General features: G+C 36.2%; 2 protein-coding genes across 4 annotated transcripts; one reads left to right on the top strand and one right to left on the bottom strand.

Moving 5' to 3' along the window:
* Nucleotides 1-17,126: 17,126 nt before the first annotated feature.
* Nucleotides 17,127-17,750, bottom strand: LOC125498634 (uncharacterized). The gene has a single exon (XM_048646876.2). The coding sequence runs from the start codon at nt 17,748-17,750 to the stop codon at nt 17,127-17,129; it is 624 nt and encodes a 207-aa protein (XP_048502833.1).
* Nucleotides 17,751-25,647: 7,897 nt separating this feature from the next.
* On the top strand, nt 25,648-64,083 carry LOC104896932 (uncharacterized). 3 transcript variants are annotated; one of them, XM_010683719.4, is made up of 11 exons: nt 25,649-26,003; nt 26,609-26,665; nt 28,487-28,564; nt 35,978-36,031; nt 39,148-39,227; nt 48,716-48,815; nt 48,889-48,951; nt 49,839-50,090; nt 63,392-63,452; nt 63,624-63,696; nt 63,833-64,083. In XM_010683719.4, the coding sequence occupies exons 1-11, from the start codon at nt 25,737-25,739 to the stop codon at nt 63,855-63,857; spliced, it is 1,110 nt and encodes a 369-aa protein (XP_010682021.1). In that variant the 5' UTR covers nt 25,649-25,736; the 3' UTR covers nt 63,858-64,083. The 3 variants fall into 3 exon arrangements, with proteins under 3 accessions (XP_057251549.1, XP_010682021.1, XP_048501795.1); XM_057395566.1 differs by lacking the exon at nt 26,609-26,665 and having other exon boundaries at nt 25,648-26,003; nt 63,624-64,083; XM_048645838.2 differs by lacking the exon at nt 35,978-36,031 and having other exon boundaries at nt 63,624-64,083.
* The last annotated feature ends 8,006 nt before the right edge of the window (nt 64,084-72,089 follow it).

Below are 72,089 nucleotides of genomic sequence, written 5' to 3'. Positions count from 1 at the left end.
ATTTTTTTGCAGCAATAATTCGAATTGACTGAAAGTCACATAGAAAGAAATACCAACAAGCTCATCTATAACGAATTCAATGGTATTCGTACCAGCAACATTAATCCATAAATAGAATTGCAAATGAGTAAGATTCTGATAAAAAGAATACCTACTTGTTGAGAGAAATACAGGATTGGAGTCTTTCCTTAGAGCAGCGAAAATTCAAGGAAACTGGATCTTGCTTAAAGGAATTGGAGTCGTTCAAATTTCGAACGTGAAACTAGATCTTGTTCGACTGAATCTTTAGAGAATTTGGAGTTGCTGAACGGGAAGGAGTTGGAGTGAATTAGGGCTTTGTTTTTTCTTCCTAGTTTAGCCTTACATGCTTTAGTGGTGGGAGTATTGAAATTTTTTATTTTATGCGCGGCTTTTTTGTTCATAAAAAATTTGAAACTGGCAACGCTTTGTTAAAAGTGCTCCAATTTGTTCCATCAATTTTTGGAGTCAACACTTTTTTTAACAAGTGTTGCTATTTAAGTGCTCCTAAAGGCTATTTTTCTAGTAGTGAACAATAACAATCCTTTTGAACAAATGTACTAGTTAATAATAGTATTAATAGTAATAATGAGTTTTTAAATATAAGCATGATCTGATCTGATCAGATCTAATCTGATCTGATCAGATCTAATCTGATCTGATCAGATCTAATCTGATCGATTAGATCTAAAATAAAGCAAAAATAAGGTGAACTGAACATAACCTCCTATTTCTCATTTTATTTATTTGAAAAACAAAAAAAAATCGAATTATAATATAATTAGGTACAAAAAGGAGGTTGTATAGTTAAATTATAACTGTAGGCTTACCCAAAGTATATTTTTCTGTGAATAATATTATTCGTTTAATAAAAATACTTTCAACCTTATTCTTTATTTTTTCTTATTTATAAAAATAATTCCCAAAAATACGGAGTATTACACCGATGGCCTTATTTGGTAATTTGTTATTCACCTATGAAAGGTTGGTTGGTAGTTGACTTGGTTTAACAAATAAATAAAGGTTATGGTTTTAATATTGGAATTAATATTGGGTTGTTAAGTTGATGATCACCTTATCTAATCCTAAAATAAAAATGGAAGTTTATGTATCTTTGATGATTATATTATTTGTCCTACTTGTGATCCATAGCAAGTGAATAAATTATTAATCACATAAACTAAAACGTGAATAACAATAGCTTTATACTTGTGCACGTCTGAAGTGTTGAAGTACATGGTGGTAGCCCATGGCTTTTCTTGGGACCGGATTGATCATTGTGTCCTATTTTTATTTTAAAGGTTCCTCAATATAGTAGGTCGAGAAGTACTGAGTCGCATCGTCCTTCGTCTTCTAAATTGAAGACTGAATTTCGTTTAGACAACTCATTCTATTGACTATTCCATCTAAATTAGTTAACTTATTAGTTGTGGAGTTTAGTTCAGTAAAAGTAGTCTGCTATATTATTATATTATTATCTATCCTTTGCTTAATGTTTATTATTTAAGTACTCTATTTCACTTTGATGTGGAAACGTAATAATTAGGATTTAGTATTATTGTCTTTATAATATCAACCTTCTTTTAATTCTATTTTCTGCATAGATTAGAAAGGTTTAGTTTAAGAAGAGACAATAAATAAAGGAAAATTCTTACTAATATAACCTTCCAATTATGAACAAGTATGAAAGCATTTACTTATTGATGCTGGTATCAACTCCCCATTGCGATATTATTATTTTTTTTTTGATAATTTCGAGCTTCTTTTCATTAACCATAATAATTTCAGGAGTAAGATAGCCTCTACCCAAGACGAGGTATCCCTTCCATAAAGAAGGAAACTTTCATAGTGCTAGGCACACCTTGGGTTGGGGAAGCCGTCTATGGAATCTCCCTACATATGACTACATTAGTTTAGCAAATGAAAAGAAAATACTAATACATGGCCTTATACAAATAAAGGGAAGGGGAGATACATGATAGTTACATCTTGGACTTAGAGACCTTTTTAACAAAGAACATCCCTGCTGACTGCACGCTGCCATTGGTAAAAGCCATGCTATAAATTTCGATTGACAGTGAAGACCTTGTTTCGCCAAAGAGTCTGCCACGAAATTTACATTTCTTCTCTTATGAGTGATTGTGATGTTCATGCTTCTCTTTCGAGCATTTCTTATGAAATTGAGGTGGAAGTTCATGTTCCACGGGCCGCCACACTCGCTGTTACACCATACCACAGCATTCGAAGAATCAGACTCAAGGATTATTTGGCGATTTTTCATGGATTCAGTTGCTAAGGATATTGAGATTGCGCGATGAATCGCCAAAACTTCCGCGCAATTAATTTCCATATACGGGATCGGAGTGGAGAATAGGCACATGAAATCTCCTTGATGGTTGCGCAGTACACCCCCAATGGCAGAGCTTGAGATAGAGTTACATACCGATGCGTCAACGTTCCTCTTGACTTGATTGTTTTCCGGTGGACACCAGAATGCTTGGATGGCAGTGTTGTGAGTTTCATTCAAGGCTGCATTTTTGCCGTTCCAAACCAAACAAGATGGATTGCGTTGGATGTCTGACGGCGAATACGGGAAATCTACTTGCCACCCCATGATCCACCATCCTAGTCTGAGAAGAATCAAATCCTGGAGGCTGCTTAGAGAGGATTGAGAATCGCCAAAAATTCGAAGATTCCTTTCTTTCCACACTGTCCATATAATGATAAAGAAAATAGCAGCCCAGACCTTCTTGAAAAAGGCTGTTTTTTCCGGGCTTAGCCATTGATTATAGGCTTCGCGAGAGCTGCGTGGGAAGGCCCATTTGACTTGCCACGTATCCAACCACCGATCCCATAGAGCCCGTGAGAAAGTGCAATGAAGGAGAAGATGCGCACATGATTCTTGGCTTGAATTGCATAAGGGACATACATCATTTTCCGGTGAGATAATTCCGAGGGAGGCCAACTTATTTCGAGTGTTTATTTTCTCAATTAGGGCAGTCCATACGAAGACTTCGATACAATGTGGAACTAGGCCTTGCCATAGTCCCTTGATTGCATCATGTTGAGACGGTGGACCGAGTTTGGCTAGCTCTAAAGTGACGGATTTTGTGGAGAAAATTCTGGACTTATTAAAGGCCCATATCAACTTGTCCTTTGATTCGTGGGCTGGGCATACACGAAGCAAGATCTCATCTAATCTCGCCTTTTCCACCAAATCCTCCGGACGTAAACTCCGTTGCCATTGAAAACTCCACACCCAATGAAAACCTTACCAGAAACCTTGGGATTCTACTGTTGCTTGTTGATTCACTGCTATTAAGAAGAGCCTCGGAAATTTCTTTTTGAGAGGAATAGTGTCTAGCCATGAGTCATGCCAAAAAAAGGAACTTGCACCATCTCCAATATTCTTTCTAATGCCATTTGCTAGTAGATTTTTTGCTTCTTTGTTGTTGAAAATCGCTGCACATATGGATTTCCAAGGCCCTCTAGCGGGAGGCGTGGCTAAATCCGTGACTGTGAGGGTGGAGGGGTATCTGTATTTATCTCGCACCACTTGACACCAAAGAGATGATGAGTCATTAAAAAATCTCCATATCCACTTACATGATAGAGCAAAGTTTTTGTGGACTAAATTGCCAATGCTTAAGCCTCCAAGCACTTTTGGTAGTTGGATAGTACTCCATGAGACAAGGGGGAGATTTATTTTTTCCATGCTTCCAGTCCACAAGAATGTGCGAGTAATCTTGTTTATTTTTTTCACAACCCCTTTAGGGATTGGAAAAAGAGACATGTAATAGAGTGGAAGGTTCACTAGAGAGGACTTAATAAGAGTTATCCTCCCTCCAATAGACATCATTCTTCCTTTCCAAGTAGCATGCTTTTTTGAGAGTTTTTCGATGATGAGATCCCAAGCTTGGATCCGAGATAGATTTCCTCCAATTGGCAAGCCAATGTATGTGAATGGAATAGTACCAATCTTGCACAAGAGGGATTTTGCAGCTTCTTTAAGCCAATCTTTCGATGTATTGATCCCCATCAAAGAGCTTTTGTGGTAGTTTACTTGAAGTCCAGGAGCTAGATGGAACAATATGAGCACTTGCTTGATATTTTTGAGTCATTCTAGGTTTGCATCACATAAGATAAGTGTGTCGTCGGCATATTGTAGGTGAGTGATTGCTAATCCATTTTTCCGACACTCCACACCCTTCCACAAGCGTAAACCTGTGGCTTTCCTGATCACAAGATTTAAAGCTTCAACAACTAACACAAATAAAAAGGGGGATAGAGGGTCACCTTGCCGGAGCCCTCTTTGGAGCTTGAAGGGAGTGCTAGGGGATCCATTGATCAAGATTGATGCGGATGCCGATGTTACACATGCCATGACCCATGTGCACCATTGAGGAGGAAAGTTCATTTGAACAAGGATCCAATGAAGAAATTCCCACGAGACACTATCATAGGCCTTGTGGAAATCCAATTTGAGGAGGGTAGCATCTCGGCCTATCCGCTTGCATGACTCTATCACTTCACTTGCAACTAGTGCACCATCGAGTATTTGGCGCCCCATTGCGATATTATTATGTTAGGTTTTATATTTATTTATTATGTAGTGGTGAAATTTGTTGATTACTTGCTTTGTGTGTATGTGTTGATCATGACTATGTCTTATTGATTCTGTACCCAATTGGTGATCATTCTCTCAAGATCAATAGAGCGTCGTTGTTTACAAGTTTGGAGATGATGCATCATGGGTTCGGGATTTTGGAGAGCTTGTGTTGACTTTTATCATTTTATAGTTGACTTTATGTTTTCTAGTTGACTTTTAATTTTCAGGTTGACTTCTGGAGTTGACTAAGTTTTACTTTTAAAGTTATTTATTATTATTTTCGCTGCAAAATTCTGAATAAGCCGATAAGTTATCACACGGGCGATAATAATTTGATAATTCTAAACTAGGGGAAAAAAATAGGGCTGCGCTTTTTAAAAAAGCGCAGCCCTACATAGCAGAAGGGTTGCACCTTTTTAAAAAGCGCAACCCTTCACTTAGTAGGGTTCCGCTTTTAGGAAAAGCGCAACCCTTCTGTAGGAAAGAAGGGCTGCGCGTTTCCTAAAAGCGCAGCCCTTCTGCTTTGTAGGGCTGCGCTTTTGAAGAAAAAGCGCAGCCCTTCTTAAAAAAATTTGAAATAAAAAAGTTTGCGGGCTTCAAATATTAAGCGGGATTCGTCAAAATATATTGTCCCTCATTCTCTCTCCTCTCTCACGTCCATCCTCACTTTTCCTCCTTCTCTCACGTCCCTCCTCCCTTTCCTCCTCCTCTCTCATCCTCTCTTCTCTCTCAAAAACTCCCAGAAAAGTTGCGACAAAAAGCCTGAAATGATTTGCACTAATCATGCCGACAGAGTCCGATTGCCTATTGTGATACCTTTTCGGAAGCGGAACGGGCCAACGAGTCAAACTCACACGTTTAGGCTTTTTAAGCCATCCGAGTTCGTTTAAGGCTCCAAATAGCCATTTTAAGTTTTTCCGAAATTTTTTTTCCTTAATTATGTATTAGGGTTTTGTTTTATGTATTTGAACATTATTAGGTTAATGTTTGGAGGTAGTTCTTGTATTTTCAGATCTATAGGTCTTGTATACTTCTCTTTGTTTTGATTAATGTTCTTGTATACTTCTCTTTGTTTTGATTAATGTTCTTGTATTTTCATCTTCGTTTTGTTTAATGTTCTTGTATTTTTATTTTTGTTTTGATTAATGTTATGGTATACTTCTCTTTGTTTTGATTAATGTTCTTGTATTTTCATCTTTGTTTTGTTTCATGTTCTTGTATTTTGATCTTTGTTTTGATTAATGTTCTTGTATTTTCAGATCTATAATTTCTTCTCTTCTGTATATTAGTTTTTGTTCCTTTTTTTCATTTTCGTTTAGTTCTTTTTTTTGTTTTGGGTTTAGTATTTTCATTTTCGTTTCGTTTCTCTTCTCTTCTGTATAATTTCAGAAAATGTGAGATTATGTGTAACAGCCCCACATTTTCAAGCATCATAATTACCTTTTTCGTGTGTCATGGACACATATTTAATCTAAGTGGGGCTACCACAAGCTGCAGGTAACACTAGATTTACAATAATCATACTTAAGATAGCGCACTTTATAAACATTATTATTACAAACCATCGATTTATAATCCTTAAAAGAAATCATTCAAAATACTTATACAATATATATATAAAATATATATTATATATAATATATATATATATATATATATATATATATATATATATATATATATATATATATATATATATATATGCGTATTTATAGCAAAATGCTTTCCAGTGAAAGATGGGGGTCGACTACGAAGCAACACAACAACAAAAGACTTCACAAAATGTTGCCAACCCACGCGACCATGGCAAACTTAAAGAAGTAGTTTCCCCACCTCCTTTGATCTTCCTGCAACAATTACACTCCTGCCCCCACCAGGACAGGTTCAAGAACAAATATCAACAGACAGTTGAGTACAAAAGTCCACCCCAAAATTCATGTTTGGTGGCTTATATGTCATGAAATCTAGTTGTGTTAAAATAAAATCAATGTATTTCACAAATAATACATTTACCAATACTGGAATCAATATTCATGTGCAAAACCTTGGAGTGATAAAAAGAAATTACATCATGAAGATCACCATTCGAGTCATTCAACTTTCTCAAATCAAAACATTATTATATTGGGTAAAGTGAACACGAGTAGAGAGGGGCTCCTATACTAGGGCCGACTATCTCTAAACTATTGGAGGTCGTCACCCCACCGTTTAAAATTTTATGCTTGCAAGCCTTAACTAGGACATGTCCCATTCTTATTATTTGCTGGACTTCACCCACCCAGCGAGGGTTCGAAAGGAGATCACCCATCCTCCAAGGGTTGTTGTTCATACCATACCTTACTAGGTACCGGCCTTTTCCCATTTTCATTTATAATCTATTTATTTCTGTAGTTTAAATATATAGTACATCACTACCTCACTTGAAAGAACATATATTCATCCATAAGAAGAGGAAAAGGAGGAGTCACACTCATCCTAGTATTACCATTGTTTTAATGTACTAAACCTTACGTGAAATTCCTCGTTTAATAATTGAATTTTTCCCATGTTGATGAAAGGTAAAACTTTTTAGGAAAAATAGTCAAACTATGCTGGTTGTACAAAATATGCATATACCTAGGTATCTAGCTTGCTCATTTAAACCTCCTTTACAAAGTAAACTAGTTTGAACATATAAACTTTCGTCAGAAATTTCAGCATAAAACAGTAGCATTAAAATGGTTCTAACTTCCTGCTCAGGAGTCCAAATCGAGAAATTTTAGGACCTATCCTCAAGAGTTTTTCGTTACGAACATTTTCTCGTGAAATAGAAAAAGACTTAAAACCACGTTTCGGGGGTCAAAACTTCGATTTACAGTAACAGGTCATATGAAATCCGAAAACAATACTCAACACTTTATTAAAATCCTAAAAATTTCCTTTAAAGAGAACTTTTATTTTAAATTATGAGTGAAGAGAAAAAACTTCTAAATCTGTAAAAGAAAGTTATCACCTAAAAGAAATAATATATATACTTTTATTTATCCACATATTTGCATAATAATACATACTTTTATCAAAATTCATTTCCATTATAATAGAGTGACTTCCTTAATTCTCCTCTTTCATGGATGAGCATCAAGAGTATTTCTAACTCAAAATCAATCACATGCAAGTGAAATCTTAACTCAAAATTTAACATGCATGAACTATTTTCATCAATTTGATAAAAAAAAAAAACATAATTGAACTACCACACATCAAAATTTCACCAAAGCTAAAGAGAGTAAATAAGGAGGGTGTTCTTATGTACCTTAGTCTCCTTGATCTATCACTATTCTTTTCCTAAGCTCCTTTTACCTCCAAAGACTTTAAACTCCAAGTTCCTACATAGTTTTATCAATGCATGCCATTAGTTTCATGAGCTAAGCTTACATCCAACTTTAAATATGTTCTTCTACTTCCACAACAAGAATCCGCCTTTTTCGCGTCTGAATTTAGCGTCCGACAATATAAGCGGGCGGTAAATTCAAAATTAGCGTCCGATATAAGACAGACACTAATTAGCGTCCGTTTGCTGAGATTTAGCGTTCGTTCTTTCAACCGAACGCTAATTAGCGTCCGTAAGGATAAAATACCGTCCGAAAGACGGACGGTAAATAAGCGATATAAATACCCACACTCAGTTCCTCCAGTCGGCCAAATAACCAAAAAGCCACGCCTCTCTCTCTTCCTCACTCTCACATTTCTCTCTCTACCGCCTCATCTCAGTTTCTCTCTCTACTTCCTCATAAGAAAATTGAAATCACGCACGGTGCTCTCTCTTTCTTTCAGATCTCACGAAATCAGGTTTTTCTACTCAGATTTAACTAATAAATATGTTTTTTTTTTTAGTTTTGATTGTTGATTATGGAGTTTCTTTTCTCGATTTTCTTTGTTTTTTTGGTTTCATTTTGCGTTTTATTGTTCTTGGTTTTTCGGTTTTTCCTAGATCTGAATTCCCTAAGATTTTTTAGTTTTTTTTGTTTTTCGATTTTTCTTTATTTTTTTGAGTTTTCGGCTTTATGAGATTTTGATTTTGTGTGTTTTTATTTTCGATTTGGTTATTCAATTTTTCAATTTCGCAATTTTGGCTTTTTTGTCTTTGGTTTTTCGGTTTTTGTCTTTTGATTTTTTGGATTTTGGGGTTCGAAATTTAGAGATTCTTGGTATCTAGGGTTCGAAATCCGAGGAGTTTTTCCTATATATTCAAATTTTGATTTCTATTTTCAATTTTGCGTTTTTTGTTGATTTGGAAATCAATTTTCGTTTTTTTGGGAAATCAGTTTTTCGTGTTTCATTTTTTAGGAATCAATCTGTATAATTTTCTTTACTCAATTTAGGGTTATAATAAGTAGAAAACAGGCATATCTCATAGAGGTCAAATAATTGAAGTATTTTTATAAGTATGGATCATGCTTTGTTCTTTTGGGTTTATCATGCGTCACTCTTATCTTGTTACATCTTCCTCTTCAGATTCTTCTATTTCCATCTACGATATCATGAGGCGTCATCGAGACGGCGTTACCGCCATCTCTCTCAGCCCCAACTCCACCTGCCTTGCTTCCGGATCTATTGGTCGTACTGTCAAACTATACAAATTCCCAAGTGTGTTTTTCTCTCTCTTTTTTTTGTATTTTTTGATTTCTGCATTTTTTTTTTTGTTAGTTTTATGTCTACTTTTTTTATCAAGGGTTGATTTTATATATTCGTCCGTTAAAATGTGCATGCTGATCTAAAATTTCACTAAGAGATAATTTGGTTAAATTGTTAAGAATGTAATTAGTTAGATTAATTTCAATAGAAAATTAGAAATAGATCTGATTTTAAATGCAATATTGACATACTTTACTTGTTTTGAAATAAATGCCAAATTTGTATTTTTTTCTCATTTATCTCAGATAGTTAGATTAATTTCAATAGAGCCACCTATCAATTGTTCACGAGTGTTAGCTACTGCACCTTTTACCAGGGTCAGTGTTATAGCTACTTCTTTTCAATGTAGTAACTCACCATCAGGTTCAGGGCAATTTTTTGTCTTCCTCTTCACCATAGTTGGCTTCACTCAGGCTAATGCTGTACTGAATACTAATAGTATTCTCTGGTAATTACGATAACAGTACTAAAATTGATCCTTTTTCTTTAATATGCTTGTTCCTTGTTGTACACTAAAATTGGACGAGGAAAGTCTAAAGCTCTATGTATGATATTGTAAGTAAATTGAGCTATAATGTGGAAAGGATGTTTATTTCTTTTTTTGGTTGATTTTTTGATTTTTTGGTATTTATAGGTGGCTGGCGCGGCGGAGCGGTGGCTGACGCGGCTCCGCTGGTAAGGTTTCTGGTGGTGCGGTGGCTGGCGCGGTAGTACAGTACCTCGGCAGTGGGTCCGACTAGTATTAGACTGAAGTTGTATTAGATTTTAGTTACAATGTAATTATAGTACTAAATTTTGGTATTAGATTGTAATTATATATATTTATTTTAAATAAAATTCTCATTTGTTTAATTCTCAATTTTTGTTATTCTAACATTGTTCATTTGGAAATAATAATTGAAAGTTAATAAAATGAATTAAATAAAAATAATAAACTAACATCTTGGGCAAAGTGAAAGGTGAGGTGATAATAAAAGCATCTTGGGCAAAGTGAAAGGTGAGGTGATAATAAAAGCATCTGAGCAAAAGCATCTGTTTTGTTTGGTTTACTGGATTTAGCGTCCAATTTTCATCTTTAGCGTCCGATTTTAGTCAGACGCTAATTAGCTTCCGACTAAAATCGGACGCTATTTAGCTTCCGGTTAAAATCAGACGCTATTTAGCTTCCGACTAAAAATCGAACGCTAAAGTTGAAATTTCTGACGCTAAATTTTTAGCGTCCGCTAAGCGGACAGTAATTGGGCAATTAGCGACCAGGGATTTTGCATCAGCCTTTTAGCGTCCGATGACGGACGCTAATCTCGATAGCGTCCGATACCGCGTTTTTAGCGTCCGATACCGCGTTTTTAGCGTCCGATTTTGATGGACGAAAAAAAGTGACATTCTTGTTGTGTTCCTTTAAATTTTTCTTACCTTGTATGAGGATGATTCTTCAAAATCTTCTTGTTTTCCTACAAAGATCTTTACTCCTAGACTCCTTTTTCTGCAAGATTTCAATCAAATACTAGATTAGGGTCCTTTGAAGAAATTTTTTTTCAAAGAAATGCTCATAAGGGACGAAGAGGAGAAAGGAAAAGAAAGAGGAATTGCACCTCTTATTTCTGGCAGGTGCATGCAATGGGGAAAAGGGGAAGTGGGCAAAGTTATTTCAATCTAATTTAGGGGCTTTGGAAGTTGGGGTGTCACCCTAGGGTCGTCCCCTACCCATTGTGAATCCCAATCTTCTCTTTCCTCATAAGTTTAATGAGATATCCTTCATTTTATGGGTTGCTGTCCAGCAGCCCTTAACTCACTTAGTCATGTGTTTGGGGCCCTAAAACCCCTTCCTAGCCCAACCAAAAGATGTACACTAGTAGCCCACACATGGTAGGGCATATTACAAGTGTTTTTAGAGTTTCCTCCCTTTATTCATGGCCCTAAAGTGATGTTACTTCCAAAGTCTCAAATCTAAGATAGAACTTGGTTTCATTTTTTTTTCTAGAGTTTATTTTACTCCTTCCATCCTCCTAGGAACAATTTATTACCCCTTTACCATAGGTAATTGAACACTTTCACTTGTACTTCAATGATCATAAGAAAATTTAATTATAATAACATTACGAATATGCACATATGATATTATTGGTACACACATGGAGAATGATCGAGATGTTTTTTTTTTTTTTAAAGGTTAAAATTTTTCGGGCTGTTACATGCTACCCTACTTAAGAAAGTTTCGTCCCGAAACTTAACGATGATATTGAAACCTAACCTTAACTTTCTTCGTGGAATAGTGCAGGATAGCGGGCTTTCATGTCTGCTCTTTCTCCCAGGTTGCCTCCTCGGTGTTGTGATTCCGCCATAGAATTTTAAGCAATGGTATTGATTTTCCTCTCAACTTTTTAACTCTTCGATCTAAAATACGTACGGGCTGCTCCTCGTAGCTTAAGTTCTCCTCAATTTGCAGAGGTTCATGCCTTAATATGTGAGAGGGGTCATAAACATATTTCCGAAGTTGCGAAACATGGAACACATTGTGCACCCTGGCTAACTCAGGAGGTAGGGCTAGCTCATAAGCTACTTCCCCGACTCTTCTCAGGATCTCATAAGGCCCTATAAACTTGGGACTTAGCTTCCCTTTTATCCCAAATCTCTTTACTCCACGGGTAGGGGAGACTTTTAGAAACACTTTATCTCCTTCCTGGAACTCCAAAGTCTTCCGTCGTACATCAGCATACTTCTTCTGACGATCTTGAGCAGTTTTCATCTTATCCTGAATCATTCGAACCTGCGCCATGGTTTCTTGAATCATTTCTGGTCCCACGATCGCCCCCTTCCCATAATCATCCCAACATATCGGTGTCGGCATCGGCGACCATATAAGGCTTCATATGGGGCCATATCAATGGTAGCCTGATAGCTATTGTTATAGGAGAACTCGACAAGTGCCAACCGGTCCTCCCAAGACCCCTGGAACTCCATTACACAAGCTCTAAGCATGTCTTCCAGTACTTGAATGGTCCTCTCAGTCTGACCATCAGAAGCTGGATGAAACGATGTGCTGAATTTTAATTTGAACCGAATGCATCCTGTAACCTCTGCCAAAAGCTCGAGAGGAAACAAGTATCCCTATCCGATATTATGGTTCTTGGCACCCCATGAAGTCGAACTATTTCTCTCACATATGACTCAGCATTTGTTTCATACTCCACGTGCTTTTCATAGCGATAAACCGACTCGTTTTCGTGAGCCGGTCAACAGTTACCCATATTGAGTCATTTCCTTTTCTTGATCTGGATAGGCCAACAACAAAGTCTATGGAGACCGACTCCCACTTCCATTCAGGCACTAGCAACGGTTGAAGAGGGCCTGCTACCTTACCTCGATCAAATTTTATCTTCTGACATGTTAAACATTTGGAGACATATCTAGAAGCATCTCTCTTGAGTCCCCTCCACCAAAAGTATTCTTTGAGATCACGGACTAACTTGTCCCTCCCCGGGTGAACCGAGTAAGGACTACTATGAGCCTCCTTTAAGATCTTTTCCTTTAAAGCTGGATCCTCCAGAACACACCATCGCCCTTTCAATCTAATGCTCCCATCTTCGCCCAGGTGGAATTCGGAAGGTTCCCCCCTCCCTATCTTGGCCCGTATCTCCGCTAGAAACTCATCTTGGCCCTGCTTCTCTCGGATTTCATCAAACAAAGATGGTTGAGCAGTTAATACATTTAATGACTCCTGCGGAACTCCCCTCTTGACCACATTCAGATCCAACCTTTGAAATTCCTCATATAATTCATAGGGTAAACTTAATAAGGAATTTACTACTCGCATAGGCCTGCGACTCAAGGCATCTGCCACCCTATTTGCTTTACCCGGGTGATACTGAATCTCCATGTCGTAATCTTTCATTAATTCTAGCCATCTCCGCTGCCTCATGTTGAGTTCCTTCTGAGTGAAAATATATTTTAAAATTTTATGATATGTGAATATCTTACAAGGAACCCCATAAAGATAATGTCGCCATAATTTTAGCGCAAACACCACTGCCGCCAATTCCAAATCATGCACAGGGTAGTTCTTTTCGTGAGGCCTCAATTGTCGGGATGCATATGCTATAACCCTTCCATTTTGCATGAGTACACAACCCAATCCTTCCAATGATGCATCACTATAAACTTCGTATGGTTCCCTGCTATCAGGTAGGGTCAGAATGGGGGCACTCGTCAGACGACGCTTTAGCTCTTGAAAAGCTTCTTCACATTTCGGTGTCCATTGGAACTTGACATCCTTCTGAATCAGACTGGTGATGGGCAACGCTATGCGGGAGAAATTTTCAACAAACCTCCTATAATATCCTGCTAATCCCATGAAACTACGGACCTCGGTTACAGAGGTGGGTGCTGGCCATTCCATAATCGCCTTGATCTTCTCAGGGTCTACGGAAATTCCTCTCTTAGACACTACATGGCCCAAAAACATGACCTGCTCCAACCAGAATTCACATTTGCTAAACTTCACGTAAAGTTTTCTCTTCGTAGAATCCCTAGAACAATCCTCAAGTGTTCTTCATGCTCAAAAGGACTCTTCGAATATACCAAAATATCATCAATGAAAACTACCACAAACTGGTCCAGGTATGGCTTAAAATATCTTTGCATTAAATCCATAAAGGCTGTTGGGGCATTAGTTAACCCGAATGGCATCACCACAAATTCATAGTGTCCATACCTAGTCCTAAATGCGGTCTTGGGTATATCCTCCTCCACAATTCTCATTTGATGGTATCCCGACCTGAGATCTATTTTCGAAAACACCCTTGCTCCCTTAAGTTGGTCAAACAAGTCATCAATTCGGGGTAAGGGGTACCTATTCCTAATGGTAAGCTTATTTATCTCACGATAATCAATACATAGTCTCATGGTCCCATCCTTTCTCCTAACAAACAGCACAGGTGCCCCCCAAGGTGATGCGCTGGGCCTGATGTAGCCTTTTGAAAGTAATTCTTCAAGCTAGGTTTTTAACTCGGCCATTTCTGCCGGGGCCATACGGTATGGGGCCTTAGATATAGGTGTTACTCCGGGCATTAAGTTTATGTGAAAATCTACAACTCTATGAGGGGGTAATCCAGGCAATTCATCAGGAAATACATCACAAAACTCCTTAACTACCTGTATGTCTTCTGGTTTCATCACAACTTTAGTGGTGTCCACCACTTGACACAGGTACCCTACATTCCCCCCTTTTAACTCCTTCATCATCTTCAGAGCAGATATTATTTGTACTCTAGGTTTCACTGTAACCCCTTCATATCTTACTTGAGTTCCTGAGGCTGTTGTAAGTTGGATGGTCCGCCTAGTACACTCTATCACTGCCCTATGATCCCTCAACCAATCCATTCCCAAAATTACGTCATAGATCCCTAGTAACCGAACCAAATTTGCCATAAACTCGTTCTCAGAAATTCTGACAGGACAATTTCTATACATAACGTCACACATGGACTGGGTTCCATCCGGAATGCCTCACTAGTAGAAAAAAGCCTACTTGCTGCGGTTAAAAAGTGCCCTATTGCTGCGGAATAGGGCGCGCAGCAATTGAGGGCGCAGCAATAGGTATTAATTATATTGCTGCGGTTTTAAACCGCAGCAATATTAACAAATATTGCTGCGGTTTTTATGCCAAACCGCAGCAATATATTTATTTTAAATCAGATTTAAAAAGCATATTGCTGCGGTTTTTAGGTAAAACCGCAGCAATATGCTATATTTAATAATAAAAAATAGACATATTGCTGCGGTTTTTTAAGTAAAACCGCAGCAATAGGGTCTGAACAGGTAAAAAAAATTTTTTTTTTTTTTTTGCATTTGCCATCAAATTTGAAAGACAAAAAGGTTAAAAGCAAATAAAACAACACTTATTGAAACTAATAACAAAAAATTATTATACAAAATTCAAAGACATAAAAAATTCAAATTGAAATATATTATTACAATATATTTAAGGCAGAATATAGAAAACCAAAATTATAGTAACCAAAAAAACAGCAAAAATATTTAAGGCAAATTATAAAAAACCAAAATCATACAACTCATTAAAAGTAGTATTCTGATAAACAAATAATTACTAAAATATTATAAAAACAATTACAAAAATTGCGGCTGGACGAAATAATCAACAAACGCAAAAAAACCTATCTAAAATAATAATAAAAAAAACCAGATCTGAAATAATAACAAAAACGACAAAATACACAAATTAAATCTGAAAAAATCGAAATGAAAATCTTCGATCTTCGAGAATTGAACGACTCTTGGACTCTTCGATCTGAAAAAATCTTCGATCTGAAATCATAAAAAGATCTTCGATCTGAAAAGGACGCAATATTGAAAAAAAAACGAGAAACTGAATATCAAAAATTAGAGTTGACAGAAGGCTTCAAGAGGAACGACGAGAAAAAAACGAGAAATTGAATATCAAAATTGTATACCTGATGAAAACAAGATCTGAACGACGAAGGTTTCAAGCGCGAGGAACGACGAACGCTTCGACAGGAACGACGAGCGCGAGCTTCGACAGGAACGACGACCGAAGCTTCGCGAGGAACGACGAGCCACTAGTAATGACGCAAACCAAGACACGCATCTCAAAAATCGAACACCTCACTCGCTTCGTCGGCTTCGTCGGGTCGCACAAATTTGACAGAAGGCGAAGGAACACGTCTTCTTTTATGGGTAAGTGAGGAGCGCTGAGAGAATAGAGAGGTTGAGAGAGATGAGAGAGAGAAGAGAGGGTTGAGAGAGATGAGAGAGAAGAGAGGGTGAGGCGCTGAGAGAGAAGGTGAGGGGCGCTGAGAGAGAAGATGAGGGGCGCTGAGAGAAAAAACCCTAAGTGTGAGGCGCGCTGAGAACCCGTCTTCTTTTATGGGTAAGTGAAAGCTAATATTGCTGCGGTTTCCTAATAGGACCGCAGCAATATTTAAAAAAAATATTTTTTTAATATATTGCTGCGGTCCTACGTGGAAACCGCAGCAATATTAGCTGTACAGGGCCCCACATGTTTTTAAAAAGGTAACCGTTAGACAATATTGCTGCGGTTTTGGGCGGGAACCGCAGCAATATTGTCAATTTCTATTTTTTTATTTTTTTTGCGTGTTATATTGCTGCGTATAGGTAAAACCGCAGCAATATCACCGCAGCAAATAGCATTTATTCTACTAGTGCCTATCAATAAATTTATTATGGATGGGGAAGGAACTTTTTTCAAATTTTTAACAAATGAAATAGAGATGAATGAATTGGTGGCTCCAGAGTCAAACAACACATGAGCATTTACAGAGCATACGGGAAAGGTGCCAGAAATAACATTACCTCCAGTTGTAGGAGCCTTTAGATTCCCCTAGGAGCTTTCAGACATAGAAAATACTTTGCCCGGGGTTTTCCCAGAATTTCCCCGATTTCCTTGATTGAATCCCGCGTTCCTACCTTGGAAACCCTGGGGGTTCCCCCCTGCTCGATTGTACCCAACAAATCCAGTTTGCCTCCCGGAGCCTTCACCATTTCCGGACTTCTGAGGGCAATCTCTAAACCTGTGACCCGGCTTCTTGCATCCAAAGCAGACTTCCTTTCCCTCACAGCTCTTTCCCCAGTGATCCTTCCTACACTTAAAACAAGTTTTTCCCCTCTTTGGTGCCTTTTGCTAGCCTTCACCCCTTTGCTGTAGTTCTGAGCCACTTCTCGCTCGTTTGATTCCTCCATCATTCATTTTACCGTCATTCTTCCTCCTATGTGACTCCTCCTCTTTCTGATCAATCCTCTCCTGCTCTAGGGCTCGATCATATAACTCTTAATAGTTGGTGTAATACCACACCCTCTTCTGGTACTTAAAATTCAATCCTTCGAAAAAGCGAGATGTTTTAAATTTCTCCGAGCTGACTAGTTCTGGAGCAAAACGAGACAACTCCATAAATTTTGCAGCGTATTCCACCACAGTCATCTTTCCTTGCCGGAGATATAGAAACTCACTCTCTTTCTTCTTCTGTAGAGCTGGGGGATAAAACCTTTGACGTATGGTTTCCAGAAATTTGTCCCAAGTGTAGTCTGATTGCTGGAAATTTTTCTTGACAGTCCTCCACCATATCTCAGCTGGCCCTTCTAGGTAGAATGAAGCCAACTTAACCTTCATATGCTCAGGACAACTTATGATCTCCAACAGCTTTTCCATGTACGCTATCCAGTCCTCAAACTTAACCGGATCTGGCTCCCCATCGTAGGTTCTTGGCCTGTGGGATGATAGCCTCTTATACAATTTTCCTTCTTCATCATCAGACCTTTGACCCTGAGCCTCCAGTATAGCCAATAATCGAGCATTCATGCTCTCCATCTGACGCAACCGTCCTTCCATTGAGGAGCTCGATTCTCTAGCATTTTCGTCCCCTTGAACGAGAGGAATTTCGCCTTCTCCCGACATGCTCTTTCACGATGCCTTCCCTTATTTAATTCAAAGAATATTACTAAGTTAGGTTATTTAAATTTAAACTAACCATAGTAATTTCACCTCATATATAATAATCATACTAATCATCATGTTAACAAATAAACACACACAAGTTGTAGCAACACACTATTATGATATTGACTACTCATGAACCATTATCCTTTCCTGGCCTAAGATGGCTACCTTTTTAAACATACATATTTAAGTTATAATAATCGAGTTGGCCCAACAAATTTATCCCTTTCATAGAAGATAATACCAACTCCTCATAAGAGAGTTTATAGTTACCATGCTACTGGTAATGCATAGCACCAAAGTTCTACATCATCAAATGAAAACATAAATAAATTGTTCATACAATCCAAATGGTCATAAAAACAATGTCTTAATCAAAGAAAGTAAAGTAGAATAATAATAATCTTCTTCCCCTTAGCCATTTCACGGAACTTCCCTTCTTCCTTTAATTCCATAATCCCGCTCTCCTACTAATCCAAGTCTAGAGGGTCATAATAATAACCACTATCAGTGGTACTGATGCTAGGGTCCTCAGGTACATAGTCGGGATCCCAAATATTAGCGTTGCTAACCGACCCCGCACTACTACCATTAAGGGATACACTCACACTAGGTGGGGTCCTCCTAGAAGTACCTGCGGTAGCCTGCCTCCTATTATCATCCCTAACAACTCTTGTCTCTTTTGCCTCTTCGCGGGTTCCCAACCTGTCATAGATCTTCCGCCAAAACTCCCCAGCATCTTCAATCATTCCCCTTTCCCTAATCCGGGTATCTACCTTCCTCATAATCTCTTAATACCTCGTCCATTGACACCTTCCATCTAATGGCCTCTTTTGGTACCCCTTCGGGGCCTATTCCTCCTCCCAAGATCCCCACATTTGCTACATACAAGTATAAAAGCCTCCAATATGCCCTCCTAAATGATTCCCATGGTTCACACTCGGGCAAGGTCTTAATCAGAGTGTAAGCTTGGATTTCCGACCTTGAATACTGGTTGTGATCCCCTCTTCCATAGACCGCATTCCAATCAGCAATCTTCCCAAGTACGCGGTTAGCATTACCCATTACATCCTCCCAGGTAGCGTTTCTCGGCCTATAGGTATCTGGTTCCTGCATAAAGGGTCCACGAGATCCTTGGCCTCTCTGATTCCTGGAACTCATCTACACCATACATCAACAAACATAATATCCGTTACTTCACATCAAATCATTAATCTTTAATAATGGCATTTGATTTCGCATTAAGCATCCATATATATACATTTCTATCCTTAACAATATTATAATATCTCTTTACCTCAAGGTTTCCTTCACTTACAAATTATAATCCCAACACACCTTTTTCCCTCTTATATGCACCCCTCTTAATCCCAAGAATTCAACATATACCCTCATACACATAAATTACAGGTATTAAGATTAAAATAGGTTGTAATTAACAAAAACTTCTCAAGTAATAATGTGAAACTAATATATATATATATGTATATGTATTACTTTTTTTTTTAAATAAACCTAGGCTCTGGTACCAACTGTAACAACCCCACATTTTCAAGCATCATAATTACCTTTTTCGTGTGTCATGGACACATATTTAATCTAAGTGGGGCTTCCACAAGCTGCAGGTAACACTAGATTTACAATAATCATACTTAAGATAGCGCACTTTATAAACATTATTATTACAAACCATCGATTTATAATCCTTAAAAGAAACCATTCAAAATACTTATACAAATATATATATAAATATAATATATAATATATATATATATTATAATATATATATATGCGTATTTATAGCAAAATGCTTTCCAATGAAAGATGGGGGTCGACTACGAAACAACACAACAACAAAAGACTTCACAAAATGTTGCCAACCCACGCGACCATGGCAAACTTAAAGAAGTAGTTTCCCCACCTCCTTTGATCTTCCTGCAACAATTACACTCCTGCCCCCACCAGGACAGGTTCAAGAACAAATATCAACAGACAGTTGAGTACAAAAGTCCACCCCAAAATTCATGTTTGGTGGCTTATATGTCATGGAATCTAGTTGTGTTAAAATAAAATCAATGTATTTCACAAATAATACATTTACCAATACTGGAATCAATATTCATGTGCAAAACCTTGGATTGATAATAAGAAATTACATCATGAAGATCACCATTCGAGTCATTCAACTTTCTCAAATCAAAACATTATTATACTTGGGTAAAGTGAACACGAGTAGAGAGGGGCTCCTATACTAGGGCCGACTATCTCTAAACTATTGGAGGTCGTCACCCCACCGTTTAAAATTTTATGCTTGCAAGCCTTAACTAGGACATGTCCCATTCTTATTATTTGCTGGACTTCACCCACCCAGCGAGGGTTCGAAAGGAGATCACCCATCCTCCAAGGGTTGTTGTTCATACCATACCTTACTAGGTACCGGCCTTTACCCATTTCCATTTATAATCTATTTATATCTGTAGTTTAAATATATAGTACATCACTACCTCACTTGAAAGAACATATATTCATCCATAAGAAGAGGAAAAGGAGGAGTCACACTCATCCTAGTATTACCATTGTTTTAATGTACTAAACCTTACGTGAAATTCCTCGTTTAATAATTGAATTTTTCCCATGTGTGATGAAAGGTAAAACTTTTTAGGAAAATAGTCAAACTATGCTGGTTGTACAAAATATGCATATACCTAGGTATCTAGCTTGCTCATTTAAACCTCCTTTACAAAGTAAACTAGTTTGAACATATAAACTTTCGTCAGAAATTTCAGCATAAAACAGTAGCATTAAAATGGTTCTAACTTCCTGCTCAGGAGTCCAAATCGAGAAATTTCAGGACCTATCCTCAAGAGCTTTTCGTTACAAACATTTTCTCGTGAAATAGAAAAAGGCTAAAAACCCCGTTTCGGGGGTCAAAACTTCGATTTACAGTAACAGGTCACATGAAATCCGAAAACAATACTCAACACTTTATTAAAATCCTAAAAATTTCCTTTAAAGCGAACTTTTATTTTAAATTATGAGTGAAGAGAAAAGACTTCTAAATCTGTAAAAGAAAGTTATCACCTAAAAGAAATAATATATATACTTTTATTTATCCACATATTTGCATAATAATACATACTTTTATCAAAATTCATTTCCATTATAATAGAGTGACTTCCTTAATTCTCCTCTTTCATGGATGAGCATCAAGAGTATTTCTAACTCAAAATCAATCACATGCAAGTGAAATCTTAACTCAAAATTTAACATGCATGAACTATTTTCATCAATTTGATCAAAAAAAAAACATAATTGAACTACCACACATCAAAATTTCACCAAAGCTAAAGAGAGTAAATAAGGAGGGTGTTCTTATGTACCTTAGTCTCCTTGATCTATCACTCAATTCGTTTTCCTAAGCTCCTTTTACCTCCAAAGACTTTAAACTCCAAGTTCCTACATAGTTTTTTTATCAATGCATGTCTTAGTTTCATGAGCTAAGCTTACATCCAACTTTAAATATGTTCTTCTACTTCCTTTAAATTTTTCTTACCTTGTATGAGGATGATTCTTCAAAATCTTCTTGTTTTCCTACAAAGATCTTTACTCCTAGACTCCTTTTTCTACAAGATTTCAATCAAATACTAGATTAGGGTCCTTTGAAGAAATTTTTTTCAAAGAAATACTCATAAGGGCCGAAGAGGAGAAAGGAAAAGAAAGAGGAAATGCACCTCTCAATTCTGGCGGGTTGCATGCAATAGGAAGAGGGGGAGTGGGCAAAGTTATTCAATCTAATTTAGGGGCTTTGGAAGTTGGGGTGTCACCCTAGGGTGTCCCCTACCCATTGGAATCCCAATCTTCTCTTTCCTCATAAGTTTAATGAGATATCCTTCATTTTATGGGTTGCTGTCCAGCAGCCCTTAACTCACTTAATCATGTGTTTGGGGCCCTAAAACCCCTTCCTAGCCCAACCAAAAGATGTACACTAGTAGCCCACACATGGTAGGGCATATTACAAGTGTTTTTAGAGTTTCCTTCCTTTATTCATGGCCCTAAAGTGATGTTACTTCCAAAGTCTCAAATCTAAGATAGAACTTGGTTTCATTTTTTTTTCTAGAGTTTATTTTACTCCTTCCATCCTCCTAGGAACAATTTATTACCCCTTTACCATAGGTAATTGAACACTTTCACTTGTACTTCAATGATCATAAGAAAATTTAATTATAATAACATTACGAATATGCACATATGATATTATTGGTACACACATGGAGAATGATCGTGTCAAAATTTTTTTTTTTTGGTAGGAAGGGCTGCGCTTTTTAGGTAAAAGCGCAGCTCTTCTAGCTTAGAAGGGCTGCGCTTTTACCTAAAAAGCGCGGCCCTACTTAAAAAGTGAAGAGCTACTATTGAAAGGGCTGCTGTCAAAAAGCGCATCCCTACAGGCCTTTTTCAGCGCAGTCCTTCCTCATTTTTCCACTAGTGCTATAAGTTTTATATTAGAAAGGTATTTTAGAAAATAGAAAATTGTCTGGGTGTTGCATGATTATCTTGAAACTGGGGGGTACACCGTGTATTTTCAAAAGTGCGAGGATGCCTCGTGAATTTCCTTAAAACTGGGGGGTAATTGGTGAAAAAATCGTAAAATAACAATTTCAATTGAATTAGAGTAAAGAGTGTTATTAACTTAATAAAAGTTTTTGAGATCAAAAAGTTTGCCTATATTTTTATATTTATTTACATATAATTACAAGAGTTTATTATGTTTCACTTTGAAACATTAAACATTGAAATTGTAGTGAATTGGTGGTTAGACTCCCACATTTCATTTCAAAGGTCATGTATCCGATTCCTATTAGCTACACATTGTTAATATTTTAAGATGACATCGTAACACATGTATATTAGAAGTTTGAGAAGAGTGTCATGTGGCACCACCATTCATTTTATTGGAACACCTTTTAACATATTTATATATAGATTAAATATGAATATGCTAATAATTGGACTTAAAAATTGAATTGCGGGTTACATCTTAACCCACACCTCAATCCACACTAGTTCAATTCATCTCATGTTATATATCGTGTCAACTTTTGTTAACTCTAAATTTCTCCCTCGTTTACACTCCCACTAAATTCAATTTGACCTTCGTGGACCCGATTCATGTTAATATTAGTGTACATCAAGACAAAAGCGCATATCATTTATGAATAATGCATTGTATCATTCATAAACCCATTATATCATGCACAAACCCATTATACTATTAAGAAACATATTATGTCATCCATAAACTACATCATTTCTAAACAATCTACAATATCTTTCTATATGTTAAAATATGTGTCACGATATATACTACACAACCTACATCTTTCTGCATGTTAAGCATTAAAATTAAATCATCCACTACATTGCATATAATTTCATTATATGTTTACCATTATAAAATCCACTATACTATATATAAGTTCATTATATCTTTGCAAAACTCAATATATGAATTTAATATCAGTTATGAACCGGATGTATTAGCGTAATAATGTGCACCGAGGATCTGTTCTCCCCAGCTTATTTTCAGTTCAGTTCAGTTCAGCTCAGCTCCAATCAGTTCAGTTCAGTTCAGCTCAACTCCAATCAGTTCAGTTCAGTTCAGCTCAATTCTTTTATAACCATTTTGTTAAATATTATTGTTATGTTGGTCTAATTTATTTTACTAATTACTCTTATTATTATTATTTTATTATTATTATTATTATTATTATTATTTATTTTTATATCATTATTATTAATTATTATTATTATTATCATTATTATTATTATTATTATTACGATTTCTATATATTATTTTGTTTATTATAGCTTTACTCATTATTATTACTATTATTATTAGGAGGAGCATGGTTTAGGTCAAAAGCACAAATAAACCCACGTCCTTTAGCCCATAAACCAATCAAATCGCGTCAAAACGGTTATGATGTAATTTTCGACGGTCCGACCCAATCATTATTTTCATTACTAAATATTATTATATTTTTAAATCTAATTACTAAAATAGTAATATTAATTTACTTCTTAGATATGATTGTTATTATATAATCATCATCAAGTATTAATATACTAGCAATTTACGCACGCGATGCGTGCCTCAGTTTTTTTAAAAACAAATTCTACCTTTTTAGGCATTAGCAAGGGTAAAATTTAATCCATAATCCCAAAATTGTAACCGAAAAGTATAAACTAATTTCAGTTTTTTTTTCCTTGTCTAACTTCTAAATTCTGTTTTCACACATTGATATTTAAATTTTCATCATTTTAAATCTTGTCCTTTTCTAAATTTTAACAATTTGAGCTTCATTTATATTGAAATGAAATTTTAAATTTTTCATACACAATTTGATATTGTAATTTTTTTTAGAAAAACAAAAATCGTTACTTTTCGCAAATTAATGTAGTTTTTTTTTTCTGAAAATGGATTTTTGCAAAAGTTGTTCGCAAAAAGTTTGATATTGTTTTTTTTTTCAAAATTTATTTCTGAACATGGATTTTTTGCAAAAGTTTTGGGCAAAAATTTTAACATAGGCATTTTTGAAGAAAAAAAATAAATTTATTTTATATGAAAATGAATTATATTTAAGTCTGATTGTATAAAAGCCCTTTTGAACTCATTGCAATCATCTCCATTTTTTTGACTACATAACAGTCGACTAAGTTGCTATTGTTTATTTCACAAATGTTAAATAATTTTGAAGGTTAAAAGAATTATGTACCTTTTTGGAAGTTTGCAAATTGCCGATGGATGAATGTGTGAAATCACCGTCAAAATCTTATGTTTTTCTCAGATTTGTGTTTATAGGTAACTTTTGTGAGTATGTAATTGTGAATGGTTCTTGAGAATAGTGATTTGTAAGCAAATTTTTGTATATTGTTTTTGTATGTATTGATCTTCTAGGTTATTAGTTTTAGTTTATATGTTAATTATAAGTTTAAATAAAGTTTCCTGATTATTTGAGTGATTTGCGCGATTTTTATAACGTGATTTTCTCAATTGTATGAGTGATTTGTAAGTTTCTTCTTTTAAGTGATTTGTGAGTGAGTGTTGTAAATTACTTTTCGTTAGTTTTCTTTGAGTGTCGATTTTGATTTTTGACACTCCTTTTGTAATTTAGCAAAGGGGGGGGGGCAAAATAGACATTTCAAAAGAGGACACCATTGCTCCTCCCTTCCCTTATATAATAAAGATAAACACAAATAATATATAATAATAATTATTAATTATCATTATTATCATTAATTATTATCATTATCATTATTATTATTATTAATAATAATTTATGATTTATAATATTATTTACTTATAACTATCATTTAAAAATATCCAAAATATTATCATCTATACTAAGATATTAAAAGGCGTGCGTAAACCAGGAACGGTGCCACGTGGCGCTCTCCCTATGGAGTTTTAGATAACGTAATCCATGTACAATAAAAAAAAATTAGAAATTGCATAGTATAGGTTTTGATCCTATGACCTCAAGTTCATGTACTAAAGTTTTAACCACTAGACCAAGTAGTATTTGGTGCTATTATATCCAAGTACAATATTAATGAATGAAAATTTTCTTACCCGAGGCATAGCCCGGGCCTAATAACTAGTTCATTATTAATTATTGATTATTATTACTTATCATTATAATTGTTATTTAATATTCATAATTCTATTGTTTAAATATTATTTATATATTTATTACATTCAATTGAAGTCAATTCAGTTTAATTCAATTCAGTTCAGTTCAGTTCAACTGTTTTATGCCGAAAAAAACCTCGATGTAAGTTTTTTACACCTAAGTTCCCCTCCATGGGCCATAAACCCTGCTTCCAAACACCCCACTCACGGGAAATCCCCAGAGTAGCTAAGCCAACACAAACAGCAGCAGGACCATGGATTGTGGAGGTGGTGGTGCTTCGGATTCCAAACACCGACTAAATCAACAGTCAGGAGAACCTCAACGGCCGCTTAAAGTCCGCAGAATTGAAGAAATTCGAGAACAAAGGGAAGAAGCAGAAGTAGGAGAGAAATTAGAGAGCATGAAAAACCCACCAAAACCAGGGTTACAGAGGTACTTAGTCGCAGTTGAGTACATTGGCACCCGTTTCTCTGGGTCCCAGCAGCAAACCAACCAGAGAACTGCTATGGGTGTTCTCCAGGTCTCTCTCCTTTCTCTTTGAAGTTTTACACAATTTAAGGTGCTTCTGTTATGGGTATCTTTTTTTGTCTATAAACTCATAGTTAAGTTTATGGAAGAGAAGAGAAAGGAAGGGAAGAGAAAAGAAAAGAATGGGAGAGAAAGGAAAAAACCCTTAACTTTTTTGGTATAAATTTTCTCTTTCCTTTCAAATTCCTCCACTTTTGGGAGGAAAGGAAAATGAAATTTTATTAAAGAGTCTTTCCTTCCATTTCCTTTCACTTAATTTTTTTTTAATGAACCAAACATTGAAAAGTAACAAATTTCCTTCCACTTCCTTTCTTTTCCTTCCAAATCCTTTCTACCAAACAAGCTGTTAATCTCTTTGGTGAATTTAAATCTACTATACGGGTTTTTTTTTTAGTAATTTTGTTGATGAGATAACCAAAAGATTATGTTAAATGTGCAATAATTCATGAATGATTGATGTAAATTTTGGTAAATTCAAAGCTTACTATATGGGATTATTCTTTATTTTGCTAATGAGACAACTAAATGATTATGTTAAATGTACAGTTTCTCATGGATGTTTGATGGGATTTTTGGGTTTTCATGTGGTTGGTGTAGGATGCATTTCAGAAATTTGTTGGGCAACCGGTTTCAATCTTCTGCTCTAGCCGAACGGTATTTTCCTGGGTCCATCTCCTCCTTTTTCCCTATTGGAATTTTTTTCCTGACAAAATATATGAGAAGCTCTTATAAGCTGAAACGAGTGTGTGAATCCTTTTATCAAACGTTTCAACCAAAAGAGGTTGAAAGTTACCAAGTATTAGAAGAAAGGGTAACTTAGCTTTTGATGTTTTTTTTATGTGTTAATAGTATCTGATATACCAAATGCTAATGTGAGAGTGTCTACAAGTGACAAGCCAGCTGAAATGCGTCCTCTAAACTCACATGATTATGTTAGTGGATAGCTCTGCTTGCATTGTGCTTTTGTCTTTGAACGAGTTTGTTTGCTTGAAATTTTGGTTCAGTGTATTTTTCTTCTTTATGAGGCTGATCAAGTGATCAATCACATTAAATGAATGATCTGGTTGCACGTGTTGGGGGAAGACTCGTCTTTTCACGTTGATACCTATGATTGCTGTTTATATTTATGAGCTTCAATCTGCGTTTAGTGTGGTTGTTCAAACCGCAGAATGGCTTGTAGTCTGAAATAAACTTCCCACTGATAAATTTGATCATTGGAGTTGTAGTTCCATGCTTTCAGAGTTTGAGAAATGAGAGAACATGTGCTTATTTTGGGTAACTATGACAGTAGTCTAATGCCTGTTTTTTTTCTTTTTGTCTTCTCAAAGCCTAGAAGACCAAATACGTCTTGGAGCTTTTATAAAATTATATTATATCATAATGGAACTATTTTTTTAGAATGTACATAAAACCTGATACATGTTTTTAAGATAAAGAACTAGTTATTAGGCCCGGGCTATGCCCCGGGTAAGGAAAAATTTCATTTATTAATATAATACTTTATGATAATAACAATAAATACAACTTAGCCTAGTGGTTAAGAGTGTAGTATATGTACTCGAAGTCTCGGGATCAAATCCTATACTACGCAATTTCTAAATTTTTTTTTATGTACATAGATTACATGAACTAAAACTCAAATGGTATCATGCATACATAATTAATTTTAATGAACATGCAAATTATTTATTTTTAAGGATGCAAGGGATATTTTTAATAACATTAATTAATTACAACACATATTTTTAATTTTGTGGAAACATGGATCATTAAGAGATGTTAGATGAGATGGTGATTCTTTGAAAACAATTACGTAAGGTCAAAGGTTCGACTTTCGAGCCCAGGCTTCAGCATATTTACTTTTTAAATAATGACCACTTGACTTTGTTGGTTAACAGACATGTGGCAAAATTCTAGTGGCAGGAGGAGAGTGCCACGTGGCATATCGACATTGTTACGCACGCCTTTTAATATATATGTATGGATGTTCTGAAAAAATACACTCCTTAAAATTATCTTCCACATTAACTTGTCTTGATGTCCAAAAATGCTATAAAAGTTAGTAAAGCTCATCAATCAATTAATCTCTGTTCTTTCAAATCTATTCGTGTATTTACTTGTTTTGTGTTTCAAAAAACCCTTCTTGTCTTAATTATGGAAGATCAGTGCTGGTGTGTACTCACTATTTGAAGTATATGGTCATGTTCAGATATTAGCTGGGAACAACAGTAAATACTACATTGTAATGTCCTATCAATAGTGCTCTGATTCTTTATGTGTATGATAAATATCTTTTTGTTTTTGAAAATAACTTCACTACTTTCTAACTTCTCCAGTTGATCTTTGTGGGAATTTGTGCCTCCATCACTTTGATTTACTCTTATATATCAATAGTAAACGTTGTATATTCCACATTATATACTTTTGGAAAAAATAACTAGGGGCAACATTTAAGTTTGTGTTCTTGTTATGCAGGATGCAGGCGTTCATGCCTTGTCAAATGTTTGTCATGTAGATGTTGAACGAATTAGTAAGAGGAAGCCAGGTGAAGTGGTAATGTTCATTTGCCATTGTTGCTTTTCCAGCAAATTTTTTTTATCTCTTAGATATATGTGATCTCAGCTTACATTCATCAATATCATTTTCATGATGGTTTCTTATTTATGTTATCTTCTTTGAATGTATAGATCTACTTTAAGAATGGGAACTGCTACCTTCTTTTATAGACATTGTTGCAAGTATGTCACTTGGACTACTCATATTGGACAAGTCAAGGAGTTTGAGTCGACTATGTTATAAAATTTTTATATGGCCTACAGTTTTATTAAAAAGTTTGGACTATACATTTTATCAGACACGACTACACGAGACACTCTAATGGCCTTCAAAATCAGACAAGCAAGGTCTTTGTAAGAACTAAGAAGGACAGCAAGATATCGGTGAGCATTTGAGAGGACAAGAAGGACTCAAGCTCAGAAAACTAGTAACCGAGGGATGTTTGTATTGAAGGTAAACAAGCAAAACGACAACAAGATATCGTTGAGCATTTGAGAGGCTCCCCTCTCTCCCAACTCCCAAGTAATTTTCCATTTTTCCTAACACTTTTCCTGTATGAGTCCCCTCTTATCCTTTCTTCCCCTATATATACAACCTCCTTTCTCTCGCCTCATAACTACCAACTCCCCGCACTACACATTCAGTGGTTAATTCCCTATTTACCCCTTCAGCAGTGGTTGGTTTGGTAGGCTGAGGTGTTACAATACCTCCCCCTAAAGATTCACCTTGTTGTCAAGGTGTAACCAAGGAAACCTATGATGGGCAGCAGTAACATCCTCCCAAGTAGCTTCGAGATCAGAAATCATGCGAGCCCTTCCATTTGATTGGAAACTTTGTTGACTTGATTCACATCAACTAACTGTTCTGGCTCTGTATGCATCTCTATGTCTGCACACAATTGCGGTGGAAGAGAAGGTAACACTGGAACCCACAATCTTTTTGAGCTGAGACACATGAAAAACGGGATGTATTTTGCTTGGGGGAAGGGGAGTTGTAGTTTGTAAGTGGCAGGCAGCAACTCCAATGCGCTATATGATAGGTATTGGACCATTAAACATGCAACAAGTTTCTTGTATGAGGCGGTATGGTTGTAATTTGAGAAATATAAAATCACCCACGTTATAATTCACATCTTGTCTCTTTTACATCCGCAACTTTCATTTTTTGTTGAGTATGCATGAGGTTAAATTGCAGTCCATCAAGGATAGCATCCAACATGGCCTCCAAGCTATTCATCGGTGAGTTTTGCCTAAGGAACCCATTTTGCCTAAGTATAAGGGTGGCCCCCAACAAAGCAACGCAAATAGGTTTCCATTCCGTTGTTGACGATCTCGGATGTAGGTTGCACTGCTCTTAAAGGAGGTCCTATGAAGGCGAAATATCTCATCCAAAAAATAATCATAAGATGCGGTCTCTATCTGACACGATATACCTATGTTACTCCGACACCTTCATTTACCTCAAAAACCGGGTGTCGTGTCGTGTCCGACACAACACTTTACTTGGATACTTCATTTTAAACTAAAATCTTGCCTTTTTTTTACAAAATAGCCGTGTCGGACACTTGAACACTCATATCCAAGTAGACACTCAATCCGTGTAACATAGCGATATACGAAGGAAAGCCATGTAAGCGTACACCTTCTTTATTGAATAACTGGACCACTGTGAAAGCTATAAATGGATGGCGGAGAGTGAGGAAATGAGCATATTTTGAGAGCCGATAAACAACCATAAGAATTGTGTCAACCTCTCTACAAACAGGTAACCCTTTGATAAAATCCATTGTTAAATCATCCCAAAGAAGGCATTCGCAAGGGTTGAAGGAGTCCACTTGGGTGCTGATGGGATACCTTTTGGCAAGTAATGCAACATTTCACATGGTGAGTAATGTGACGACCCATACCCCGCCAATACCAATCCGCACCTAATCTAAGATATGTCTTAGTCTCCCATATGGCCCCCCATATGTGAATCATGATACTCGTGGAGCAACATAGGCATGAGAGAAGAAGTGTGAGAATGACATAACGCCCCTTGTAAAGCAACTTGTTCTCAACTGGAGAAAAGTGAATGTGCTCCTTAGTATCAGACAAATCTTGTTGTACTTGGTGAGGAGACGATCTCATGAAACTTCTTATTCCAATTGGTGCCAGTCAATGCTATGAACTGAGATTAAGGCCCCCAACTGCACCTCAACTGATTTTCGAGATAAAGCATCCGCAACCCTATTAGCATACCTCGACTTATATTGAAAAATCATATCCCATCAATTTACCAAACCATTTATGAAATTCAGCCCCTATCTCACGTTGTTGCATGATGTAATGTAACACATAATTTGGTAGTTAGTGCGTATCATAAAGTGGTGTCCAAGCCACTAATGTCGCCATTTTTTGTACTGCTAAACAAACAAACAACACTGAGTTCTTATTCGTATACTAATTTCAATTGAGCCTCACGCGCTATGAGTTTGCTATAAAATGCTAAGGTTGCATCAAAGGTGCTCGTGACGGAACTCGTAGCAAGAATCAGAGTCAGGACCATGGCTTGTTTGAGTGCTAAAAAACTTTAGTGGCTTCATAGGACCACCAAAAACAATCAGTTACTGGAATATGCAATTTCGCGATGGTAGTCAAGAAGAGGAAGTTGGGAGTAGAACCTGGATCTGCCACCACCACCACTATGTGGTTGTGTACGACCAAGAAGTTTCATGGTTATGGGGTTGGTGTGCCAATCATAGAGTTAAGAGAAACCTCTAGTGGCGTCTCCTCCGTTAAAGAAGTGGGTGGCTCACTGTAGGTAAACTCCCCTTCAGATGCGGCCTTATCCACGTGATCTATGAGCAACACGCTCAACTCGCTTCGTCGGCAATGTTGGCTGGCGTGCCACTTTTCATTGCACTGATAGTAAAGGCCGTTGGCCGTTGGCCGTTGGCCGTTGGCCGTTGGCCGTTGGCCGTTGGCCGTTGGCCGTTGGCCGTTGGCCGTTGGCCGTTGGCCGTTGGCCGTTGGCCGTTGGCCGTTGGCGGTTGGCCGTTGGCGGTTGGCGGTTGGCGGTTGGCGGTTGGCGGTTGGCGGTTGGCGGTTGGCGGTTGGCCGTTGGCCGTTGGCCGTTGGCCGTTGGCCGTTGGCCGTTGGCCGTTGGCCGTTGGCCGTTGGCCGTTGGCCGTTGGCCCTTGGCCCTTGGCCCTTGGCCGTTGGCCTTGCCTTGCCGTTGGCCGTTGGCCCTTGGCCCTTGGCCCTTGGCCTGCCCTGGCCCTTGGCCCTTGGCCCTTGGCCCTTGGCCCTTGGCCCTTGGCCCTTGGCCCTTGCCCTTGGCCCTTGGCCTTGCCCTTGGCCCTTGGCCCTTGGCCCTTGGCCCTTGGCCCTTGGCCCTTGGCCCTTGGCCCTTGGCCCTTGGCCCTTGGCCCTTGGCCCTTGGCCCTTGGCCCTTGGCCCTTGGCCCTTGGCCCTTGGCCCTTGGCCCTTGGCCCTTGGCCCTTGGCCCTTGGCCCTTGGCCCTTGGCCCTTGGCCCTTGGCCCTTGGCCCTTGGCCCTTGGCCCTTGGCCCTTGGCCCTTGGCCCTTGGCCCTTGGCCCTTGGCCCTTGGCCCTTGATTTCCTTTTCTATTAATCATCGCATCTCCCTTAAACGGCCCTTGGCCCTTGATTTCCTTTTCTATTAATCATCGCATCTCCCTTAAAGGTTTTGTTGTACCGAGCGCAATTTTCGCACTTACTAAAATATTGGGTTGTGACCCAAAATGGCTTAAGGAAGTTAGGGTGTGATTATTCAAGGAGTAGGTTCTTAAGAACAAGACCCATTTTTACAAACCCAATTACCATATTCTTCTATTCAATTTTCAAGGCCATGCTCTAAGTCTAATGGGTTTGGAACCAGTCGATGAATTGTCGTCGATATTCATGAACGGTGGTAGTGTGGATGGTGGCAAACCATTGTTTGTACAACCAACCACATTTAGTTGGCCGGATTTGGAGAAGTATGAACTCCTTTAACCCTTCCTATGAGCTTATTAAGTGCCTCTTGTTTTCCCATTGGCACCGTATGAAGTCATCACCCTCCATAGCCACTACAATAGCTTCAAGTTTCTTTGTCTTCGACAAGCCGTAAAACGAGAAGAACTTCTCCGCCTGCAAGAACCATCCATTGGGGTTTGTTCCCTTCGACATGTCTAACTTCTTATGCCTCCAATTTCCGCCACTGTTGTAACCACCTTTTCTTCCCCACATGTTTCTACGTTGACCACCACACCCTCCTCTTCCAAATTCATCATGATTTCCCGAAAAATGCTCAATCTCACCCTTAATCTTCCTCCCCTATTTCCACCCCCTTCTCCAATATTCTCCCGATCACCCGTCATCGTTAGTCACACCTATCACCGGTTGTTGAACTCTATCGTCGCGTTGGCTCAGAGAGATTGAACGGTTACACATATCTCTTCTTGGAATTTCACCTAATCTCATGATCTGAGATCAAGTGTCATTTTGAGCTCAACTATATTTAATATGCTTTATGTGTAACTAAAAAGATGTCTTTAATGTTTTATATGTATTTTACTCTTAAAGTGAAGGTTTTATATGTAACTAAAAAGATGTCTTTAATGTTAAGTTAGTTAATTGTCATAGTTAATAAAAGGTTGGAAAATCGGCTTGTAATTCATTTACTTAGGCTCCAAGTTTAGGAGTTGTCATGAGTTTTATTAAGGGTGGAGTGCTCGTATGTTTTTGTAAGAGTTTATGGAAAGTGTTGACTTTCCTTAATCTAGAGTTTCCTTAAGTTGTGCTAGATTCTAGGCTAGTTTTAATGGAAAACCTTTCTGTCATTTGCTCTTGTAATTTCGGCTAGGGAGATGCTTGGTGAGCTAAGGTTTTCTTGTTCATCTTCTATATATAAACATGCCTAGCCTCATTAAGAGGTAGAGAGTGGATTAATTAAAATTTGAGACTTCTTGTCTTTGTAAGGATTGGACATACTTTTCCAAGATCTTATTGTTTTTAAGGAGTGAACATAAACACAAGACCCTTGGTATTAGGCGAGTGAAACCTAAAACTAAGTGAGATGTGAGTGAGTTAGTGAGTGAAGCTAATAAACTTAATCTCAAAACACCTCTAATTTGAACCCCTTGGTGAGTGAAGCTTAAGTATTAGATTTAGAGCCCTTAGGGAATCATAAGTGAGTGAAGATTGTGAGGAACTAAGCTAGATTCTGTTCATGGAATCATATCTCTCGCCAGATCACCGATATTGCCTCCTCAATATTTTCTCTGTCGATTCTTCCCACCCCCAACTCGAAATTTGAAACCTCAGCTCTTCCTTACGCGTCTTCATAGATTCCTCCAACTTCTCAGAAACTTGCTTAGTGATGGAAAGCTTGACAGCTTCCATGGCTAAGCTCACTCATGAAGTGATTTGCTCAGCTATGGAGTTTTGCAGGTTTTCCATTTGTCCCTTTAAGATATTGAACCTCTATGCTGCTGTTGGGGGTGCCATTTCTCCCTTGAGAATGTACCACTTTGATACCAAGTTGTAATGGCCTCCAAAGTCAAGGTCACTATAAATTAAAGAAGGATTACAAGATTTGAAGAACTCAAGCTCACAAAACCAGTTACTCAAGTATATATGTATGGAAGGAAAACTAGCAAAAAATACAAGATATTGGTGAGCATTCAAGAGGCTCCCCTGTCCCCCAAGTAATATTCCTTACACTTTTCTAAATGAATCCGCTGTGATCCTTTCTTCCCTTATATATACAACTTCCAAGTCACCATTATTTCAGCGAAATATTCTCCCCACTACACATTAAGTGATTAATTCCCCATTTATTCCTTCTTGTTGCACCTAACATAAGTAGAGACACCCTTCTTTTAACGAGTCTCACTCTTGCCCAACTTCGTACATTAGGAAACGAAATGACAAATATTGTCTATGTAAAGACTCAAACTCATGTCATGATATATGGATAAAAGTGACTCATCCAGCAATCCACCACAATATCATTGCCTTTTTTATGTGAAAATTAAAAATGATATATTGGCTTTCATCTATAATAAAGTGTTTAAGTTGCAATGAACTTGATGCATGATATGAATGACTATGTAATATTCCCTTTTTGACCTAAAAAGAAGTGTTTAAAGTCATGTCGAAGTGTCAAGGATCTGATAGAGATAGTCGAGGTAAAATGAAGAGTTCAAGTGATATAGGTTGCAGTGTTTTACTAGTTCTTTTGTTACATTGTGGTCCTAGTCCCTCCTTTTTCACTTAATTCTCATGAGTACTTCTATGTGTGATTGCCTGTGTGTAATTTGTGTGTCTAGTGCAAGAAATCTCTTTGGAGTATGATTTCAGGAATGTAATAAGCACATCTTAGCAACCTGACCATACCCTTTTTTTTATCTATTGTGCATGAATCATTGTCAGATCATTGTGCTTGCAACATATATCTTGCAATTTCAGTGCATTGGTGTTTCAATAGAATAATCTCATATCATAGTTATACTTAAACTCACGATTAAGTGAGAATCATCTATAATGAGTCCATGGAGGCATTATGATTAGGGTTTATGCTGCATGTAGAAAGGAAGAAACATCTTAGGATATAGTTTCTTTAGTTGATTGGACTTGTCACCTTGCCATAGCATGTCTGTGCAAACAAGATCGACCCAGTTTTGATCTCAGACTACGGGTCAGGCTCAGAAAATAAGAACAGACATGTAAGTTGCTGGTAAGTTTGACACTATCCATAGCAGGGGTGAGAAGACAATTCATGAAACTCTCATATGTAAGGTTTAATCTACCAATTGAAACTGTAATTCACTAAATAAGGTTTGAAACATTTGAGATCTTTCTTCTGCTTGTTGGGATAAGAAGGCATATTTCTTCTGCTTGGCGGGTTGAATCAACTCATACAAGCACTGCCTCTATTCTGACCATGTCCTGCAGTGACCTTTGCTGAATTAATTCAAAGGACTGCAATGCTGTCAGCTTGTTCCCCCCTACTAGCAATTAGTAGTTAATACCTTGCTAATGTGGGGTTCATCTAGTCATGGTCCATTGGGTTAATATATCAAATTTCTTTCTCTTCATTCTCAGAAACTTTATAAGTGATATATTGTTTTGTCCACCATTGAGTTAGTAAAGATTCAATGGTTTTCTTTAACAGCCAATTCAAGCTGAAAAAGAAGGGGATAAATAATATGGCTTAATTCGTAGGGTTCTTACCAGTTGTAACTATTTTTCTTTTTCCTTTCCCCTTCCCTTTGTTGGCATGGTGCATCTTGTAAGCTATTTCTATCCTCTCTCTTTTTCCCTTGATCTGTTTATTTTCAAATTCTTATTTATCTTTTTACTATAATTCAAATTCTTATTTATCTTTTTACTAATTGATATGTACTTTTTTATGATTTTTATAGCTGCAGCCGCACGAACCTTTAGTTGTTAGAAGAGCAGTCAACCATTTTTTACTGGTAACTTCATGTTGCTTAGTTATCTTTTATGTCTAAGATTTCGTGCTTTGTTCATTTGCTTTGTTTTGGTTATTCCCATAGCAAGGAGCATAGTCACACCTTGTAGCGTGGCCTAGGAATCCTTCCCTGCCATCTTTCCACTTTCTAGGCTAATAAATACTTCCTCCGTTTTTTTTAGATGTTACACTTTTCAAATCACGGACTCCTAGGTCATTTTTGGAGAGGAGAGAGAAAGAGAGAATGAAAGACAAAAGGGTCCCATGTGAACATGTGATAGGAGAGAGATAGAGAGAAGTTATTACCCAAAATAAAAGTGTAACATCTAATTTAAAAGTTCCTAAAATAGAAAGTGTAACATCTAAAAAAAACGGAGGAAGTATAAGAATGATGATGATGATGAGCTAGAGGGTCTCTTTTCTAGTAAAATCTGCTACCTTATGTGTAGATAAAGAACTGGCTTGATCACAGTGAAATTGGGAAGAGGAGAGCATGTACATGTACATGTACTGCCTCTATTTCAGAATTTTTTTTAATGAACATATAGGAGGTATTTCCATTGATATGATTTCCTTATGGAAAGAGTTTGTTTCCTCCTCCAACCATTCTCACACGCAAAAGAAAAAAGTGGAAAGGCCAATTTTGAAAAGGTAAACAAAAACCCTCTTTTGTTTCCTACCTAACAAAATATTTCATTTGACCAATTTGCGTTTGAGTAAGGTATCTATGGGGGTCGTATCATTTTCTACTTCAGTCAAATAAGTACAACTATGTGGTGGTATCTCCGCAGTTAATGGTAAACTGTCTGATTGGCTATGCAAGGTTAACCAAAAGACTGCTTCGTCTTTCATAATTTAGACAACCAATTATTAGTTAAGTGTGGTACAGAATTTTGTTCTCATAAGTGAATAATTGAACCTTTGTGCTGAACAACCAATAACTTATTCTGCATTTGGAGGTTCCAAAGCAGAATATGTAAATGATCAGGTATCAGGATGAACAATCCTATACAAGGTGAAATGCACGCCAACTTCCAAAAACAAAAAAGGTTAACTGTATGTTAGTCTATCGTAATGCACCCATAGAAAAAATTGATGTTCTAATTGGTTAATATGCATAACAAATTTATTGAAAGCTTATAACGTGTAATATGGTAGAATATTGGTATTTAACGAACATTGTGTCGTGATTTAAAAATCACGGGTTGCAGATTGATATTTGGCAGAATAGCATGTTCAGAATCCGTTGCAGAACGGCCTTTACATAATAGAACGACCTTATTTTTATACATTAGTCTAGACCAGACTAGTTTTATTGTATTTGGTATAGCATATTCTCGTATTCTCTGAAATCATTTGAATCTTGCATGTAATCAGAATTATGTATGATTCTAGTTTTCCAACAAGAGATATATATGGTGAATAATATATGTCGTTGTCTTCCTTTTGGCATAAGACTAGGTTGGAATTAATCGCTTTTAGAATATTACTATGGTAATGCAAATTACCCTTGGGCATATATAATACACGAGTCGTTTCTTATTGGCATTTGACATTGTCAAATGTCCAGGAGGCTATTCAGGACCATTATGTAAAAGTACCAACCTAGATGGCACATACACACACCTCTACATGCATATATATATATATATATGTGTGTGTGTGTGTGTGTGTGTGTGTATCTCCAAAATATACTCTAAAAGGCAAAGTTTAAGAGTATAGTTGAACATCTTTAAATGACCTAGTTTCTAGATTGCTATGTCTCTTAAAATCCACAAACTTCGATTACTTAATTTAATGTGAGAGGTCAGCTCTGGAAAGACGAATATATATATATATATATATATATATATATATATATATATATATATATAGAGGCAAGATCACATGAGAATGCTCCTTATATGAGAAATGAGAATGAATCTCAACCACACGATTGGTTTAGAGTTACAACACTTATTCATTAGAGTTATATCCCTCTAAAAAAATTTGAAATTAAAAAAAAAATGTTCTTTTTTGAATTTTTTTTTCAAATATTTTGTTTTTGGAGTTACATGTCTTTTTCATTAGAGTTACATCACTTATTCATAAGAGTTATAGCGTGTAAAATTCATTCTCATTTCTCATATAAGTATTCATTCTCATATGAACTCACTTCTATATATATATATATATATATATATATATATATATATATATATATATATATATATATATATATATATATATATATATATATTTATATATATATATTTTAATAATTTGTACTTCAGTCTCATTTGTTGGTGGATGTGGTTAGAGTTGCCTAGGTTTTCAGATGTGTCTGTCACTAATTATTCTACCACAAGACACATATTAATAATTACTTCCCCTTCTTATTTTTTAATCGCTGCAATTTGAATTTTATACTATTAATCTATTATGTGGTATCCTTGATCGGTTATTGCTCTGTCCCTTATTAATTGCAAGAGTGCCACTTTTGCACTATTTGCATTATTGCATGGCTTACTTTGACCATAATATTTTACTAGTATTTAGAAACAAATGTTAGTATATAAGATGTTCATACTTTAGTCTCAATGTATATCTTCATAGTATCCAACTTTTTATACTCCGCGTGTTCCATGTTAATCACAACATCCTTATTCACTGAGTAGTTGGGGATTGGTAGGTGTAGTGGGTATTATTTTATTGTTGTTTCATCATTTTTAATAAAGGTGTGGGGTATAGTTGTAGGATGAGAAATGATAAAATTGAAGTGTTGCAATGAATACGGGATAGCCAATGTATGGAGAGTGTTTCAATTAATATGGGATGGAAAGAGTAATATATACTAATAGAAAAGTAGAGATATTGATGGTACAAGATGTGCCTTGTTAAGCATGAAAGTCAAATTCTAGTGATAAACGAAGTATGGTGCAAAGAGAAACCATTTAAGAAAATCTAAAGCTCCTTTGTTTGTTCGCTTTCCTTGAATGTTTCCCATGAAGATGAATTATGCCCTCTAGTGGCGCATGATGTACCAACACCCTTTTTTTTTTCCTCCTAGATTTTTCATTCCTACTCTCTCCATACATTTTTTCGTGTTGCAAGAGTTACCAAGTACATTTTTCCTGGCAGAAAGAAGGTGATATAACGGTTGTTGATGTACGTAGTGTGCCCTCTGATTTTCATGCCAGATATAAGGCCCAGGAACGCACGTAGGTATCTGTTATCCCCATATCTATCTTTTTATCCAGCAAGAGTGATGCAAGCTTTTTACATTGTAACCCATTCTAAGTATGACAGTATAACCCAATATATCTTTCATGTGTTTAAATATAGCCAAGGTATTGTATTTAATTTTACTCTTGTATTTCTGTGTTGAAACTTGTTAGTTCTGCATGCTCTGAAGTTTTATGAAATTTTTGAAAGATGCTTCTTATTAATTTGTGCAGACTGGTACAAGTGTATATGCATAAAATTTTATAGGTGTGGCCGTGTTGGTGCCTAGGCATCACAAACTAATGTATATATTATATACATCATATATATTGTTAGATAATGTAAATATTTGTTAATATTTAATTACGTAATTAGTGCTAGTCAAAGATAGTGTTTATCTTTGACTACCACTAATTACATCATTAAATATTAACAAATATTTACATTATCTTACATATATTATCGTACATTTAGTCACATGCCCAGATTAGTCACATGCCTAAGTAATTAATCTCATCCTCAAGCTAGGCGATATATGTTCTTCGAACCAAGTATAGTACTTAATTTAGTAAGATTGGCCGAAACAAGGCTTTAGTCAAGATGTGTGTTGCTTGTTGCATAGGGGAAACGCAGAATAAGATGGTCTTGCTTTCAATTTTCTTTTTGATGGAGTGTCTGTCAATCTCCACATGCTTTGATGGACTGGATTTTTGGCAATTGCAATGGCTGGTTGTCACCATGATCCCGACAGAATATGAGGTTCCAATCTTAAGTTCATTAGTGGTTGTCGTAACCAAGTTACTTCACAAATGCCCAAGGCTAATGCATAAAATTTTGCCTAGGCATGCTGTTTGCCACCAATGACCGTTTTTGCTACTCCATGTCACCAGATTTCCCCATATAAATGAGCAATATTCAGATGATGTAGATTGTAGAATGAGAAAAAACAATTTCTTTTTTTATGGTTTACTCCGTCCGTCCTAGAATAGTCTGAACACTTTTCTTTTATGTTTGTCCAAAATAGTTTGAACACTTTCATTTTTGGCTTGGTCCCACTCTTACTATATTATTTCTTTTAAACTCCTTAGCCCCACACACTACCTTTATCAATAAACAATAACCAACTTTTTCTCTCCTCTAATAAAAAATACCCCACCAACTCCTATCACGTCAACTTTTTAAATAAAATAACATTTGATAACCACAATACAACTTATTGTCTTAAACTACGTGTCCCAACAAGTCTTCAGATCTTTTGGGACGACGGGGGGAGTATAATGAAGAACTTGGAGGTTGAATAAGGTTTTGGGAAGAATTTGTGAAGGGAAAAGGGTGAAAATGGTAGTTTTGTGAAAAAATGAGTAAAATTTGTGGAGAGGAAAATTGGTGAGGTGAGAGTGAAAAATGGGGTTTTAAGGAAGTAGTGAAGAGTTGTGTGGAAAAGTGAAGAGTGATGAAGATTCGTGGATGATTTGAAGTTTTTAAGTGGTGATTTATGTGATTTGAGAGAGTTAGGGTTTGGGTGTTTGAGAGGGTTTGATAAGGGATGAGGAAGATGAGAGAATGAGAGAATGAAAGAAAGGTGAAGCCACCGAAGAGCAACCTCGGCATGTCGATATATAACCTAGGCGGGTTGAGTTTTTGCAAATTCGGATACCCTTTCGAAGAAGACCCGCGCAAGTCCAGGCAACCCGAGACCTCGAGTCTGATTTACAAAAGATTTTCTTGAGAATCGAAAAAGTTACCCTTGCGGGTCAGTTTCACCTGGGCGCTCGGGTAAGCCTTGGTCCAACTTTGCTTCCTTATTGCGCTTCTCTTGCCCCCATTGAGCATCCAAAAGGTTCCTATTTACGTAATTCACAACAAAATTCACCACAACAAAGATTTTACAAGCCATATAAATAGATGAAAAACCAATATCCTAAAAATAAAATAAAAGAGGAAAAGATATAAAAGTAATAAAAACGGGTTGCCTTTCGCTAAGTGGTTGTTTCAAGTTATTAGCTCAACTACTATAAAACCTCATTAAGGGTGCGTTATCCTCAACTTAAAAAATTAAGTTTCAGGTCCAATAAGTTTAGATAAGTTCAGATAAGTTGCAATAAGGTCCAATTAGGGCAATAAGTTCCAATCAGGTCTAATAATGTCCAATAAGTTCCAATGAGGTGCAATAAGTTCCAATCAGGTTGAATAAGGTCTAATAAGTTCCAATAATGTCTAATCAGGTCAAATAAGGTCTAAATAGTCAATGTTCAATAAACATTTGTATTATTGTTCATTATTTTATTATTCATAATTTCATATCACTATTAGCTGATTATGTTATTATTAGAATTTTAATTAAAGTACCACAATGATTATATAGTATTATACTTGTATTAGTGTGTATTATTTTATTAAATATTTTATTATTGTCTATTATTTTATTATTCATATTACTATTAGCTGATTATGTTATTATTAGAATTTTTTATTAAAGTACCACAATGTATAGTATTATACTTGTATTATTGTCTATTATTTGATTATTCATATTACTATTAGCTGATTATATTATTACTAAATAATATCTCTATTATATAAGGCAACACATGGGGGACACCAAAAAATAGAAAAAGCAAAAAAGGAAAAAAGAAAGAAAGAGGATAACTAACTGTTTCATTTGAACGAAAAAAGGGGGGAAAGTAGGACATTTAAACTCAACATCAGTTTTTTGAGAAAATAAAATGTAAAGATAGTTTTTCTATCCAATTAATTTTATTTTTTCTACTTTATTCGTCATCATGCGTTCGCACGCATTGCGTGCATGTAAAACTAGTTATAATCATGGTCAAATAATTAAGGTTAACAATAATAATCATTATAATTACAATATTTTGCAATTTGTCTTTAAATAAGGAGTTAATGCATTCTACTACATTCAAGTAAATGAAAGTGGAGTGAGAATTTTTCATATGTGCCAATTTTAACTTGTTAGCAATAAATGCTACTCAACTTATTATTTTCTACTAGTGCTTTATAAAATCAAAACAAGACTATTAGATATATTAGTGGTGAAAGTTATGTATAGGAAAATATATAAATAGTAAATTTTTTTTGTTAAATTAATTATCATAAGAGATACTCCCTCCGTCTTTTTTTAGTTTACCCCTTTTGACTTTTGACACTATTCACATACATGACTTTGACTATCTTTTGTAATTTGTATTTGAGGAAAAAATATAGTCATGTGAGATCATGTTGGATTCGTCTCAATGTGGATTATCCAAATATAAACTTTTTGTAATTTTTGCTTATCGAAAATTAGAGATATTAAGGTTCAAATTAGTATCTCGGCAAATGTGCCCCAAAGAAAGGGGTAAACTAATAAAAGACGGAGGGAGTAATTAATAATAATTATTTATTTAAAGGACGAATTTTAATAATTATTATTTCATAATAAATTTTGAGGGGTATTATTTATGTTAATTAGGGGTAATATTTATGTTATTAATGGTCAATTTTTTTGTCTAATAAGGTCAAAAAGTTTCAATCAGGGCCAATAAGGTCTAATAAGTTTCAATCAGGTCCAATAAGGTCTAATAAGTTTCAATCAGGTCCAATAAGTTCCAGTCAGGTTCAATCAGGTCCAATAAGTTCCAGTTAGGTTCAATCAGGTCCAATAAGTTGAATCAGGTTCAATCAGGTATAATAAGTTCCAATAAGTTCAGTTCAGGTTCAATATGTTCAGCTCAGGTTCAATATGTTCAGTTCAGATAAGTTCAGGGCCAATAAGTTGAAGAGAACGCACCCTAAGTGGGGGAGTAGTCATCAAGAGCAATAAAATGTGCTTTTTGAGTAGATGAACCATCGTAGTAGAGCCTCAACTTTCATCTTAAACCACCCTTTTGCATCATTATAAATCTCGACCGCACCATGTGGGAACACTTGTTGCACGATGAATGGATCACTCCACATTGATTTGAGTTTTTCCACAAACAATCTATAAACTTGAGTTGAACAAGAGGACATGGTCGATAAGTTCTTGCTTCATAATTCGTTGATCATGCCAAGCTTTTTTTCTCTCTTTATACACTCGGGCTCTGTGATAAGCATTTCTTCTAATCTCCTTAACTCATGCATATCAAGCACTCTTCTTTCACTCGAAGCTTAAAGATCAAAATTTAAAGTCTTGGTGGCCTAATAAGCTTTGTGCTCCAAGTGAACACACAAATGACACGATTTTTCATGGACAAGCTTGTATGGTGTCATGCTAATAGGGGTTATGTCGGCCGTGCAGTAGACCCATAGTGCATTATTTAGATAACCAATCCTTGCGAGATCGGTTCACTGTTTACTCCAAGATAAGCTTGACTTCTCCATCATAGATCTTCGCTTGACCACTAGATTCAGGGTGGTAAGAGAGACTTATTTTATTATGCATTCCATAATTGCCCTTGGAACTCCAGACTGAGCGAAGATCACCTTCTTAAAGAGCTTCATAACCATCTTGTCATCATTAGTAGGTGAAGCAATTACTATAACCCACTTTGAAACATAATCAACCGCCACCCAAATGTAGCGGTTACCAAAGGGAGAGGGAAATTACCTCATAAAATCAATCCCCTTAACATCGAAGATCTCCTAACTCTATGATGCTTGTGAGGGCAATTCATGCCTTTTGGAGATATTGCCAACTCTTTTGCATAAGTCGCATGCTTTGACAAACCACCATACATCTTGAAACTTTCTTGGCCAAAATAACCCGCTATGTAGAATTTTTGCCATGGTTTTGTCGGCCCTCATGTGTGATCCACAAGTTGATGAATGGCGCACAACATATCAGAATGACATCGTCGATCTAATCATCGGAGAAGCATCTGATGCCATACATGGTGCTCAACTTCATGCAAAGTTTTTCTATGTTGGTACCAAAGGTTATCCGGTGTGAATTCATTATCGCAAAATCAGCAAACCTTGGAGCATACATGGATTTCACGGCATATAGAAAGTCAGCTTTGAGAGAGTCATTAAGATAGAGGGATTAAGTCTTTTGTGATTCATCAACTATAGGAAGTCATGAAAGGTGATCGGCAACCAAATTTTCAATGCCCTTATTTGATCAACAACAAAATTTGCAACGGAGGGAGGGATTGACGAGAGAGAAGCGGAGGTGGTGTACTTCACTAGCATGAAAGTTCGCAAAATCGCCAAACCTCGGAGCATACATGGATTTCACGGCATATAGAAGTCAGCTTCGAGAGAGAGTCATTAATATAGAGGGATCAAGTCTATTGTGATTCATCAACTATGGGGAGTTAAGAAAGGTGATCGACAACCAAATTTTCAATGCCCTTATTCGATCAACAATAGAATTTGCAACGGAGGGAGGGGTTGATGAGAGAGAAGGGGAGGTGGTGTACTTCACTAGCATGAAAGTTCGCAAAATCGCCAAACCTCGGAGCATACATGGATTTCACGGCATATAGAAGTCAGCTTCGAGAGAGTCATTAAGATAAAGGGATCAAATCTTTTGTGATTCATCAACTATGGGGAGTCAAGAAAGGTGATCGACAACCAAATTTTCAATGCCCTTATCCGATCGACAACAGAATTTGCAATAGAGGGAGGGATTGACGAGAGAGAAGGGGAGGTGGTGTACTGGCGAGACGATGGTGTAGTGGTCAGAGTGACGACTTGTGTTTTGAGGAGGTGCACGGGTGAAATGGGAGAGTGAAATGAGGGAATGTTTGGGTTTGAAGTATATGAACTTTGAATTGGACTAAGTTAAATAATAGTTAAAAAAATTGGATCCATGGGGTCTAAATTTGGTTAATGAACATGGTTTTAGATTAATTTGCCTAATGTGGAAAAGAACATATGAATGTTTTACGTTAGAATTCTTAAGTTCTTTGGAGATAGTTGGAGAGGAACGACGAATTTTCACCTAGAGCCAAAGCCGTTGTTCAATTTGGACTTTGGGAATGTTGCTCGTACCTTAACTATGCTTAAATAACATTTTTGATTTACCAATTCGAGCGAGCACCACTCGCTAGTCTGGATTCAATCTTGTTCATTGTTGGTCAAAGATAAGTGGGTTAAATATCTATGATTCTACTAATTCCAAGGAGTCACTTATCCACCAATCAGTCATCTCGATATTTCTAGTGGAAATACTATTTTTGGGCGGAAGGACAACTAAAAAGTGAGTTAGTTTGAATTTGACATCATAGGTTCCTACTTATGAAGCCTTCCTCATTTGAACATGCCTTTGATGTTTGCCCATCATTGCAAAAGGGTAGGTACCTTAAGGACTCACGACAGTGGTTCCATTGTTATTGACGGTTTAATTACCGCCGATGATGAACATTTTGAGATCTGCCCTACAAGATGCTCATTTGTTTGTCTTGGATGGAATTCGTTTTACTTGGAAGATTGGTAAATGCCCTCCATCCAACTCCTAGATCGCGAGCTCACCGCCATTGAGCGCCGCAAGCTAATTATCTCCTTTTGGAGGTCCTGACACGTGATGTGGAGATCCGCACTTATCAAAGGCGTGATCCACGAGAGCATGCCTCCTCTCCAACCCCACCCAACCTATGTTCCCGACTATGCCCCTATCTATGCCCATAAAGATCGCCGAGTTGATACTTTCGAACAAAGATTAACTACTTTACAACAAGAGATGCGGGATAGCTTTTCCCCATTTCTCCCATTCTTTCATGACAACATGGTCCCTGCGGGCATCGCTTACCCCCTTTCTATGCAAACCCAGCTCTAACCCGAGGGGAATGAGGACCTTAACCTTTGAGTGTTTTCTTTCCCCCTCTCTCTCCCCCCTCATAATATCTCATTTGGCACAGAGGATAGTGCATTGGTGCTTGATTTAGCTTAGGGGATATTTTCAATGTTTAGGTGGTTTCCTCATGTGGATAAATGCTAGGAAGTTCTTATTGTTGTTTTTAATTAATAGTTGTTCGGTGAATGGGCCAATGCATGTTCATATGTTGTTAAGCCGTGCTTTCATTTTTGTTTTTCTTCATTTCCTTTGTTTTATTGCTTAGCTCCTTTTTTAAAAAAAGAATAAAAGTATTAAAATCTAAAAACAATTTTTTTTTGTTTTTCTATTCAAAGTTTTAATTTTCTTCTCTTTAGTTGAAACAGGAAAAAAAAATTGAAAAAGAAAGAAAAAAATTGAAAAATGTTTGAAAAAATCAAAAGAAAAATTAAAAAAGTGTTAGCTTTTGAATAAAAATATGGTTTCCTTGCCCAAAATTTGACGTGCTCATTTGTAATATATCAAATTTAATACCTAAACAACCTAATGTAGGTAAGTAAAGGTTAAACCTAGCCTCCCCTCTCCTTTTCTCTCTCTAAAACCCTAGCCTCCCTTACCCCTTCTTCATCAATTAGGGGGCTGCCATGGATGTTTTCATCCATGGTAAGCCCCATTTTCCCTTTTATTTTCAGTTTTTAATTCATTTTCTTGTTTTGTTCAATAAATTAGTATCTCTTTATGAGATTTTCTCAAACCCTTTTATGGGGTTTTTAGTTTCTATTTTGGAAATCTCCTTCTCCCCTATGGGAGTTGTGAGTATGGTTCTTTTTGTTTTTAGGTATGAGAAATTATTCTCATTGGTTGAAGTTCGAGACTCAGCATGAAGAATTAGGGTTTCACAACTTCTGTAAAATTATGGAAGACTATTGGAGTACGTTCATCCCAAAATTTCCGCATCTGCAGATCGTATGCCGAACTAGAGCGAACTCACAGATTGCATTGCTTCAGATGAAGATTTTTATTAAGGCAAAATTAAGTCAAATCTGCGATGTTTACATTTCTAGGGTGATATGTATTTCTATTAGAATTTTATGTTTTTCAGAAATGACTTGTAAGTGCCGTTTGGCGAAATATTAATGAAATCCCTTTTCTTTAAAAAAAAAAAAAAAGGTAAGTAAAGGTTCGAAGCTATCACGAAGCAAGGGTTAACCAGAAAGACGAATTCGCTAATGATGATGAGTTGCACATATTTTTGGGTTTTTTTGAAGGATTAGAAACTGGATATAATTTCTAAAATAACTAGCAAATCATTAACTCAAATTAACAAGATCAAATGAGGGAAATAAACCAAAGATAAAGGAACTAGGGGATTTGGGTGATTTACAAACAAATGGTCCAAAAATCTAGCATCAAAGTCAAGGGAAAAGCATAGGGTACTCACAAGGGGAAAAAACATGCACTAAGGAATCCTAATTTGTCTCCCTAGCTAATTAGAGGAGCTTGATTAGTCACTCATTGCTATTCTCATGGCATGAGCAACTTATCTAGCCATTTAAGAACTACATGATTAATTGAGCTTGCTTAGAGCCTTAGACTAGGAAATAACTATTTCAAGGAAATCCTAATCTAATAACCAAACTTACTTTACCCCTAACTTATTTCTTCACTAGGAGCTCTAAATATGCAAGCTAGGTGGTGATCAATCACCCAACAAACCAAAGAAAACAAGTTTGATCAACAAGTTAAATCCCAAATATTTAACCCCTTAACCTAGACTTAGGATCGAAGGACCAAGTGAAAGTTACATCCCTTCCCCTAGTAGAAGACTACTCACAAATTATGTTGAGAAACCAAATCAAAACTTGAAGAAACTTTATCACCATAACCACGAGGGAAAAGAGAAAAGGGAAAATAATAAACTAATAAAACAAGATCTAATCAAAGCAAAACATAAACTAAACCAGGTTGGAGAAAGATAGGGACAAGATGATTTTCAATTGTGACTAGAATGACCGAAGAGGTTGTAGGAATATTGGAAGAGGAATTAGATGCACATGAATCCCCGAATGTTTTCTCAGATTTCGGCATGAAAGAATGACTTCGAAAACAAGAGAAAGGAAAAGTATTTTAAAGCTACAACTCTCTGATACCATGAAGCTTTTATGAAATATGTGAAAGATGATTCTTATTAATTTGTGGAGACTAGTACAAGTATATATACATAAAATTGTTTACATATGGCCTTGATTGGTACCTACGAATTGGGGACTAATTGATACATATCTTAACCAATATAAGTTATTAGAAATTTAGGTAATTAATTTTTTAAGAATCTGGTATACATTATTCTAAAGTTAATCAGATGCCTAGATTGACTTCCTCAATGCCCCATTGCATATTATGGATTTGCAAGAGGTTTTCATTTTCATTAAAATTTTAGATTGTTCTCTTTCCTATTAACTATATGGTGGATGCAATTTGAATTTACAATTTTGTCTGCCCTAATCATAATGTGTCTCGCTATTACTTTCATTAAAAAATATGTGACATCAATTGTAAGATACTTTATTATTATTCTTTTAGACATTTGAGGTGTAGTCAGTGTGCGTCGTCCTTGTAAATATATGGGTCAATGGAGACCTAGTTCCACTTTCAATCCTAATTAGTATAAGATTTTATTACTTGCAATATCTTATGGAGATATGAGATTTCTTAATTTTTGTGTAGGTATTATTATCGCTTGCTGTCAGGTCCAGAATTTTTGTCAACATTTGAGAGAAATCGGGCATGGCATGTTCCAGAGGAACTGAACCTTCAAGCAATGCAGGTTGGTTTGAAGTGGCTGTCTTATGTTGATATTAATTTGACAGGCTTCTCATCAGTATACTCACTTTTTATAGGAAGCGTGCAAGGTTCTTGTTGGACTACATGATTTCAGTTCATTCAGGGCTGCTGGCTGTCAGGTGTTTCTCTCTTTCCTCTCAAGATATTGTAAAATCATGCTTTGAGTTGTAGGAGTTCACTCCATCTTTACGTGTTTCTTATTTATTTCCCACCTCTTGGACAACCTTGAACCAATGACTTCTGTTGACAGCAGTGGAAGTTTGTGAAATTGAACATCATAGGGCAGTTTGATAAACATTTCTGTTTGGTGTTCTTTTTAAAATCGAAATGGTCATGGTTGGCGTTGTGTCGTTCATATAGGTTTTTATTTTCTTGCCTGCCATCAAGTACAGTTGAGGTATTTTTTTCTGTCTCCTATGAGTTGAAATTTACTTGTATGCTCTTCCAGAGAAGTATATAACTAGATAGAGTGTTTTATCTTAATGTGTTGATTTTCATCTATATTTATGTTCATTTTCTATTACAATAGCTGTCATATCTCTGTGGATCCAAGTGATGATGTTACAGGTACCTAAATTAAGATTTTGCTAGAGGATGTCACCACCGATAGATCCTGCCCAGATGCATTCCCTCACCCCTAAATAATGTTAAATCTAATTGCACGTGACAATCTGTTGTTTATCAGAACGAGGTTGTGTGTAATACATGAAGATCAATATATGTCTAATGATCCATAATAACTCGTTGACCAAAAGTTGTTATTGGGGCATATAAGTTCATTAACTAAAAACCATGATCTTTTGTCACCTTCACTGTATCAGTTTTCTGGTATTTTACTTTCAAAGTTCATTGTGTGCCTTAGCTCATTTGACAATAGTACAGAAAAGGTGGTCATAGCTTATAGTAATAATTTCAACTTTAATTTGAGTTATACCTATCTCTATGTTATATTCTCTGAGCTGTTAACTTGTCTTTCTCTATTGTTTTGGTTCTTCAATGTTTACAGGCTAACTCACCTGTTAGGACGTTAGACGAGCTTCTTGTTTCCGATCATGCTTCTGCTCCATATTTTTTATCCTCCATTGAGAGGGAGCCGACGAATTTTGGTGCATGGGATTCATCAACGTGTGCAGATAATCCTGATGCTCCAAATGTCAGTGAAATAGATTCCAATGGATTTTGTCAAAAGTTTGGAATGAGGAGAGGACACCGCTGCTTGGTAGTTAAAGCACGTGCACGCTCTTTTCTATATCATCAGGTTGGTTTTTCTAATATTTAGTCCCATTCATTTATATATCGGTTAAGGAGTGGATTATCGTGATAGTGGGTACATAGGTGAGAATTGTTTACAGAGGCCAGAGGGTCAATTCTAGTAGGGAGTTGCCAATTTTTAGAAAATCTCTTATATAATTTCAAGATCAAAATATATCAAAGGACACGATACAAACAAGTTTAAAGCACAGTTCGACCACTCGATCCCATGGGATTGGGATGAGTTCAAGCTGGTCAAGAGAACCAATTTCCGGGGAAAGAGTACTAGTATAACAAAATGTGACCATACTAACCCTAGACAACCTATACTGTTTCTCTCAAGCTCTCAGAGAGAGATGTGAAAGTCATAGCCATATGTTATGGCCGCTGCCGGACTTACGGCTTTTACGCTACTACTACTTGCTAATTGCTATCATGTGAGCTGTTCAAATTTGATTTGTTCTCTTTGCCAATCATTGTGGCCGAACTTTACGCAGTGTAATAAGCATGAAAGTCATACAAAAAATAATATAACACCCTTAATCATTGTGGCCGAACTTTACGCAGTGTAATAAGAATGAAAGTCATACAAAAAATAATATAATATAACACCCTGAAAATAATCATTAAGGTTGGTCTAGTAAAATTTGCCAAACCGTTATTAGGATTTATTTAAAGCGCCTAATAATGATCCTATTGTTTATCCTATTCTCAACTTTATATGATTCAATGAACGTTTTTATTTCTTCAACAATTAATAATTTGGGATAGCATTGATGAAAATCAAACTTAGAATAGCTATATTTAGAGAGTTTACAATAATGTGTTATTAACTTTTAATAGAAGGGTGGTTGTAACTTTTCTGAATTTAAACAACCATAAAAGATTTAGAATTAACTAAAGAAAGTGTACGAGTAATATTAGTTATGTAAACTATAAATACTGTCATTTTTCATTGTAATAAAAAGTGTGAGAAAATAATAAGATATCTTCCTGGGACCATAGCATAATCTTCTCCATTTGTTTATAATTTTAGTTTGTGAGAATTAGCAAATTCTTGCTCCTACATTTGGCACCAAAGCAGTTTATAATTTGCAAGTTAGTTATTTAATGGCAGCAGCAACAAATAACACAATGCAAGTTCAACTCCCTAAGTTGAACGGAAAAAATTATGATAATTGGTCAATCCAATTAAAGGTATTTTTTCGTTCTCAAGACATGTGGAGTATAGTGGAGAATGGCTTTACAAATGTACTGAGGCAACCGCTTATGCGGCTCTTAGTCAGGACGCCAAGAATACCTTATTGGAAACACGCCGAAAAGTCAAAAGGCGTTGTATCATATTTTCCAAGCAGTGGAGGAGCCCGTATTTAAAAAATATCTATGGTAGAAACATCGCATGAAGCGTGGGAAATTCTACGGAGTTCCTACAAAGGAGATGAACGTGTCAAGCAGATACGTTTGCAAACATTACGAGGGGAATTCGAGTCACTATGCAATATGCATGGATGATTTGGAATCAATTTCCGCCTACTTTGACCGTGTACAATTAATTGTTAATCAAATTGAAATTAATGGAGAAAATATTGAAGATGAGAGAGTTCCGCAAAAAGTCATACAATCACTAAATAGTGATTTTGATGGTATCGTTTCCGCTATCGAAGAAGCACATGATTTGTCAAAATTGTCTATTGAAAGGTTGTTGAGCTCGTTGACATCACATGAACAAAGGATAAGACAACGAGGTAAAAGTTCTAATTCAGAACAGGCTTTGCAAAGTAGAGCAAATGTCACAAATCGTGGTGGCTACCAGCGCAATCGAGGTAGAGGCGGAGGTCGTGGTCGAGGAAGAAGTGGTAATTTTTCTTCTTATAATAAAGACAAATTTCGGGGAAACAAGCCCAGTGGAGATCGAAAAAGGACTCCCCTCGCACGTCAAGATAAATCAAAGGTTCAATGTCACAGGTGTGAACGGTTCGGACACTATGCACCAGAATGCCGAACCAACTTACATAATCAATCTGAACGAGCCAATGTTGCTGAGGTGGAAAAAAATTTGGTGTTGGCCTGCAAAGGTGGAGATTTTGAATCAAATGACATATGGTATCTAGACACGGGTTGTAGCAATCATATGACAAGTAAGAAGCACTTGTTCTCCTATTTGGATGAATCTGTCCTAGGAGAAGTTAGCTTTGGAAATAAGAGCAAAGTTTCCGTTGAGGGAAAAGGTAACGTCAACATTCCATCTAAAGATGGAACAAATGTTACTATTGCTGATGTATTTTATGTTCTTGGAATTTTCTGGAATTTGTTAAGCTTAGGACAACTTTCAAAAAAGGGTCACAAAATTTGCATCACCAATGGAGTCTGTGAGATTAGAGATAAAAATTATAAGCTTATTACTCAGGTGAAAATGACAAAGAATCGAATGTTTCCTTTATCTCTCAACCCAAAATTGCTATGAGTTTGCAGGCAATGATGAAAGACCATAATTGGTTATGGCATTTGCGTTATGGTCATCTAAACTTCCGGGGCTTGAAATTATTAGCCGAAAAGGAAATGGTGACAGGTCTTCCTCTAATCGATACTCCAAACAACCTTTGTGAAGGTTGTATTCTCGGAAAGCATCACCGAGAACCTTTTCCTTTTGGAAAATCGAGACGTGCTATTAAGCAACTGGAGTTAGTCCATACCGATATATGTGGACCAGTTGAGGTAGAATCTGTCGGCAAGAAGAGGTATTTTTTACTTTTCGTCGATGATTTTAGTAGAAAGAATTGGATTCACTTTTTGAAGAAAAAATCTGAAGCTTTTGAGAAATTCAAAGAATTCAAAGCATTTGTTGAAAAGCAAAGTGGAGTTCCTATTAAGACATTAAGATCAGACAGAGGTGGAGAATTTACATCTGATGAATTCTCCAATTATTGTAAAAAGGAAGGCATTCACCGACAACTCACAGCTAGCTACACACCACAACAAAATGGTGTAGCTGAAAGGAAAAAATAGAACGATTTTTGAGATGGCAAGAAGCATGCTAAAAGCAAAATCTTTGCCAAAGCCTTTATGCACTGAAGCTTTCTGTCTGTTGCGCTGCATATTTATTAAATATATGTCCCACGAAGAGTGTTCGTGGAGTGACCCTTGAAGAAGCTTGGAGTGGAAATAAGCCGGATGTATCCCATTTGCGAGTTTTTGGTTGTGTTGCTTATGCACACGTTCCAGATCAAAGGAGAAAGAAGCTTGATGATAAAAGTAAAAAATGTATTTTTATTAGCTATAGTTCTTCTACAAAGGGCTATAAACTATATGATCCTATAAAAGAGGATGTTATAATTAGTAGAGATGTTCTTTTTGCTGAAAATGAAGCATGGCAATGGGATCAGACAAATGATGTCGTCATTGAAGAGACACCCCTTATTGAGACCACTAAAGGATCAAGTGCTGGAACTCCTAATTCACAACCAGAAGATACAACTCCAACATCAAGTCCTTCTCCAACAGAATTACCTCTAAGAAAGCGTGTGATGCCATCCAAATACAAAGACTATATTGTAAGCAGAGATGATGCTAGTACTGATGATGATATTGATGATGAAACCTTAGTGAATTTTTGTTTGTTTGCTGATTGCGATCCTGTCTCTTATGAAGAAGCTGCAGCTAGTGAGAAATGGATCCAAGCAATGAAAGAAGAAATACTTTCTATTGAAAAGAATGATACATGGGAGTTGACTTCTTTACCAGTAGGAAAGAAGCCAATTGGTGTTAAATGGGTTTTCAAGACCAAATATAGACCCGATGGACAAGTTGATCGTTACAAAGCTAGATTAGTAGTAAAAGGCTATAAGCAAAAACCAGGAATTGATTACTTTGAAGTTTTTGCACCAGTTTCCAGAATGGACACTGTTCGAATGATATTGTCACTTGCTGCCCAGAATAAGTGGAAAGTTCATCAAATGGATGTAAAATCAGCCTTTTTGAATGGTATACTACAAGAAGAAGTTTATGTGGAACAACCAACAGGTTTTGTAAGGTCTATCGCCTCAAGAAAGCATTATATGGTTTGAAACAAGCACCACGTGCATGGTACTCACGGATTGATGCATATTTATTGCAAACTGGTTTTCAAAAATGTCCATATGAACATACTCTTTATATTAAGACAAATGCTAAAGGAAATATACTTATCCTATGTCTATATGTTGATGACTTGATATTCACAGGAAATTGTGAAACTATGTTCATAGAATTCGAGGAAATGACTCAACAATTTGAGAGATGACTGACATGGGATTAATGTCATATTTCCTTGGGATTGAAGTAAAGCAATCTGAAAGTGGCATATTTATTTCACAAAAGAAATATGCTAATGATGTTTAAAAAAAATTCAAAATGGATGGAGCTACTCCTATCAGAACTCAAATAGCAGAACGCTTGGAGATTCGAAAGAAAGGAATTGGAGGAATGATAAATCCAACCTATTTTAAAAGTTTGGTTGGCAGTTTAAGATACTTAGCTTCTACAAGACCAGATATTGTTTATGCTGTCGGAATTCTAAGTCGATTTATGGAGAAACCTTATCAATCACACTTGCAAGCAGCTAAAAGAATTCTACGATATCTTAGTGGTACTCGAAATCATGGAATTCTCTATTCTCATATTGATAACTTTAATTTATTTGGGTACACGGATAGTGATTGGGCCGGTGATGTTGAAACTCGTAAGAGTACTTCGGGATATGTCTTTTATTTGGGAAATGGTGTTATTTCTTGGTCATCCAAGAAACAACAAGTGGTTGCTCTATCAACAGCGGAAGCTGAGTATATATCAGTAACAAATGGAGCATGTCATGCGGTTGGGCTTTGTAGAATGTTAAAAGAACTGAAGCATGGTCAAAAGACTCCGACAACAATACTTTGTGATAATAAGTCAGCAATCGCATTAACTAACAATCCTGTATTTCATGGTAGAAGTAAGCATATTGATATTAAATATCATTATGCCGAGAACTCGTCAAAGAAGGAGAAGTTGAGCTTCAATTTTGTAGCTCTGAAGAACAAGTTGCAGATATTATGACCAAACCACTAAAAGCCGAGTCATTTGAGAAGTTCAAAGAAATGATTGGTATCGTTGAAGATGAAAATAGGAACGCTATTCAAGTTTTGAGGGGGAGTGATGAAAATCAAACTTAGAATAGCTATATTTAGAGAGTTTACGATAATGTGTTATTAACTTTTAATAGAAGGGTGGTTGTAACTTTTCTGAATTTAAACAACCATAAAAGATTTAGAATTAACTAAGGAAAATGTACGGGTAATATTAGTTTTGTAAACTATAAATACTGTCATTTTTCATTGTAATAAAAAGTGTGAGAAAATAATAAGATATCTTCCTGGGACCATAGCATAATCTTCTCCATTTGTTTATAATTTTAGTTTGTGAGAATTAGCAAATTCTTGCTCCTACAAGCATCACTATGCATAAAATAATATATTACTTTAAATGAAAAATAAAAAGAATGAAAATGAAAAGCAGATTTTCAGAACCCTTAAAAACATACCATAATTCCTTTTGGAAGACCTTTTATTTGCAAGGATTTGGAGTTGCGAAAAAAAAAAAGTTCTAGATGAAGAAATATTTGGGTTTGTGCTTTAGAAAGAAAGTAAAATAAAAACAAGGGTTTTCTCAAGGTGATAATTGTGTCCTTTTGAAAGTAGGGGTTCAGGAAGAACTTAAGCTTAAGCACACAAAATGCCGTTCTGTGGTAGGGGGTTGGGCTTAGGTCGCATTGCACTACACACGCGCATATGTCAACTTAGAATGCTCTTAATATTTGATGTGCAGCTCTCCTTGTGTCCCATAATCTATCATTTCAAAGCTCTCAAAGTCTACATTTAAGCCTAAATCATGTGTAAGAAAAGTTATGGTTGAAACCAGGGATAAAAAACACGGTCACGGTCGCGTTTGTGGGAACGGCTTATCATCAGCCCTTGAAAGAGATAACAGCTTTGTTCCAAAGAGTCATATTAATGAGATTCCTACCACCAGCAACTTTGGGGTTGAAAAAAGTGTGCCAAGACACAGGAGCTCTCTTGGAATCAAGGGTCTTTCTGGTCTACAGAAATCTTCTACAAACAACTTCAATAGCTTTTATAAGCTTTTTTGACCAGGGAAAATGATCACGCATAACTAAGTGTCTTTGTCATCCATGACCGAGCTCTATCTCTAATCTTGCCTACTAGGATCTTACATGGGGAAAAGTTCAGCTTCCTAGCAGCCAATGGGACCTAAGATACTTAAATAAAGAGTACCCACTGGAAGGGACACAACATCAGCAATATCAACAGCCTCTTGCCCTAATACCCCAGCAATGTAGATACAACTCTTTTCAATGCTAGCTTCGAACCCAGAAGCCAAGGAGAATTTCCGAAAAGCAGCCATGATCTTGGACACAGAACTATGATCAGATCTAGCAATGAGCAAGAGATCATGAGCAAACTTGAGGTGAGGTAGAGCAATTATCTCACATATTGGATGAAAATTGAAATCAAGGTCATCTTTTAAGTACTCCATACTGAAAGCAAATAGCAAAGGAGATAAAAAAAAGCCTCCTTGTCTAAGGCCTTTCTTTGCCTCAAAAGGATTATAAGGATTTCCATTCAGCTGAACTGAGTAGGATACACTCCTTACACATGTCATAATTCAAGCCAGTCATTGAGTAGGAAAGCCTAATTCAAGCATCATTGTTTCAAGAAATGGCCACCCAACAGAGTCATAAGCCTTCTTTATGTCCACTTTGATCACACATATTAGAGACACATTAGATCTGGAATAACCCCTAATTAATTCTGTTGCAAGAAGAATATTATCTACTATAAATCTTTGAGGGATGAACCTTGCTTGAGAGGAGTTAACTACTTCATGAATCACAATACTTAGCCAATTAGTTAGCACCTTTGTTATAATCTTAAATAGCATAGTACAACATGTTATAGGTCTATAATCCTTGGCAAATAGCCTGGTACACTTCGGGAACAAGAGTAAGCAGAGTGATATTAACAGGTTTATGCATGAAAGCATTGTGGAAAAATTCCAACTCATCTTAAAAAATACAGCATTGAATCATTCAACTCTTGGAGCTTTATTATCATCGATGTTGCTTAAAGCTGTTTCAATTTCTCCATGAGAGAGAGCTTGAATCAAGGAGCTTCTAGCTGCAGTACTTAAGCTACTACCACCTCTGACAGTAGCTAGGTCCAGAAAAGGCAAGCTAGTAGCACAAGTACACAACAAACCTTCTTAAAATTTCACCATTTCCTTTTGAATCCCCTCTAGTGAAGGGATAATATCACCCAGGTCATTCTGAATCAAAGTGAGATTATTCCTAGCTTTCCTGATCTTTACAGCAGTAAAGAAAAATTTGGAGTTTGAATCTCCCAAGGACAACCAATTGATTCTGGATTTTTGCTGTAAGATGCTTTCCTCAACCTGGGAACAGTGTCTCTGATCCTCAATGTTCTCTTTCTCTCTCAAATGAAGCTCCTCACTCTCATTTACAGTAGGGTCTTGTTGAACAGCAGCTAACTAAATTCTAAGCTCATCTACTTTTTTATGTGCCTGAGAGTAGTGGTGAGAGTGAAGCTCTTTGATTGCTTTTTTCACATACTTCAAATTTTCCCAAACATTGTTCATCATATACCTCCCATTGCAAGCACTCAGGCTTCCCTGAACCTTTGTGATAAATCTAGCATCTTCTGCGATGACACTTATAAGGCCTGCTTTTAGGTTGTTCTTGCCAAAAAAATCTTACCACAAGAGGAGTGTGATCAAATACACCTCCTGGCAGATAGTGCACCATAACATCAAGACATAGCTGCAACATCTCATCATTGATAAATCCCTTATCATAGTGCCTTTTTTTGTCCAAGAGTAGTAAATGCCGCCACTACTTGGGGCTTCCAAGAGGTCTCGCAAGAAACTGAGTGAAGTGAAGTCCTGTTTCTCAGCTTCACTAACATCCAATCCATTGGTTCTATCTGAAGCATTATTGACAGCATTTAAGTCACCTATATGATCATAGGGCCAATATAAGCTTCAATAATGTTGCTCAGCTCTCTCGACAATTCTTTCCTATAAGTTATAGTATGTAACCCATAGACTGCTACCACAATAAACTCATAACTCCCAATTGTAACTTGCATTGTCATACACTCCTCTGAAACAATCAGTTTAACTACTTTTATTTCACCAGGTCTCCACCCAAACAATATTCTCCCTCTTCGAGGAAAGTCATAATTACTACTCCACTTCCTGTAATCACCAAACTTTCTCTGAATTTTCTCCACTTTATTACTTCTCACTCTAGTTTCAAACAAAGCATAACAATAAGCATTTTGATGCTGAACAAAAGCCTTCACCTCCTTTATTTTAATAGGATCATTAAGATCCCTGACATTCCAGGCCACAAACATCATCAAGACAAATAGGGATTTGGTCCCGTAGCACTCCGTGATCACCCCGTGTCATAACCAGCGTTATTAAGACTGTGACTTACCATTCTAGCATATCAAAAAGCAACATGCTTACCTTTACATTTCCTAGTAACTAACTACCAACGTTCTTAACAACATTTGTTTGTTGTATAGGAGTAGCTACAGGAGTTACATCAGTGTTAGACTCTACAACCAATGGAGGACCACCAGCATTGCTAGGGTCTACAACCACGGAAGGAGCACCAACATCAGACACTTTAGCCATAGCTACTTCATTGTGATCATTAGTATCATTTTCATCTGTCAAGTCAATTGCATCAAGTTTATCTTGACCTTTTCCTGAATTTGAGGAATGATCGCCTTAGGAACCTACTTGTGAGTAATCTTCACTAGAACCTTCCTTTTACCCTCAGAATTATGTCCCTGACATTTTTAAAAAAAAGGGGGTAACCAATCATACACCACCTTTTGAGCAAACTTTCTTCCATTTGGATCCTCAATCTGAACATTCTGCGGAATGTCTTTGGTAACATCCCTCTCAACAAGGATCTGAGCATAAGATACCCAACACCTTAGCGGTACACTCATGTGCATAAATGGGCACTCCCAACAAGCTATCAATTCTGCTCACGGAGTTTTTACTTCGAAAGTTAAGAGGCAGATTAGGAAATTTGACCCAAATAGGAACTACCTTGAGCACTTCTTTATGGAAATCGAATTTTGGAGTCTAATGTTTAACAATCATGGGTTTTCCAAAGAATAAATGAGGACAGGACCAGAGTAAAGCACCGAGTCCTTATATATCTTCCCCTACATTTCATGTGAACCACAAAATATCCTTCATCATGCTTAAATAGTGTTGGTTTTTCCATTAACCCCCATTGCGCTTTAACATAGGCATTCATTGTAGGATTTTGACCCACCACATACATGATTATGGCATTTTCCGAGGTAGCATTAAGCTTTTCAACTTCATTTTTGTCTAGTTTAACAATTAATGCGATGTGATTGCGGAAGCTTTAAAACAAGAACAATATAAAGAACACTTAAAGATGAAAACTTGGTAACAAATAAGTAACAAAGATTCGAATTTTGTAACCAATTTGTTATAAAGATTGGATCTTTATAAGGATAGGCTCTATATGTTCCCTCGAGAACTAGAGGATCTCTATCTAACCTCAATTAGGAGATGCACACAAACTACGATTTTATGTGTTCTACGACAACTAATAATCAATGCACAAGCATTCAAATAACTCAAAACAATTCATTCATCTTTTATTAAAGCTATTGAATGTGTATGTATAAGTACATGTTTAAACAAAGTCCTAAACCATCTAACTACTAACAAGATAAATATTATACTCACAAGATAAATATTAAAGGCGCCTAGTTAAACTAAACAAACATCACATCGCCTAAGATAAGTAAAACACGCCTAGGATAAGTATTCAACTATCCTATCTAACCTAGACTCCTAACAAGACTCTATGATAAAGGGTATTAGACTCCTAAACATAATATGAATCTTTTATCATTCAAACACCTAAAATAAAGAATTAAAAAGCAATTAAAATACATAGTCTCCTAACAGAAGTAGGAAACTACATAAAGAGTCCTAACCAAACTAGGATTGTCACACTTGATGCTTAACACACGCATCATACTCCCCTCCTTAGAAAAAACTTGTCTCAAGTTTTGGAAGTCCATGGAATCATCCATATGCGTTTAACAACCTAGCAAAAGAGCATTATCTCATGAGAAGCCTTAGCACTGCAAAACCCACCAGCAATAAGAAAACGATTCATGGGGTTCACGCATTTATGAGCATGAAAAGTCCAACATAGAATTTTTGCAACAACTAAAGTATTAAAGAGGACCAGATTGTTAATGCGTGCAAGAGCTAGAGCTTTAATCTTTCCTTCAACTTCAAACACTTAGACAATCATGAACATTCTTTTCCACAAGATTAGTTGAAACTTGCTGAATTTCCTCTTTATTTTCTTCATGTTCATGCGGAATAAATTGTCGCGCAAGTGAAGCCAAGATTGTGTTCATGTTTCATTGCAATTGTTCTAAGCGTTCTTCCATCATAGGGGGATGCAAAAGATCATAAATATCTTTCTTAGCATGCTCAATTCGTTTATAAGCCTCTAAGAACTCAGGCGATCATCCACTCATGTCCATAATTCTCAAACTGACAAAAACCTGCCGAGAAAATACATTTGAAATATGTACCCCAAAACGCAATCAAAACACCTCGAAAATTTATGAATTTTTTTACCCAGTTAGACCTATGTGTTTGAAACACTCGACTAAAATTTCATCAAAAAATACGCAATCAAAACACCTTTCCCTCTTTCTTGTTCCCTGGTCCCAAAACAGAGGTTGTTGGAATCTCCTTCTCCTTTCACCAGTTCAAGGTTTCATTCATCCTTTTAAATACTTCTGGAATATCTTGTCCAACTTCATGATGGGCTCTTCCTTTTCTTCCTAATGTTCGCCTTTGAATTGGAGCTCTGTCAAACTTACTCTACCACTGCCTGAACTTTGGCAGCAGCTGGGCCACCAAGGATGTACGCCTCTCAAAATACCAACTGTAATGAACTGATATTGATATGGTAGATTAAGAAATTAACTTGTTTCTTTTCAATGGAGGATTTTTTTGTCAAAACAGTAAAGTGAAAGTGATAATTACAAGCTTTGGAGACCCTTATTGCCTCCCAGTGAACTCTTAAGAGCTCATCCAAAATTCTTAGCATTATTCCACATGACTTTTTTCTTTTTAATTACCCCCAATATGTAGAGTGTTTTCCTCGATGACCTACCTAGCTCATTCCCCAAGCTATTAATCAAGATAATACCTAAACTACCCTTCATTCTAATATCATTTAGTTACACATTTTTAGTCTCATTGTCATCGCCAAGGTATATGCTTCCCTCATCTATGTCCTTTCCACACACATTGTACATCTATGATTCTGTACTTGGTAAGTAGGGATGGCAGTGGCTCCGAAACCCTACCCAAACCTGCTGCACCCACCCCATCTGTAAGGATTTGGGTCCATGTTTTTCAGACCTAAAGGGTCCGGGTCACACATGGTCTATATGCTCTTAGATCCGGTCTTGATGTGGGTCCATTAATACAATAATACCACACTTAAATCCTATCCATGGACCCATCTATTCCAAAAAAATTAATACATTGAAATTGCAATAAACAATTCATATGCTCACAATAAGTCTTGATTCTTAAAAAAAGATGGAGGCGAATTAGTAAATGAATTTTTTTAATATTACTATCATGTACATAATTATACAATACTTATGTAAGCAATTTTTATATTATGTGTTTTTAATTGCGTTGTGTATTTATATTGAAATAGGTTTAAATAGTATTTTTCTTGAGCTATAGTTTTATTATTTCATTATTGAAATAATTGTATTATTTCATTATTTACTAATTGAGTTTACCGTTCAACTTTTTATAGTTAAAAGTTTGGCGAAAAAACATATACGTTAAAGGATTTTGACGATAGAAAAAAAAATATATTAAAGAACCATTTCAGACCCATTTTGGACCCCTGTTATACCCAGCAAGCCAGTTGTAGGTTTGAATTTTTTAGACCTAGTGGGTCTCAAACGGGTCTGGGTCCACTTTGAAAAATTTAGGTCTAGGTCTGGATCTTGCTGGACCCGGTTCCAAACCCAACCCGTTGCCATCCTTGATGTTAAATCCCTTATGCAATTCCCCCACAAGGTTAAGGCTTAAAATGAGAGTAGAAAATAGTAGAGAATTAGGGTTTTCTCAAGGTGCGAGAGGGTGTTGGTATTCATATTTGAGAAGAGTAGAAAATTAGGTTCAAGCAAATTATTAATTGAATCAGATAAAATCAGATAATAGATAAGTGAAATTCATTTATGTTCCTTGAATAGCCTAATAATGGTTATCTAATTTTATTATGCTTTTATGTTTGTTAATATTAACCTTAGTAATTACTTTTAGTGCACAAGTATTGTTTATCGTGTGACTTTTTCTATGCTTATTGCATTTGTTATAAAGCACCCTTGCTCTCAAATCCAATATTTTGGTTTTTAGACTGATTCGTAATCATCCTCATGGGATGGAGAGTTGGAGCCGTGCTTTATATATTCCCATGGGTTTGTTCGATCTAAGCATGGTTTATGAGTTTCTCAAAAATTCTTTGGTGACTCTACTAGTATTTGACTATTTGTAGTCATTCGTTACCTTAGTAAATCACCATTTTCCTTCCTCCCCTAGCCCACTTAGCTACGTTGGGAGGATAAAATGAGTTAATAAGGCAATAGGAAAAGAAAGAAGAAGAATCTTAGTACAAATCAAGAACTAAATACTATATATTTATTTTCGTCAAAGAATAAACGTCAAATAAGCTCACAAAATCATTTGGGCCGACGAAAAGTGTGCTTTCATTGATAGTAGGGTTTATCCTAAACGCATAGATTCAATAATATGGCCCAATTAGTCTCGTGAAACAGAGGGCTTTCTTCAAGCACTAAGAGGCAACACCAATGATGGTGGCATCTTGTAACTTGATTGTCCTCTTAAGAGGAAACTTTCTCGTTTCAAAAAAGTAAAATCCATAAATTACTCTTTATCAGCAAACTTCCTTTAGGTGTTCATGGAAAACAAGTTTTATCTGAACTTCTTGCACAATGGCGTAAAGGGGTTTGGGATTTTACAGTTGAGGTTTGGGTTTTTCTTGTATGGATGCCATTCACATGGATCCTTAATTTTCAAGTGCATACTGATGGATATACTTATACCTGTGCTGACCAGGTGAGGTTGCTCGTTGGTGTTCTTAAGTGTGTTGGCACAGGACATCTTACAGTTGCTGATGGTGCGTATTTGTACTTGCTTATCGTTTGTCATTGGTGCTTCTCAATCTTTAATCTTCTTTGTGCCTTTCCTGTAAATTCTCCCCTTTTGTTTTTCAGTTCATGGTCAGTGGGGGGTCTGTTCGCTGTGTGAAGTTTCTTCCTGTAACTAACATGTTGAATTTTTGCAACAGTGGAAAGGATCCTTAATGCAAAAACTGTAACAGCTGCAAGTCCCATGGCTCCTGCTTGTGGCTTATACCTTGGGTACGTGAAGTATGATTTGGATTGAGATGATTATAAAATGAGTTTCGACTGGAAAAACCGAGGTGGTCGTGATAGGCTGGGCTGTGGTATTGTTTTGAGATTTATGATGCTGTTTTACGTTTTTACCTGTTTCCAGGAGTTGGCAGTGGATGCAGATCTAGATTCTCACATTTCTTCTTTGATATTAGCTTAAGATCAGTTCCATAAGTTTTGCATGCTAGTTTGAACTGGTTTGTAAAGCTATGTTAATGATATGAGCATTCTAAAATCTGTAACATACATAATACAAAATTGATTTAGGATTATTTTTTACGATTATTTTGGCCGGCTGTCCCAAAATAATATAATGTTACGATTATTTTTTAGTAATACAAACTTTATACTATATTTCCTAGAGTATGACAAAACTAGATGCAACCTCATAAAAAGGTAGACTGGTTACTATTTCATCAGTTGGTGTAGACGTGTCTTTATTACCTATGTGGGATGAGTGCATATTTGACTACCTAAGAGAAGTCGGCGAAAAGTTGTTGAAGGAAGATTCATAAACCCGATTGGAGTTTGAGAATTTGATATGGAGGAACCACCACAAATATAGAAAGCCTTCACTTTGGAAAAACTTATCTTGAATTAGGTTTTTTGAGCCTAGATTATAAGGTATTTGTCTTGAATTGAGCATTCAGAGGAGCATTTGAAGTTTTTTCAATGCGGAGTGAATGTAGGTGATGTATTTAATTTATGTGATTAAACACTCAAGTGCGGAAAATGTGTAAAACTTTTTCGAAAAAATAATTAGTTACAATAATAGGCTTAGATGTATGATGATAAAGGCAAAATCACCACAAGAAACAACATTTGATATAACACCAAATTCCAAATAATTCACTAAAATTAAAAATCAGATATATATATATATATATATATATATATATATATATATATTATATATATATAATAATATATATATATATAGGGTTGGGTTCTAATGAGAACCCTCTTATATGAGAACCGTGAGAACCACTTAAAATGAGCAAAAACTTTCTAAAATGAGCAAAAAAAAGTAACAAATGAGCATAAACATAAAATCAGTAGAAAACACTAAATTATCAAAAAAGAAGAAAAACGTAAAATGAACAAAAATGTAAAAGAAGAAAAACATAAAATGAGCATAAACATAAAATGAGTAAAAACGTTGATAAATGAGCATAAAATTGTTAAATGAGCAAAATCATAAAATAAGTGAAACAAAAAATGAGCAAAAATATTATGAAATGATCAAAATCTTCGTAAAATGAGGAAAAATGAGTGGTTCTCACGGTTCTCACCATAAGGGTAGTTCTCATATGAACTTAAACCTATATATATATATATATATATTCCTATTATGTTTAGGACAAATCTCTAAGTAATAGTTTGAAACAAACTTCTAAAACAAGATAATAAAACAGTCCTAAAATGCTCAAAACAAGAAAAACCTATTCCATGTAAGAATAGCAAAAACTTGTGAGCAAAAAAACTAAAAAACAATAAGATATTAAGAGTATTAGTAGAACTCAACTAAACAAGCATTGCATGCCCTACTTTATGTCGCTCCTAAGTTGGTTACCAAGTATGTTACCACCTTTGTAGCAAGTCCCATGAATAACACTCTATGTAAATCATTTGAGCCAAGATCAAGAGTGACATTTTTACGCACAAGAGCTAACAAATCCTTGTCCATTACTCATGTATTATCCTCCTCTTATCCGAAAACAATTGACCTCAAATGAGCCATATCATCATCATGCACATAGGTAACAAACTCTCCCACATTAAATGTGACACTTAATCCATACTCTCCCGGAGGTTCAAGTTTTAAAGCATTATCATTAACCTTTTCTACAATCTTAAATGGTCCATCAGAACGTGGCATGAGTTTATTTTTTGGAATTTAAAGCATTATCATTAACCTTTCTACAATCTTAAATGGTCCATCAAAGCGTGTCATGCGTTTATTTTTGTGAAGGTTAGGAAATCTTTCCTTCTAAGATTTAGCCAAACCCAATCACCAACCTGAAAATACATTTTGATGTCGATGCTTATTAGCCATGGTTTAATACTTTGCATTCACCTTCTCAATTCTATCTTTAACTTGGGTATGTAGCTTGAGCATAGCTTGCGCCTTTTCCTTTAAATCAACTTGATAAATCTCATGTTCAGGAAATGGATTAAATCAATAGGGACCCTAGGATTTGCGCCATACACCACCTTAAAAGGTGAACACTTAGAATACATACCTTGATGAATGAACTCTTGAACATTCCCTTGCATTTTTGGCCAAGAAAAATGCTCTTGTAGAATAGCCAAGATCTTGTTCATTCCAAATGACCAGCAAGTCCCCCCCACCATGAGCTTACTAATAGCTCCCTAATGGAACATGAAGGAATACATAAACGATCATCTTTGAAAAGAAACCCATCCTAGACCACATAAGAGCCATAGGATCCCTTGGAGCACTAATCCATGATCTCCTTGAACTTCATGTCCTTATACAATATATCACCACCTAGGTGTACAACATAAGGTGAGCTATTACTTGGTATACACCACCTCCCCTTGAACTGGATGCTTCCATCATCAGCTATTTGGAAATTCGACACCTGACCATCCTTGATCTTCTCTTGAATCTTTTCTAAATTTTCATCCTTTGATTGACCCTGCTCAATCTCATCATAGATCGAGGATTGAACTGACAAAGAACCCAACAATTCTTCAACACCTCCTTCTTCCAGTACCTACAATGTCACTTTCTGAAACTCTACACGTAACTGACTTGGCAACACCATTGCATTAACTGAATGACTCGACTTTCGACTCAATGCATCAGCGACAACATTAGCTTTCCCTTCATGATATTGGATCTCCAAATCATAATCCTTGATCAACTCCAACCACCTCCTCTGCCTCATGTTCAACTCCTTTTGAGTGAAAATATACTTTAAGCTCTTATGATCCGTGTACAACTTACATGTTGCCCATATACAAGTAGTGTCACCATATCTTCAAAGCAACTATTGCTGCCAGTTCAAGATCATGGATTGGATAATTCACCTCATATGGTTTTAATTGCCTAGAAGCATTGTAACACCCCGATAATTCTCTCTTTTCAGAAATAACTTTATAATATAAAACTTAGAGAATTACCAAGGCATTATCGCCCGTGTGATAACGTATCGGCTTATTCAGAATTTTGCAGCGGAAAACAATTTACTAAAAACCAATTTTATTAAAACTTGCTAAATAAATGACAAGTGTTTGAAATTTAAACACACTAACTTCAATAAACCACAATCTGAAATAAATATGTTCCTACGAAAGCATAAGTTAAACTGCGCTAGATATATAGTCTCTACACTCCGGATTCCCAAAGCGATGCACATCTACGAACCTGTAATGTCAATGCAATATCGACTCTGCTCACCAAAAGGATCATCACAGGATCAATAAGCAAAGCCATGATCACATACACAAGTAAAGCACGTAATCAGCAAAGCTGAGTACTACATATCAAATATAAATATTCCTAAACATGATACTAAACAATAACGTATAGGAATAAATAATAAATAATCATATAATAAACTGCAGGCAACTTTTACTGAACTAAACTCAAAAATCTTTTTAATACTTAAATGGAATAGTTATTGGGACGAGTTGTCTTGCCTACTAATGTGAAATGCGGGCGCGACTCCGCATTTCAGAGTGACCTGCGATATCGAGGAACCTTTGAAATAAAAGAGGGATGGTGATCAATCCATTCCTAGAAAAGCTATGGCACGCTCACCATAACCCCAACCCTTATGTCCAACTCTAGACGTGCACAAGTCTAAAGTCTATAACTTATTCTCGTTACACTTTACGTTAATTACATCTTATTACTTGTGTTGACACACACAGACAATTAACACATAATTAAAAATCAAACAGTCATAACAGAACTTCTTTTATCTTTGGATTAACAAGTGATCACAACTTACAATCCAAGACTACTTAATTCCTTTTTATTCTTTACTCACTTACTTGTTGAACCTAGCCAACAATAAACTTACCTTTATATAAGTATAACTTGTAACTTACCAAATAAGGTCCACGACCCTCATAAGATAATAAAATGATACTTCTCAAGAATACATCCATTACATGATTCACTTTAACATATACTAATTCTTATATGAATTAATAAATAAACTAACTTAACACGCTTGCATCAATCGTTCCATACAAACATTATAATTTCATAATCATCATCAATTCTAGATCACATGTTGCACACAGGCATATAACATGTAAAATAACTCCAGAAATCACATATATGAACAATCAAGTTCCTATACATGATACTAAAAATTTAAACCTTCCTTAAACATGGTACTAAGCCACATAGCACGTAAATAATGTACGTACCTCGTATATACTAGCATGTAGGCCACTTTTAAATCGCTAAAAGTCTCCTACAACGTATTTTCCGCCTAGAAAATAAAGTAACTAAAATTAATAACTTGAACAAAAAATTACAGCAGCTTTAAATAGATTAAAACCCCTTAAAAACACGTTTTAAAATCGTTTTTAAGTGTCAAACTTAAGTTATTTTTAATTCCTAGTATAGTACTACTATTCTAGCAATTAAAAATCCTTAAAAACTCCATAAATACTTCTTTTATGAAATTACAGCACTTTTAAAATCTAGTCTCTTCTGAAAATATGTACAACGTATTTAAAATTACGTACTAAACAAATCTCATAGTTCATAATATATTTCTTTAGTTTCTAGCAAATAAAAGCCCTAAAAACTCTTATTTCCATGATTAAAACTAAAAATAAACTCAATATAATAAATCTGAAATTTATTATAATATAAACTATGATAGCCGAAAATATATATATAAAAGAAACAGTAATTTAATTAGATAAATAATAATAAAATAACAAAAAAACCTAGTCTTTTAATGGAATCTTAGGAAGGAAGAAAGAAAACAACCGACAACAATGGAGGAATGGTAGCGTTGGCCAGCACAGCACACGGCAGCAACATAGCAGCAACAGTTTCGGATTTCCGAGAAGGGTTTTTGACGTTTCTTGTTCAACAAGAAACGTTACTTGTAGAAGAAGAAACGAAATTTGAGAGAGAGATGAGAATGGTGCATGAAGAGGAGAGAGAAAAAGTCGAAGGAAGGAAGAAAAGGTGAATGACGTGATTTTGAGAAAAATAATTGTGTAGGGTGAAATAATTGGGTTTTAGAATATTTATATAAAGGCTTCCCTTTTAGGATTTTCGATTCCATTAAACTTCTTTTTCAATATACTTTAATATTTAAAACATTTGTTAAAACATGCTTAATTAAAATATTTCTAATTTTATTAAGCTATGAAAAATAATTCCATTTGACTTTTGAAATAGTCAACCCTTTTTGAATAGTCAAATCATTTTCCAAACTCATTTGAGTTTAAATATATTTATAAATTAAAAATTCTTTAAAATTGTGGGGGATTACAGTCTACCCCCCTTAAAAGAAGTTTCGTCCCGAAATTTGACACAAAATCCTCGTACTTTCAAAAGTTGAACTCATTATTTCGAAAGTTTTTGAAGAAAGGTAGTGCCTCATGTACACTTTCCCATTTTTTAAACACTTGTGTTGCTTATGAAAACTTTTCCTTATGCGGAGAATCTACTTCTATTGCAGTAACATGTGCAACTTGCCCGACATAGGCATACAATTGAATGAAAATTTCATAAAAATAGACAAAAGCGCGAAATTTATCGCATTCTACCCCCCTTAAAGAAAACGAGTTACACCCTCATAACTCACCTCAAGGAATAGATCTGGATACTTTTTCCTCATATCATCTTCGGCTTCCCACGTTGCCTCCTCTGACTCGTGGTTAGACCAAAGAACTTTGACGATGTGAACATCTTTATTGCGTGTACTACGCCCTTTCCTGTCGAGAATCTTGACAGGTCTTTCCTCATATGTGAGGCTACTATCGAACTCTTTCAGGCTCTAGGACATGACGCTCATCAGGGATATAGCGCTTAAGTTGGGAGATATGGAATACATCATGCATCTTCTCAAACTCCATTGGCAGCGCCAATCTATAAGCTACTTTCCCAATACGCTCCAAAATCTCATATGGGCCTACATACTTAGCACTTAGTTTGCCCTTTTTCCCAAATCTCATAACGCCTTTAGTGGGAGATACTTTCAAGAACACTTTATCACCTACAGCAAACTCATGTTCGCGTCGTTTTAAATCTGCATAACTTTTCTGCCTATCTTGGGCAACTTGGATTCGAGCCTGAATTAGTCTAACATTCTTGACGGTCTCCTCAATAAATTCAGTCCCCCAAGACTATATTCTCACTAAAGTCATTCCAGCAAATGGGACTTCTACATTTCCGTCCACATCATACCTCAAAAGGTGCCATCTTTATATTCGCGTGGTAACTATTGTTGTAAGATAACTCAATCAAGTCTAATTGGTCCTCCCAACTACCTTGAAAATCGATCGCACATGCTCTTAGCATGTCCTCCATAGTCTGATTAGTCCTCTCAGTTTGACCATCGGTCGCAGGGTGAAAGGCTGTACTCATTTGCAATTTTGTCCCAAGATTCAATTGGACCTTTTTCCAAAATTTCGATAGAAATCTAGAGTCACGGTCAGATATAATGTCCTTTGGAACTCCATGTAGTCTCACCACATGCTTAATGTAAGTCTTAGCGAGCTGTTTCTTTTTCCATGTCTCCTTAATAGGTATAAACACGGCTGATTTGGTCAGTCTATCCACAATAACCCAAATGGTGTCATTTCCACTTCTCGTCTTAGGTTAGGCAGTCACAAAGTCCATAGAAATAGAATCCCACATCCATCCAGGAACCTCTAACGATTGAACCTTTCCCATGGTCTCTTATGGTCTATCTTCACCTTCTGACAAGTTAGGCACTTAGACACATATTCAGCTACCTCTCTCTTCATGTTTGGCTACCAATAGATAACCTTAACGTCTTTATACAATTTGTCACCCCCAGGGTGCACAGAATATGGAGTATTATGCCCCTCATCCATAAGGTGTCTCTTAAGGTCGTTGCACTTCTGTGGTACACACCACCTCCCTTTAAACCTTAGACACCCATCATCATGAATCTTAAAGTCGACTTCCTTTCCTTGCTTCATTTTCTCCTTGATCTTGTCTAGGTGCTCATCACCAACTTGACCCTCAATAACCTCATCGAAAACTGACACACCCAAAGAAAGAGTACTAAGTCTAGCCTCACTTTCCCCAGGATTTAAAATTTCTAGGCTCAACCTTTGCATATCTCGACACAACTCCTCAGGGACTATCAACGTACTCAAGCTATGACTCGATTTCCTACTTAGGGCATCAGCCACCACATTTGCTTTCCCCTCATGATACTGGATGTCTAGATCATAATCCTTAATCAACTCCAGCCTTCTTCTCTGCCTCATATTCAAGTCTTTTTGGGTGAAGATGTACTTCAAGCTCTTATGGTCTGTAAATATCTTACAAGTTGCTCCATAAAGATAATGTCTCCAAATTTTCAATGCAAACACTATAGCAGCTAACTCTAGATCATGGGTAGGGTAATTAGCCTCATAAGGTTTCAATTGACGCGACGCATACGCTATTACCTTACCATTCTGTTGTAACACACAATCAGACCATTCTTCGAAGCATCACTATACACCTCAAATCCCTCATTTCCATCAGGCAGGGTTAAAACAGGTGCAGAGGTTAAACGATCCTTCAAGATCTGAAAAGCTTCCTCACACTTTTCATTCCACTCAAACCTAGACTCCTTTTTCATCAAATTGGTCATAGGTCTTGCTATCTTTGAGAAATCTCGCACGAATCTCCTATAATAGCCAGCTAGACCCAACAAACTCCTAATGTCTGACACACTCTCTGGAGTTGGCCACTCACTCACAGCTAGCTTGAATCTTAGCAGGATCTACTAAGACTCCTTCCTTAAACACATAGTGACCCAAAAATGCTACTTTCTCCAAACGAAACTCACAATCAGAGAACTTGGCATATAGTTGGTTCTTCCTCAAAGTCTCCAAAATAACCCACAAGTGCTCATCATGCTCAGCTTCATTCCTCGAATAGATTAGTATGTCATCAAAAACTACCACAAACTTATCTGGAAACTCGTGAAAGATCATATTCATTAAATGTAATACTCCGTATTTTTGGGAGTTATTTCGTATTAATTAAGAAAATATAAAGAAATTAATAAAAAGGTATTTTAGATTATTTACAAAATAATAGGAGTAAGTTATTGATAATACGAGTAGGTTTGGGAATTTTCGGAGTTTTAAAAAGGTTAAACGGATTT

This window comes from Beta vulgaris, chromosome 6 (assembly GCF_026745355.1).
Source record: "Beta vulgaris subsp. vulgaris cultivar EL10 chromosome 6, EL10.2, whole genome shotgun sequence".
Taxonomy (NCBI): Eukaryota; Viridiplantae; Streptophyta; class Magnoliopsida; order Caryophyllales; family Amaranthaceae; genus Beta; species Beta vulgaris.
The sequence above is the reverse complement of the archived record's forward strand: the minus strand, read 5'-3'. Positions and strand labels throughout refer to the sequence as shown.

Coding starts and splice junctions, on each gene's coding strand:
- LOC125498634 (XM_048646876.2), bottom strand. CDS start 17,750: ATGTCGGGAGAAGGCGAAATTCCTCTCGTTCAAGGGGACGAAAATGCT.
- LOC104896932 (XM_010683719.4), top strand. CDS start 25,737: ATGGATTGTGGAGGTGGTGGTGCTTCGGATTCCAAACACCGACTAAAT. Junction 26,004..26,608: donor CTGCTATGGGTGTTCTCCAG/GTCTCTCTCCTT, acceptor TGGTTGGTGTAG/GATGCATTTCAGAAATTTGT. Junction 39,228..48,715: donor TATAAGGCCCAGGAACGCAC/GTAGGTATCTGT, acceptor ATTTTTGTGTAG/GTATTATTATCGCTTGCTGT.